This window comes from Brachyhypopomus gauderio, chromosome 6 (assembly GCF_052324685.1).
Source record: "Brachyhypopomus gauderio isolate BG-103 chromosome 6, BGAUD_0.2, whole genome shotgun sequence".
Taxonomy (NCBI): domain Eukaryota; kingdom Metazoa; phylum Chordata; class Actinopteri; order Gymnotiformes; family Hypopomidae; genus Brachyhypopomus; species Brachyhypopomus gauderio.
The window spans coordinates 1,045,044-1,117,132 of NC_135216.1; the positions used below are offsets into that span (position 1 = coordinate 1,045,044).

The 72,089-nt window shown below is 42.0% G+C and overlaps 1 protein-coding gene across 3 annotated transcripts; it reads right to left on the reverse strand.

Annotated features, from left to right (window-relative positions):
- Positions 1-2,720: 2,720 nt before the first annotated feature.
- On the reverse strand, positions 2,721-55,797 carry cacng7a (calcium channel, voltage-dependent, gamma subunit 7a). Of its 3 annotated transcripts, none has more exons than XM_077008023.1 (6): positions 55,504-55,797; positions 51,547-51,742; positions 16,619-16,705; positions 16,006-16,146; positions 5,893-6,038; positions 2,721-5,453 (listed from the first exon to the last, which is right to left on the reverse strand). In XM_077008023.1, the coding sequence occupies exons 2-6, from the start codon at positions 51,740-51,742 to the stop codon at positions 5,001-5,003; spliced, it is 1,023 nt and encodes a 340-aa protein (XP_076864138.1). In that variant the 5' UTR covers positions 55,504-55,797; the 3' UTR covers positions 2,721-5,000. The 3 variants fall into 3 exon arrangements, with proteins under 3 accessions (XP_076864138.1, XP_076864139.1, XP_076864140.1); XM_077008024.1 differs by having other exon boundaries at positions 55,660-55,727; XM_077008025.1 differs by lacking the exon at positions 55,504-55,797 and adding an exon at positions 55,251-55,455.
- Positions 55,798-72,089: the final 16,292 nt, after the last annotated feature.

Here is a 72,089-nt window from a genome sequence, read left to right on the forward strand (position 1 = left end):
GATTGATTGAGATAATTCTTGGCTATTGTGCGCGAGTGTTCTAATAGATAATGACATATTGAAAAATACACCAAAATGATCAAAGATTGCAACATCGGTATTATTAACATCTATGCTATCTATGTTTAGAAGTGATCAAATATTAAGTGTGGCCGTGCTTATGAGTTGGGCCTGATACATGCTGTATAAGATCAAAAAGTTAAGTTAATTCATCCTCATGAATTCTGAAGTGATTGGATTTGTGGATATACTGTATCCATGTGAATATTAAAATAAACAGTAAATAAAACTGTTAAAATCAATTAAAATCCTAAAATAATTTCTGCAAAATCTTCAAGAAAGTCTGTGTAGTCTGGGAGGATGATAGATAACAATCAATAGTACTGTTCAGTTGTAATGCCAGATATTAAAACGTAGAATATTCCCCTAATGAGATCTGCCTACAGTGGAATGCTTTATGGTAGAAACACCGCCACCTCTAGAGACATTAAAATAGTTAAAATTTGGAGGGGATGCATCATTTGGCACTATTGCTCCATTGCTATCGAGCCAAGTCTCTGTTAGGAAAAGAAAGTCCAGACAATAATTTTCAATTAATTTAGCTATTAAAAAAGAGGGATTAAACTTGTTTGTGAGTGAGCGGACAATTAGTAAGGAGACTTTGAAAACTTGTGGATGTGGTTGATCAACATAGCTGACATTAGTTGTGCATTTCACTGGGATTAAATTTTGTTTGTTACAATGTCTTGTACACTACATTTTCTTCTGATTACATTTTTATTTCGATTCTGTGAGCCATGCTGCTGGCTTTTTAAAAGAACTGGAATGTAACACCAGGAGCATCGATTCCAGTATGTCAGGTTTAAAAAGCTCAGGACACCTCCAAAAGATGTTGAAATTGTCAATGAACTTTACCTTCTGATGGGCACAGGCTGTAGTGAGCCAGCTGCTTAGAGCCAGCAGTCTGGTAAAGTGACCACTACCCAAACGTGCAGTTGGTACCGATCCAGAAATGAACACTTCAGACTCGGGAAAACTCCAGAATGATGAGCAGATGGTTAAAATCTTGTTTCAGAATCTCTGACTGTTGTTTGTAAACATCCTAGGAGCCGACAAGCACAGTCTTACCATAGCTGGATTATCATGGAGTATGCATGGAATCATGGGTATCACTTTACATACAGTAACACGAGGAAAGCAGAAGGCTTAATACTGTTGCTCCATAAATCTTTGACAACTGAGTCCCCAATCAGCAGCGTTTTGGGCTGTGGTGGTGTTCCTCGTCTCCTTTCACCATTAATGCCTCGACGGCTAACACAAGCCGCATCCTGATGGCTAACATGGTTAGCATCCTGATGGCTAACATGGTTAAGTTTAGGTTATATTGGTTTAAACTAGTTTAAGTTGTATTGGTATAGTGCAGATACAACTGCTCTATATAGATGGCATCAGAACATTTTAATACCCAAGAGTCAGTGCTATTACCTTTGTGTATCTTATATTATAGGACTGCTTTGAGCAGGCATATTGCATGCAAGTATCATCAAGTTGCCAAATATTTCTATATGAAAAACCTAAGATGTGGTAAAACGTGGTAAACATCTAGACATGGTAATAATAAATTACTTTTGTAGTACTGCTCTGATTGGCTGCTGTATCCCATGTGACCTTGGCAGTGCACTTTGGTCACACTCACTCCGTCTGCCTTTCTGATTCTGCATCGATCATTTAAGAGCTGTCAGCATGAAGTATAACGTACATGAAGTATAACGTACATGAAGTATAACATACATGAAGTATAACGTACATGCATGCAATATTTATCATAAGTACATTTTTGTTTTGCAATATTATCAGCAGTATTTTTCACCCATGTTATTTTGTAAACAATATGTCTGTTGTTTTCCACCAAGGTACACCATAAGGTGCATCTGTATCCTGGCCTGCTCTGTTATCATATTAACAGCTTTCAGTTGTTCCCAACATCTTCTCATGTTGTTTTTTAACATGAAGCATAGAATGATTAGTCTCTCAAAATCAACACTAGAAAGATGTGAGACATCATAACTTACCCTTCTCTCCTTCATGTCTTCAGCATCACAGTCACGTCCTCTCCCCTCCTCTCACACCAAGGCTTTATTTAAACTGTACGTTGACACATTTATTGTTTTGTTTTATTCAGAAGCTGAAGAGAATGACATGGTTGAGCACCCTCCGGAAGCAGCATTATGCTGTTTAGCTACAATCACCTCATCTGTGTATTTCTAAAGAATGAGAATGTGATGTCAGGACCAAACTGGGTCCTTAATAATGATAATCATAATAATAATGGTAATCATAATCATCATCATCATAATAGGCACCTGAGAATATAATAAGCATACAAGGACATTTTAGCAGACACAGAGAGCTAAGTCAAGGTTTAAGGAGAGAGAGAGAGAGAGAGAGAGAGAGAAAGGGAATGGGTAGTTAAGAAAGAAGGTAAAGAACTGATAGGGTAGCAGAGAAATAAATCACATTTGGTATGTTCAACAGCAAATGTAAAAGCATAAGTAATGACCTCTGCCTAAACTCAGTAAACATAATTCTTGGTGAAAAAAAAAATAAAAAATATATATATATATATATATATATATATATATATATATATATATATATATATATATATATATATATATATATATATATATATGTTTAGAAAAAAGAGTCACATAATCAAACCAGAGTATTTTAGTTCAAACAAGGATACAGAGGGCAGTTCAGATACAAAAAAAGATAAAAGATCTCTCTTAGTTTCTCTCTGTAAATTTGTGAATTTAATGTATACAAATAATTAAACTACTACCTATCCTATTGCTAATAGCATTATGTATAGTTTTATACTTTCGAGCAGGAGCCAGTCCTGGACATCATCAACAATCATTCATATGATTCATATAATATACATATGACTGGTCAAAAATAGCATTCTTTTAGCATCTAATACACTATTCTTTCAATTTTTAAAGCCAAAATAAAATGCTTATTTGGAACTTATGTTCATATAGTTGGAAAAGTCTTTGTTGTATAATGAGTAACCATTTTTGTCAGGAATGTGTGCATTCATTAAAACAATCAATTCAAGCGCTGACTACAAGTACAAATACAACTGACATAAAATCAGTTGGGTGTTTCATAAATTGTATGTGAAAAGGTTCCCTTGACATTATTGGCCAAATATTTGTTTCAATTGTAGTAAACATTTGTGGACACCAGGGGGCGATCAAAGAACTATATGTATTTTTTTTCTGACTATGTAGCCTGGCACAGTAAATATAAAATATAAATAAAACATTGTCTTATTATTGTGCTGTGCTATTAAAAGTGGATTTAGATCTTCCACTTTTAGATAGATTTAGATTCCACTTTTAGATATTGAAATGACCATCTGTGATATTCATTATGCAATCCACCACAGAACCATCCTCTAATTATTTTTCTTGGTCTATCCATTTACCCACTTCTTTTTATATTTATGTAAACTAGTTGTTTTACTGAAATAATAGCCTGCATTATAGTATCATACAATATATAATCTTTAATAATAGTGGTGGTAGTAGAAAAGCTTGAGAAATAATGATAATAATAATGGACCAATATTAATAGCAGAAGCACTAAAAGGACTGTAGAAATGATAAGCACTAGAGCAGTGTAGCATTGCAAATCCAGGTGAAAGCAATCATATTGAGGCATATTCTGGTCAGATGATCTAGCACTGCGAATGTTAGTGTATGAGAAGAACTCAAGGAGCATACTGTAATCAGTAATCAGTAATACCGGGGAGCCAAGTATAAATAACGCAAAAATGGCCATTATCAGTCGCCAGCACTCCTGGACCCTTGTTCTCATTTGCACATCTAAAAACAACTCAAATTTTATACATAAAAGTGTGAATATGAGCTTGAACTTGGTGTGTCCAGGTAGGAATAATGACACAGTGGCACAGTGTTTGGATATTCTATATCATGTAGCACTACAGTGAGTACGGAAAGTATTCAGACCCCTTTAAATTTTTTACTCTTTGTTTCATTGTAGCCATTAACTAAAATCTAAAAAGTTTATTTTATTTCTCATTAATGTACACTCAGCACCCCATCTTGACAGAAAAAAACAGAAACGTTGAAATGTTTGCAAATATCACATGGCATAAGTATTCAGGCCCTTTGCTGTGACACTTTGAGTGTACATTAATGAGAAATAAAATGAACTTTTATGATTTTATTTAGCAAATAGCTGTAATGAAACAGAGTGAAAATTTAAAAGGGGTCTGAATATTTCTGTATCCACTGTAGCATTAATAAGCCATGTTAATCAGTAGAACCACTTTTTTCTTCTCTTTGTTGGGGGGGGGGGAGTATTTCCATCACCTTGATTTCAGTGCAAACAACAAATTAATATCACAAAGAGTAGTTATTCACAAAATAATGGCAAATATGAAAAAGGTCTATTAGCCCAAGATATCTTGGAGGACTGAAAATGTTGCTATAGAATACAACAATATGTATGTTAGTGTTCATACAGGTTATGCAGAAAACAAAATGCATATACAATAGTTCTTTATTTTGTGCACACCAGTGTTTTTAAGAAGTTTTAGCTTTTTCCCCCTCCCCTTTTGATTTCCTTGTTTGTCAAAATATCATCACTACACCCACAACACCCAACTCATACCCTCTACTCATTCTTTCCTCTAGCTCAGATTATGTGCTGAATTTAAAAATTACAGTCAATCTCAGGCACAAAGTTAAAAACATCCCCCCTGACACACAGACCCACACACAGATACACACCTTGCTTCCATTTTTCCTTTCCTTCACCCCCCTCTTCTCTCTCAGCCTGTGTCATCATTCTTATCCCCTTGAGCTCTCAAAGCACCTGCCCGATTACCTTTCCTTTACCTCCCCATTTCCTCCGTCATGTGCTGTATGTGTGTGTGTGTGTGTATTCGTTGCACTTCTCATCATCTAGCATGGTGAAGCACTCATCCTCATGTGTGTGTGGTAGAGAGGAGGTGGCATGGCAGAAGGGGGTGTGGCCATTGGAAGGGCCTGGGGGGTGGGGCCTCCAGAGTGGGAGGAATGGTGAGTATGGGGGTAGGAAGAAGAGGAGGAGGAGCTTGCGGGTTGAAGATGGAAGCTGGCCGCGGAAGAGGGGCCTGAAGAGGGAGGGTTAGAGGGCAGACTGCTCTTGGATGCCAGTGGTGGTGAGGTCTGATTCAGCTGGATGGAGATGTCACTTGAGGCCTCCGAAGTGCTGCGGCCACGCTGTGGGGGAGGCCAGGAATCAGGGTGCAGGAACTGGCCACTGTAATCACTGCACTCAGACAGGCGGGGGCGATAGAGAGCCGGGTGGGGCCTGTACATCTCCTCTTCGGCATACCGTTTCATGAAGAGGTATACTGACATTACACCAGCCCCCTGATAGAAAGGGTTTCAGTGAAGGAAAAGAGAGAGTCAGAAGTGTCAAACGAATAGATAAAAAAAATATAATAAAATAGTATAATAAAAATAATACACAGTTTAATATACACAGAGAATAATAAAAATAACTTTCTTGTTGATTTTAAATTTACCACAAAAACAAATACAAGTTCATAAGATTTATCATTTTATGATCTACTTTATGTTAAGGCTTGACAGGATGATTGCCATCTGTTAAAAAGCCCTACATTTGTATGAAGGTATGGCACAAATGGAAAATTTCCATTTGCAATATATTTCTTACATTTTGATGCGTAGTATTTTTCTTGTCAATTTTATTTGAAAATTTTGACACCAAAATTAACATCATAGCAAGCTCATAAAAACAGAAATACGAACTGAAAGTAAATACAAACACCAACAGAACAGGGCTGACCTCTTTGAGCAAGAAGGAGCTGGCAGCAAAGGCGAAGGACCAGCCATAGTGGTAGTGGAAAAACTGTTCTGGCTCCCTTGGCCTATTCATCACCTCATCGTTTATGCTGGAAATGTAGAGCACCAGGCCCACCACCAGACTCAAACCTGTGAATGTGAAAATAAGAGAGAGAGTATTGAATAAATAGGCCTACTTGTCATAAATCGGCCAACAAATACAACCCTGAAGCATTTGAAAGCACGCCTTAAACACATGCTAAAAAGATGATGTACAAAAAGCTGTGAAGACACTACAATTCTACTGCTCCCCATAGTCATCTAGGTTGTGTTTGAGGGATACTGTTTTCACCTGACAGCAGATAAACTTCTTGACAGTAATTACAGACAACTACATAAAGATGAGTACATTCAGAACAACAGAACACTGAGCATGTAGTATTGAGATACATTAGCACTGAAAAGGGGTTCAAACGTTGCCTAGGTCAGGAGCAACAGCAAGGCATGCTTTCAAGTATCTCCATCTCACATCTCCAGTTCACTGTTCAAATGCTCACACTGTGATATGAAAGCATCCTGATGCTGAACAATAACTTTCTTCTCCTGTCAAAAGAAATGAAGTCATGTTTGATGAGGTGTTCAATAACAGCACCGAAATTCATTCTCTTGATATGAACTGAAGATCTGACACAAGGTTTTGCATAGAATACTGCAAATCTATATGTTTTGTCTTGATGAGTCAGGACCCTGGACCATGATACAGGATTACCTCCTTCATAACTGTCATAGGACCTGACACAGACATGGTCAGTGCAGTCCTCACTTAAGAATAGTTGCATCACTAAAGCTTGGTTTCAAACTGGCTGTGTTTGGTTCCAGCAATTCTGTATTGATTTGTTTTGCCAGTTACGTAGAGCCTCCCTGTCCACAATGTGGCTGTGAAACACCTCGTTACAGAACAGTTACGTAGAGCCTCCCTGTCCACAGTGTGGCTGTGAAACACCTCGTTACAGAACAGTTACGTAGAGCCTCCCTGTCCACAGTGTGGCTGTGAAACACCTCGTTACAGAACAGTTACGTAGAGCCTCCCTGTCCACAGTGTGGCTGTGAAACACCTCGTTACAGAACAGTTACGTAGAGCCTCCCTGTCCACAGTGTGGCTGTGAAACATCTCGTTACAGAACAGCAGGGCACCTGTTTGGGTATCTATGTGCCACAAGGCTGTGGTGTTATTGACTGATAGAGGTAACGCCTCACAGTTTCTGCCTGAGTGGGCCAGAGCAGCTGTAAGCAGAGCAAAAAAAAACTCCACAGGAAGCCTTGGTGAGACACGCTGGCCTCATTTGGCGCATGAGCGGCTGGGCCTTTCTAAACCCAGAAGGCTCCCAGTCTCACCATCTCTGGCAGCAAAATGTAGCATTGCAATATAACTTAGACCAAATCCATCCCATTTGTCAAAACTTTGATCACATATTCCTTTAAAATGCTGACTGTGTCTAATCATAATAACAAATTTTGGTCAGACAGACTGGCTAACTACAGTTAAAAAGTGGGATAACATCGTATTGATAAGGATCATGACTTTTATGGAAGTATTACTTAATGACAGTCTTGTTCAATTATAAGCTGTGTCTATCTGTTACTGGAGATAATATCAAATGATTAAACACTAAGTAGAAGTAACAACATTCTACTTTATGAAGAAAGGAAATGAAATAGTCCTGCACAATTTACAAAGTGTCACAGTCATAATGAGTTACATGTGTACCTCTTTAAAATATATGAGCTACCTGCTCAGCAGTTGAATACTCATTCAAGTGCATTTCACAGTGAAACTCAAACTTTTGCTGATTATCGTGACCAAATATGGTTTCTCTTTAGGTTTAAGTTTAGTTTTGTTTAAAATTTGCAATAAAAAAATATATATATACATAAGAATACAAATATGGAGCTTGATCGGAAACATATGGAAAAGAAATGAAAAAAAAACTTTAACCTATGATACACATGCACATACAAGAGGCTGAAGAGCATCTCATCTCACTCAAGATCACCAGTATATTAACAGCACCTGATTCTCAACATCTACAAGTATAAATACTGCCTCTTACCTACCCATAATCATGAAGTCTTTGCCTTTTTATTAAAACAGCCTATTTCTACCTGTTTTATTGATTTTAAAGGTCTTCTGATGTGAGCTACACTTCCTGAAATAAAAATCATCTTTTTGTTCACTTTCAAAACAAGATTTTATTGATCCATCCAATTAAGTAATCTATCTCTGAGTAGAATGGAGCAAAACAAATAATTGAATATATGAATATGAACCAAATAAAAGAGAATAAAAATATCAGTTCTTAAGAGGAATTTCAGTAAAACATTGTACATCTTATCCAAGATTTCTGTCCTCTGTTTTTTGTATGGACAAATAATCACTTAGCAATTCTCGTAATTGGAGCCATTTTGGGTGTTAAGTAAAAAACACCATCTCGGATTCAGATTTGTTAAAAATGCCAATACTCAACTTGACAACCTCTGTAAGATACCTACAGATGGCTTTTAAATCCTTTTGTACACAAACACAATCCTCTCAATTTGTGACTAATATTGGCTTATTCAGACACATTCTAAAACAAAACATCAGTTTGGTTCCTTCTTTGCCCAAACACAACATGCTTTTTGGATCAAATCTTCTCAATGAGCCAGTTGCAAAAAACCTTCAGACTACAGCGATAATCTAGTGCAGGGGTTCTTAACCTGGGGGTCGCGAATGTGACACAAAATAAGGTGTTTTCTGAGTTAAATGTGCGACGAATCAGGTTCGGAGCTAAACTTTGTTGTTCTTTACTCAGCCTGGACAAGCGGAGCCACAACGTGCATGTGCGAACCTGAATCAAGACACAGAATGAGGCAGTAAAGTATAAATTCAGTAAAGTTTATTGAATCAAACTGCCTCATTCTCAGTCGTGACTCATGGTCACGCATGCACGTTGTGGCTCCGCTCGTCCAGGCTGGATTAACATGGAGCGTTTTGTAGAACGTCGAACTGAAAGTGGGGATGCAAAACACCCACTTCCAGGAACTTCAGAACAGAAAAAACGAAGAAAGTGAGAAAATATGATGAAAAGTACTTGGAATATGGATTTACGCAGACAAACGAAGAAGAGGATGCACAACCGCATTGTGTTCAAAGTTGCCAACTTTTCAAGATCGCTTGGAGTGAGATTTGAACCTGGAAGGGGTGGCGAGTGTAAATTGTTACCGGCCGGGTGTAAAATGGACACAAATTAAGTGTTCGATCGCCAGTGATTGGTGCCAGAGCGAACTAGAAACTCATTGAATCATATATGTGGATCAGAGGTAAATAAACTAGTTTTTTTTTTTGGCGTGAGAAATCGGAAGTGTGGCGTGAGAGCGTGTGAAAACAGTCAAATGCGTGTGTCTCACGCTCAATGCGTGAGAGTTGGCAACCCTGGTGTCTTGTTTGTGGCGAAGTGCTAGCCAAGGAAAGTCTCAGGCCCTCCAAGTTGCTACACCATTTGCAGATGAAGCATTCGAGTTTGCAATCAAAAGCTGTGGAGTCTTTAGAACGTAAACGGGGGGGGTCGCGAAAATTACCGGAGCCTAAAAGGGGGTCGCACAGTGAGAAAGGTTAAGAACCCCTGATCTAGTGTTATCATACAAAGTTGAACCTCAACCAAGTGTAGCACTGTTGTACTTTTATTTTTAACTTTTTACAGCACCTTTTGTACATAAAAATGCAGCTAAAAATGCTTCACAGCACAAAACAATATGAAAAACAATAAAAACATAACAAAAAATTGAATAATAAACATAGAATGACAATTTTAAAAAGTAATGCAAATTAAGGTTAAAATAAACAGCAATGAAAAATGAGGTTTAAAGAGGATTCATTTCCTCTTTAAAAGTACTGACAATATATCCTTGTCAGATATGAATTAATAAAAAGATGAGTATAATGGGTTTCTTCACCAATCATTTTGTACTTCATCCTGGCAATATTTAGCAAAGTAGCTCATGATATTAAAATAAAGGTTTTTATTATTGTATATTCAATTCTACAACAAGTGCAAAAAAGTTGTGTTATGTTCTGTCCTTGTGGAACACCATAAAACACATCAAGTTCATTTAATCAATACTGAGCTAGACTAAAAAAGTGTCAAACACTTCTGGGCAGTTCCAGGAAGGCACACCCTATATTCAAGATAGTTCATCAGAATATCATGGTATTCTGCATGAAAATGCTGTACTCAACTCTAAAGGTACAAGGAGGCCTACTTTATTTTCATCACCACTGACCCAGAGATTGTTCACTATGTTTACCTATCCTGTTTTAGTACTGTAATTTGGTCTGAACTCTATTTTTTTCAGAAAGGTATTTTAGAATGTTTAAAAACTGATTTGTTTGTGTAAATACTACTTTGAGTATTTTACCTAAGAATGATGAGTTTGAAATTGATCTATTATAACAATTGATATTTTAAGTAATAGTAGAACTGATAGTAGATAGTATAGTTGATTCGTTCCAGATTGTGTTTCTTCAGTAGAAGGCTACAGGTATGCAGAAATCTAAGCATAAATAAATATGATCATTCAGTCAATGAAAAAAAAAATCTTATGAGAATTTTCAATACAGCTTTTTAGAATTTGATAGTGTAGCACATATTGTAGTTTTCTTCTAAAACCTTTCAGAGTTGTGGGAGTTCTGTTTAAGCTGTGCAGCTGCCAGGTTTTCATAGCATTCATTTATGCAGAAGTGTCCTTTTTTATTTTTCTGGTGCAACTATATCTAGAGTTGATCTCAACCTTGAGTTGAACACGTCAACCATTTCATGCACAGCTCTATTCTGGGCCTGTCCACATGCAAATCAGAAAGTCCTCAAACAAACTTCATTCACATATCCTCAGTGTGCTGTAGCACATGTAAAATTCAGGTGGAATAGACTCCTTAGATTTCCAGAGATTTCTCTTTTGCTCTTTGGTGTGAATAAATGTTATTGAGTGTCCACAGTACCTTAACAAAGAGGAAAATCTAGTGCAGATCTAGTGAGATCTGGTGACTATGGAGACCATTCATGTACATTGAACTCATTGGCGTGTTCAACACACCAGTCTGAGATGATTTGCGCTTTATGACATGGTGCTTTTTCCTACTGGAAGTAGCCATCAGAAGATGGCTACACTGTGGTCATAAAGGGATGGACATGGTCAGCAACAATACTCAGAGTAGGCTGTGGCATTGACACAATGCTCAATTGATACTAATGGGACCAAAGTGTGCCAGGAAAATATCCCCGTTAGGAAAAGTACGTGACCTTCCTGGAATATTCTGTACATCTGATGCTTGTTACCCCACCCTTTTCACAACTACTTAAGGTTCCCCCTCTCACTTCCGGGTTGCGAAGTATTGTTGCTATGCTACATACCAAGCGTTCTGTCCCTGTGATTGCTTTCCCATGTACTGACCTCTGCTCTCATTCCAGACCTCATTCCCTGCCTAGTCCCCGTGTACTTTCAGCCTTCTGTCTACCCGGTGTGACTCTGGACCGCCCTGACCTCGTCTTTAGCACCCATACACCTCACACGCTCAACGGAGTTATTCGCCTATTCGAGTGCTCTGTATTTACGTCTTTAATAAAATCGACAATATTCCGCATTTGGATCCTTGTCTGTCTGGTTGGTTTGTCTGCCTAGTTGATAAAAGGCCGGATGGATCCATGCTTTCATGTTGTTGATGCCAAATTCTTACTCTACCATCCAAATGTCGCAGCAGAAATCGAGACTCATCAGACCAGGCAAAGTTTTTCCTTTTTTCTATTGTCCAATTTTGGTGAGCCTGTGCGAATTGTAGCCTCAGTTTTCTGTTCTTAGCACACTGTGTGGTCTTCTGCTGCTGTAGCCCATCCGCGTCAAGGTTCGATGTGTTGTGCATTCAGAGATGCTCTTCTACATGCCTCGGTTGTAACGACTGGTTATTTGAGTTATTGTTGCCGTTTTATCAACTCGAACCATTCTGGTCATTCTCCTCTGACCTCTGGCAGACAAGGCATTTGCACCCACAGAACTGCTGCTCACTGAATATTTTCTCTTTTTCGGTCCATTCTCTGTAAACCCTAGAGATGGTTGTGCATGAACATCTCAGAAGATCGGCAGGTTTTGAAATACTCATACACAGCAAATCTGGCACCAACAACCATGCTACATTCAAGTCACTTAAATCACCTTTCTTCCCTATTGTGATGCTTGGTTTGAATTGCAGCAGATTGTCTTGGCCATGTCTACATGCCTAAATGCATTGAGTTGCTGCCATGTGATTGGCTAATTTGACGTTTGTGTTAATGAGCAGTTGGACAGGTGTACCTAATAAATATATATACATATATATATACACTGTGTGCACAATTATTAGGTTAGCGAGTATTTTGACCGCATTTTTTGTAACTCCAAGTTGAATAAACTTGAAATCCATTAAGCATAACAGGTGATGTGTGTCTGTGTAATGAGGGAGGGTGTGGCCTAAGGAGATCAACACCCTATTTCAAGGTGTGCATTTATTAGACAGCTTTTTTCTTTAGGCAAAATGGGCCAAAAGAGAGATTTAATTGACTCTGAAAAGTCAAAAATAACCAAATGTCTCTCAGAGGGATGCAGCACCCTTGAAATTGCTAAGATATTGGGGTGTAATCACAGAACCATCAAATGTTTTGTTGCAAATAGTCAACAGGGTCGCAAGAAACGTGTTGAGAAAAAAAATAAGTAAACAAACTGCCAAGGATTTGAGAAGAATCAAGCATGAAGCTACCAGGAACCCATTATCTTTCAGTTCTGTCATATTCCATATGCTTGATGACCTTACTACAGATGCATTCATCAATCTATTATGCACATTTATTGCAATCCGTGGAAATGTCACAGCTGATCATGGAACCAACTTTGTTGGAGCCAAAAGAGAGTTCATGAATGCAATGAAGGACTTGAATAACGAACAAGTGAAGAAACATGGATGTGAGTTCATAATGAATAGTCCATCATCAAGCCAGATGGGAGGGGTATGGGAGAGACAAATAACAACCATAGGAAATGTTCTAACAAGAATCCTTGATCAGTCTGCCAAGACACTCAACAGTACGTCACTGAGGACTTTCCTGTATGAAGTGATGGCCATTATAAACAGCCGACCTCTGACAACAGAGCTCTTAACTGATCTTGTCTTGAACCTCTTACATCTAATCACATTCTCATGATGAAGTCTGACATAATAATCCTCCTGGTCAATTTGTAAGTCAGGATCTATATCTCCGCAAGAGGTGGCGCCAAATCCAGTTCCTGTCAAATGAATTTTGGACAAGGTGGAAGAATGAGTATCTCCTTAATCTTCAGCAAAGACAAATATGGCAAAAGGATAGGAGAAATACAATGGTTAATGACATTGTGATTCTTCAAGAAGACAGTTCTCTACGAAACCAGTGGAAAATGGCAAGAGTAACTAAAGTGTATCTGAGCACTGACAAAAAAGTCAGAAGGGTTAAACTGCTGACTCTGACTACCTGACTACTCTGACTCTGACTACTCTGACTACCTTAGACAGTCAGGGAAAACGCACCTTTAAGCCAGTCCATCTTGATAGGCCTGTACAAAAGACAGTTTTACTGCTTGAAGCAGAGTAAGTGTCATAGAGGAAATAAATATTTTGGTATTAGTGCGAATCAGGAGTTCAGACACCTAATAAGGTTTAAAAGAAGCTAAAGGACTGTTAAAAGCTATATTACGTGTGATGATAGGAGGAGGCAGGCACGACGAGGGGTCGTCGACATACGTTTATTCAAGGTGTAACGGTGATGTCCGGCGCGATAGCTCAAGCATATTAAACAAGCAGCTCACTCAAGCACAAACTTTAGACAAAGACGAGCATGAGACATTGCGCGAACGCACATTAATTAGGTGTAGAACACATTCCCAAGTGATCACGAGACAAGGCACAGGTGAGACTAACGAACACGCTCACAAAACAACCCACACCCACGGAACTACAAAGATGAACATAACTGCACACAGACAACGTAACAACACGCCCACAAGGAGGGGTCCGGAGCTGAACCGTGACAGAACCCCCCACCAGGGGCTTGCTACTCCTGGAGCGTCCAGCGAAGCAGGAAAGCCCCGAACCATGAGCCCCCGAGAGCCGTCTCCCCCGATGGTGGGAACTGCCGCGAACAGCTCTAAAACACCTTCCCTGGGAAGACAGAAGAAAATACATTAAACACAGGCACGTTAACAACCATACACACTGGCACATGAAACATAAGGGGCACAAGAGGGAAAAGGGCATTAGGAAGAAACATCGGGACTAACACACACACAGGCACAGGCAACCAAGAAATCGCTCTCCCCATCTGCAGGAGAGCGATCAGCGGTGTGAGCCCTCCTAGGACCGCAGACGAAGTAATTGGCGAAATCCCTCCAGTCTCGGAGCTGACGCTCCAGCGTGCTAAGTACTTTTTGGCACTCCAGGAAAGCGAGCTTCCCCATGCTTGGTCCTGGGTGCGCCCGCAGTTCCTTTGGACGCCACCGGAGGGCTGACCTGTCGCCGCTCTTGGGTCGGTTCTCGAGGCCCCTCTGGTGGTGCCTCGAACCTCCACGTCAGCCCTCTGACCCTGCCGAGCCTCTCTCTCGCTCCCTGTGGCATTACCGGATCGCCCCCTGACGTCTCCATCTCCTCCCCCTCCTCAGAGGTGCCCCGGCTCTGCAACATCACCTCTTCTGAGGTGACGTAGGGCAAGCAGACCATCCTGCTGGCCTCTGAGGTGGAACGAGCATCTCCCTCCGAATGGTCTCCCTTCTCAGACCTCACGGTCACCTCTGAACAGACAGAGGCGGAAGAGCTAGCTGCCTTCTCGCCCTTGCTGTCGGACTCAGCGGGGGGGCGCGCACACGGACGGAGGGGGGCTGATGTCTGGTTCCTCTTCACCATAATGCTCGGTTGGGGCCGAGTAAACGGACAGAGGGGGGCTGACGTCTTCATTATCACCCTCACTGTAGCACTCCATGGGGATGCAGCCTACCGAAGGCGAAGGGCTGACTTCTTCAGTCTTGGGAGAAGCAGAGTGTTTGGATGGAGTGAAGCTGGTTTCGCTCTCATCCTCCGAGCCCTCTGAGGGAGGAAAGCTATCCTCCTCTTCAGACTCGTCACTCTCAAACTCATATTCCGGGGGGGGGGGGGGGGGGGGGTTTAAAACCCACGCACCTGTACCCACCACTATGGGCTAACTCGATGCTCTCCATGCCGCCTCAGTGTTCTTCTCCCTTACGTATGCTGGGGCAGACGCAGGGGAAGACGTATATGGCCTTCTTCTTCCCCTTCTTCGTACGGGACGCGTATTCTGGCATTTTGTCGGCTCGTCTTTCTGTGATAATAGGAGGAGGCAGGCACGACGAGGGGTCGTCGACACACATTTATTCAAGGTGCAACGGTGAAGTCCGGCGCGATAGCGCAAGCACATTAAACAAGCAGCTCACTCAAGCACGAACTTTAGACAAAGACGAGCACGAGACATTGCGCGAACGCACATTAATTAGGTGTAGAACACATTCCCAAGTGATCACGAGACAAGGCACAGGTGAGACTAACGAACACGCTCACAGACGACCCACACCCACGGAACTACAAACATGGACATAACTGCACGCAGACGACATAACAACATGCCCACAAGGAGGGGTCCGGAGCTGAACAACATGGTCTGTAAAGACATTTCTGCAAGAGAACTCATTCCCTCTTGGTTGAGAGCAGCCAGCAAGGTATGTCTATTGAGGCTGTATTGAGAAGTGCACATTTTGTACTGTCAGTTTCTGTGTATGTATGAATGTGAACGTGTGTTCTGTACATTGTTTGAACAGTTCGATGTAGGCTTAAAGAGCAAAGTGCAAGTGCAAGGGGAGAATAAACCATCAGTACCTAAAGAACCAAAGCGTTGCGTGTTTCTTGGAGGGAGTGACAGAATACTTTGGCAAAATAGTGTATATAACAGTGGTTACTAATGTAGAATGAAAATGAGGTTGATGATAATCATTGTCATGTGTACAGCAGAAATATCACCTGACAGAATAAAAAAAATTCCAGAGACAAAGGCCAGGATGGTGCGCTGAGGCCGTATGTGTCCAATGTTGCTGATGACGAAGGCCGTGAAGACAAACAGGAGCGATACCAATGGGAAGGGTGTCGCTGTCCTCACCATTTCTGAGAGGATGTGACAGAAAGAGAGGGCTCATAATAAAGTCATAATGAAGAGCACTACATAGGAGAGCTAATGAATAAAACCCCCAGCTGAATGGTACAATTTCCTATTCCATTCAGTTTCCTATTCGATTCCATTTCCTATTCAGTTTACCCCTTATGGTTTGGTCAGTCACCCTTCTATCACATGTTTTATTATATTTGCTATTACCAATGAATGAGTAATGTGGATCTCAGAGGTAATGTTCAAACAGGACAGCTGTGAAAATAAATTACAATTCAGCTGAAGGATATTTTTTATGCAATGGTTACAGCTGTGTTTAGTAATGAAGGACATTCAATATTTTAGTAATCAGTTAACATATAAAACATTGTAGTGCCCTGAACAAATTTTGTTTACCGCATGTATTACATTGAATGATTTAACCTCTTTGACTGGTATTAATGTTCCACCATTCAGAGAAATTGACCTTACTCAGAATATTTGCTGTGTTCTCTGTTGTAATCTCAATTTCTGGCTCAGTGAAGTATTCTGATGCCACACACCTCCCCTTCTCTGGCCCTGAGAGAGAAAGATAGAGAGAGAGAGTGAGAAAGAGAGAAAGGGAGAGCAAGAAGGGAAATAGAAAACATGGATAAAAAGCAAAGATGAAAGAGGAAAGCTTGTGTGTAACTGCTAATCCTTTAGCTTCACTGTACCACCACAGTACTGAAACGGCCTTAGTTAAAGTAACAAGTGATCTCCTTCTTGCCTCAGATCAAGGCTATGTATCTCTATTAGTGCTTCTCGATCTGAGTGCAGCTTTAGAATGGTTAGAAAACGGTTGGAATTTCAGGCACAGCCCATTCATGGTTTAATTCTTACTTAACTAATCACTACCTGTTCGTAGAGCTCAGTAATGTTCCCTTCAAATGCAGAAAAGTGAAATATGGAGTCCCGCAAGGCTTCATCTTAGGACCACTATTATTTACATTATACATGCTACCATTGGGAATAGTTAGAAACAAACATGGTGTCAATTTTCACTGCTATGCAGATGACACCCAACTTTACATATCAGCAGAGGCGGTCTTTGCATAGAGCCGTGGCTAGGCAACTGCCTTGGGCCCCTCCCACTGCAACCCACTGTAGGGGCCCCCTGATTAAGCCAGGTTCACACTACACGAGATTTCAGTCGTCAGGTTTTTGTGCCGTTCGCACTACATGAATAGTTGTGTTGTAATCACGAGTCTTTCAGTTGTTGTGGCATTCACACTACATGACTGATCAGCGACGCGGGCTCACAAATTAAACGAATCGCTCATTTGGCTGCCGTCCAAAAACACAACGCGAAAACGAAACTCTCTCGAGAACCAGCAACACCACGTAAAAGAAACAAACAATGTACATGTACTCCACATTTTCGTAATTTTTTTTACCGTTTAAACACTCCATAGTCCCAAGCCAGAATTATTTCATCTCTCCGTTGTAGTGAACATAGATATAATCAATCGCACTATTTATCCAGTGCTGTCACAATAACTTAAACATAGTGTTGTAGTAAAGTTGTAAGAAAGGTGAGGATTTTGTGTGTTTGCTGGGTTACTGTTTTGAAAGCATTCTTGAAAGTTTTTGTACATTCTTCAGCGATATCTTCAGCGGTGCCGCGGTTCTCTCTCCGCGTTCCCATTGGCTGTAGATAGACGCTGCTGTTGACTCAGTCACCGACTGGGCTAGATATTAAACATGCTAGATATTAAACATGCTAGATATTAAACATGCTAGATATCTGCCGGGCGTCTGCGATGAGTCGGCGACCACTCGGCGAGCGTCTTTCAGCAGTTCACACTACACGACTGAGCGAGCGCCGAGTGATCGCCGATTTGCCTCCGACCACAGTTTCTGTCGGCGATCTACAAAAAACTGTCGGCGACTGAAAAACCAGCCTAAAATCGTGTAGTGTGAACCTGAACTTATTTCTCGCATATTAATGTTGATGGGACCCCTAGCTAATTTCGCTTTGAGCCCCCAAATTGCTAAGTCCGCCACTGCATATCAGCCAAACCTGATGACAAATCCAGTTTAGTGTTGCACGGTATACCGATACTAGAGTAGTATCGCGATACTTCGTCATTAAAAACGGTACTATACCCAGTTTGCTTAGTATCGGTGCTATAGGACTAAGTGCGTTTTTTTTTAAGAGCAGTATTTCCAAAGAGTGCCACACGGGGGCAGTGTGCGCGTACAGCAGTGCAGTGCTTGCCTCCTCTCTGCAGAATAAGAAGAAACCGTATAAGATGGCTGATAATACAAGCAATATTGCGGACCGTCCTCAGCTTGTTGAAAAACTAAACGCACGAAGCGAAATATGGAATTATTTGCATACATTTCCGACAGTCATGGCAAACCCGTGGACACATCAAAACCGGTCTGCAAACGGTGCTTTAAAGCTGTCCCAACCAAAGGAGCCAATCGATTCTTTTTACATAAAATGCGCGTTCGTTTGACCCACCCAAGGTGCCGTAATGCACAGAACAGTTGGTAATGCTGAAATGGCAGCTAAAACAAACGCAGTGTGTTCGCAGCTCGTCTTAATTAAACAAGGAAAGCAGCAGAAGTGCTGTGTGGAAATATTTTGGATTCGAAGCAGATACAGATGGAAAACCGAAGGACATGAACAAGCCAGTTTGCAGGCGGTGCTTTCGGAACATTTCAACGAAGGGCGCTAAAGCCTGGTTTATACTTGACGCGCCGCGAGCAGCGCGAGGGTCCGCGCGATGAAAATGATGTAATCGCAGTAGCCTCGCGCGCTGTCAATTCGCGAGGTCGTGCACCTCTAGAATTTTGTAACTTAGCGCGCGCCGCAGCGCAATGAACAGTCATGTTTGTAGGGTTCATACACCAACAAGGTGGAATTAAAGCACTTGTACGTCACTTTCAAGGTCCATTTCAATATTTCCCAGCACGTTAAACTTTAGTTAAATATTTATACATATACTCGAAATTATTCGCTTTTTTATCACATTATTTAATGGTTATTTATTTTCAAAACGCCCAATTTTAACGTCTTCACGTTCTCTCATGTTTCGTCCTGGAATTACAAGAGGCTCGTATTTGTTAACGTAATACAAGAGAACGATTCATTCAGACAGCTATTTGTTTCAAGCATTTTCAAGCACGCGCATTTTCAAGGTGTGCGGACTCGCGCGCTACGGTCACTCGCGAAAGTTTAAACCTAGCTTAACACAACGAATCTGGCCAAACACCTGAAGGCACGCATATTTGTACAAAACATTCCAAGAGGTTGGTGATTATTCCCATTTCTAGTATTATAGCATACAAAATTGTGTGTCCGATTATGGTATCCTAGCAAATGTCATATTCTTGGTTTAAGAGCCGTAAGTGCGACAGCATACAGGGAGAAAAAAAGAGTGATCGTACTACAATGGATCAATCATCTATGAATACTGAACTCTAATACTGTTTAAAATTGTTTAAAGTATACTTAAAATACACTTTTTGCACTAGCCTTTTTTAACTTCTAAATGTGAATTCCAGAGTGCACTACTATTATTTATGTTAATTTATATTAATGTGCAATTATTTATTTTTCTGTTTTAATGTGGTAGAGACTACACCTTTTATTTATTTGACATTTGTGAAACAAAATACAATATTCATTTGTTTGTTTATAAAACGGAAATGAGCACAGTATCTGACTTTGGTATCGAAAATCGTATCGAATTTCAATACTTTTTAAAGTATCGTATCGAAGTTGTAATTCTTAGTATCATGACAACACTAATCCAGTTTAGCATTTGGTAATTAATGTGCCCCCTTAGATAAAGGTTCAGATCCAGGTGTCAGGGTTCGACCAGTGCTCCGGTGTTGCGGGTTCCTAACCCTGAGCTCCCTTTCGTTGTTGAAACCGATGCCTCTGATTTGGGCGTTAGGGCGGTTCTCTCTCAGAGGGTTGGGGAACCACCTAAGCTGCATCCCTGCGCCTACTTTTCACACCGGTTCACCCCTACGGAGAGACGGTACGACGTAGGGGACAAAGAACTCCTGGCCGTTAAGATGGCCTTAGAGCAGGGGTGGCCAACCCGCGGCTCGCGAGCCGCATGCGGCTCTTTGCCTGGTTTCGTGCGGCTCCCCAAAATCGCCGTAGTGGAAAACACGCATTTGACTGTCTTCACAGCTAATAATTTAACACCCCCCCCCGCTCAACAACTTACACTCACCGCCCCCCCCCCCACTCGACAACTTACACTCGCCACCCCCCCCCCCCCCCCCCCGCTCAACAACTTACACTCGCCAATGCATGATGTGGCTCTTTGCCGTTACACAGTACAAAAAATGGCTCTAGGTCTCTGGCGGGTTGGCCACCCCTGCCTTAGAGGAGTGGCGGCACTGGCTGGAGGGTGCACGCCACCCTTTCCTGGTCTGGTCAGACCACAAAAACCTGGCCAGACAGGCCAGATGGGCTCTGTTTTTCAGTCGCTTCGACTTCACTTTGTCATACCGCCCTGGCTCTAAGAACACGAAGCCCGACGCTTTGTCCTGTCAGTGGGAGCCACCGCTAGTCGACAGTCCGCCTGAGACTGTGCTTCCCCCGGGAGTTGTTGCACCTATCCGGTGGGGAATCGAAAAGATGGTTCAGGATGAACTCGCCAACGAACCCGGCCCTAGCGGTGTTCCTCCTGGCTGTCTCTATGTTCCCTCGACCGTCCGGCGTAAGGTCCTCTTATGGGGACACACCGAACGTTACGCGGCGCACCCCGGTGCTAGGCGGACTGCCGAGCTCATAAAGAGGAGGTTTTGGTGGCCCGCGATGGATCAGGAGATCCGCGATTTCGTGGCCTCCTGCGAGGTATGCAACCGGAGCAAGGCGCCTCGTAGTAAGCCTAGGGGTTTGTTGCATCCGTTACCCACGCCCTCCAGACCGTGCTCTCACGTCTCCCTAGACTTCGTCACCGGTCTTCCATCCTCCAAAGGGCTGACCACCATTCTCGTGGTTGTAGACAGGTTCTCTAAATTCAGCAAGTTCATCTGTCTGCCCAAGCTGCCCTCCGCCCGGGAGACCGCGTCTCTCTTGCTGCTTCACATCGTCCGCAACTATGAGTTTCCTCAAGACGTGGTGTCCGATAGAGGACCCCAGTTCGCTAGTAGCTTCTGGAAGGCTTTCCTGACCCTCCTCGGTGCTTCCGCTAGCCTGTCTTCAGGTTTCCACCCCCAGTCTAACGGTCAGACAGAGCGTGTTAACCAGGACCTGGAGCAGACCCTCAGGTGCCTGGCATCCACTAACCCTGCGTCCTGGGCCGACCACCTGTTGTGGGCTGAGTACGCCCACAACACTCTGTGGCATTCGGCTCTGGGCATGTCGCCCTTTGAATGCTTGTTCGGGTATGCCCCTCCGCTGTGCCTTCCGCTAGGGCTCAGTTCCGGCGCTGCCGCAAGGCTTGGTCGCGTGCTCGCTCTGCCCTGTTGAAGGCCTCCTCTTCCTATTGCCGCAGCGCCAACAGGCATCGTCTCCCTGTGCTGTCCTTCCGTCCTGGTCAGCGGGTGTGGTTGGCGGCAGGTAACTTGCCGGTTCGGGGTGGCACCAAGAAGCTGGCTCCTCGCTTCCTGGGCTCGTTTAAGATCGACCGTCGCATCAACCCGGTCACCTACCGTTTGGTCCTCCCTCCGTCCATGCGTGTCCACCCGGTGTTTCACGTGTCCCATCTCCGGCCGTACTTGTGTGGTTCTTCTCCCGTCCCGGCTCCTCCTGCGCCGCGTATGGTTGGTGGGGGTCCGGTTTATACGGTGCGGCGTCTTTTGGACGTCCGTCGGGTCAGGGGGCGGGACCAGTTTCTGGTGGATTGGGAGGGTCACGAGCCTGAGGAGCGGTCTTGGGTCCCCAGGGCACGCATCCTGGATCGTTCCCTGATCGCTTCGTTTTATCGCGACAGGGCTGTGGCCCTGGGCCCGCGGGGTCTCGGGCCTAGAGGGGGGGGGGGGGGGGGGGTTCTGTCTAGAGGGGGGGGGTTCTGTCAGGGTTCGACCCAGGCACGTGCCTCCTGCTGCCACTAGGCGGAGCACGCGAGCTAGAACCAGGGGCAATTAAGCCCAATAGTTTGCAGCTGTAAGCAGCCTATTTAATACGAGCGACTTCAGCAACTCATTGCTGAAGTTGTTAGTTTTTCACTCGCAGCCTAAGCCAGTATCTCTTGCCCTCGTGCAGTGATTACTTTTCTCGTTTCACCCCTGAGTGTTCTCAGGTTGGTCTCTCTCGTTTTCTGTTTGTCTCTCTCACTGTTTCTGCGTCGGTTTGTCTTCCAGTGTTCTGGTAGACAGGCTGACAGGTACCAGGTAGAGGCTTTAGGTCTTGTTACCTAAGTCTCATCTTTTCTTTCTCTCGTTTCTTATTTTTCCCCGTGTGACACGTTGAGCAGTCCTCCGTGTAGTTTTTGTTTTTTTCCCCTGTTTCTCTTCAGTGACGCGTTGACTTCTTTTCCGCGTGTTTTTTGTTTGTTTACTTACCTGGTTTATTCGCACGTCGAGATTCCTCCGTGTCGTTCTGCTGTCATCCCTTCGGGGTTTTTGTTTTCGTTTTCCCGCGATCGCGGAGGTTTCCGTTGGCTGTTTTTGGCATTTAGTTTTAGGTTTGCACTTGAATCCACATCACGTTAAAACCAGCGCGTCACCACCGTGTTCGGAGGCGACGCGTTACACCAGGGGTTCATGGGTGAAGGGTTTCATAGTAAACTGGGGCACACTCCAGAAATTTCCTCTGTCCCTCTTCTAATCCCATAAAGAGGTAATCCTCTTTTCCCCCAAATGGCTGCCCTCCTACCTGTGAAATACTGAGACGAGCCTTTCCTGATATCCACCCTGGGCCAGCCACCTCCTGCCTAACCAGCCCTGGCCCCTCTCACCACTTAAATTCTCCCCTGCTGTTGCTGTATCTCTGCGACCCTGAACTACTATTACCAACCATCAAGAAGTTTAGAACTGAATAATAATTACATAGAGAACACATGTACAATAGAACCCCAGAACTCAACTGCCTCAGTACACGATATATTCAGAGTTCGACACAAAATTTAGAGAAAATTTAATCTTGGAGCCCGAACAAAACTTTGGAATCTGAGGATGGGTTCCCTTTTTGAGTCTTGGTTCTCCCGAGGTTTCTTCCTATTCCCCACCATCATAGGGAGATTTCCTCGCCACTGTCGCCTTTGGCTTGCTCATTAGGGTTCTGGACCCATAGTATTGTTAACCTTTTAAATCCTGTAAAGCGCTTTGTGACAACATGTATTGTGAAAAGCGCTATACAAATAAACTTTGATTGATTGATTGACCGGACTCACCTGACTTTTGTAAACAAAATACAGTCCATGCTTCGGTTACATGCTGCTAGTTGGCGTTGTTGTTTAAACCATTTTGACTGGTGTTGGCCAGAGAAGGATGGGTTCCCCCCTGGCTCCACTCAAGGTTTCTTTCTCATGTCCTTAGAGAATTTTTCCTTGCCACTCTCGCCTGGCTTGCTCACTGGGGGCTTGGACTCGGAGACTGGTAAAGATGCTTTGTGACAACAACTGTTGTAAAAATCGCTATATTAATAAACTGATTGTACAACAATCTAACTACAACAATCTAATAATCATTATTAATCTTTAAATGAGATTTCACTTATCAGCTCTCAGATATCAAAATTGCGTTTAGAGGAGCGCATCAAGACTCAAGAAAGTCCTAGAGAGTCGGCAGCACCTAGTGTAGCAGTCCCGGTTGGCACAAACGTAGCTAGCGAGCCCCCAGCTCCGGCATTAGAGCCCTTGCAGCGGGGTGAATGGGTGATGTCTCGGCAGCATTGCCATAGGGCTGAGCACCGTTAGACTCAGGTTCCCATGTCAAACACGTTTGCCCCACTCAGTAATACACCGATTGAGTGCTGTAATATGCTCTGGCCCCATTCCAGTTCGGCGTGGCGCCGAAACCTACAGCAGGTTATGGGCACTAGACTGCTGGATGTCTAATTGGTGCTCAGAAAAAGTGGGTTATATAGACAACTGGACACGTTTTGAGGGCAAACCTGGCCTTTTGAAGCGAGACGGCATTCACCCCTCTTGGGAGGGTGCTGCTCTCATTTATAGTAGCATATCTGCTAATTGTAGTCACACTTTAGACTTGGTCTTATCATTTAGTATTAACATATCCAGTTTTGCAGTACTTCCTCAGAGTGAAGCCGTTTCTGACCACAGCCTCATAACGTATGAGTTGCTTTTGAACGACTTTATTCATCGGCCGCCCCACCACCAAATAAAACGAACTATAACATCTAGTACCATCTAGCTCACTGATATTTTACCAGATCTGACAAACAATGATCCACCCATAGCTCCGTAACAGAGCGTTTTACGGAGCACGTTGAGACTTGTCTTTGTACAGTTTTAGATAAAGTTGTGCCATTGCAATATAAGAGAGCCAGTGAGAGAAGAATAGCGCTGCAGTACAACGAGCACACGCATAGTCTCAATCGGGCCGTGCGAATCCTGGAGCGTAAATGATGAAATTCTAAGTTAGAAGTATATAGATAATCATGGAAAAGCAGACTTATTGAATATAAGCATGCCGTCCATATGGCAAAATCCTCATAATTATTGGCTTTAATAGAAAAACATAAAAACAATTCAGGACTCCTATTTAAAACCTAACGAGGAGTCATGAACAAATCAATTCACTGATCCCACTAGAGTGTAGCAATAACAATTTTATGAAATTCTTTAATGATAAGATTGATAAAATTAGAGAAAAAAATTGTCATACTATCTCAGAGTCTGTCAACCTGCCAATGCACCTTGACAGCTGTCTGGTCAGCTCTGATGCTCTCTTGGAGTCCCTCTCCCCAATTGATCGTGAGGAGTTAATTTCATTGGTAGGATCTGCTAAGCCCTCCACATACACATACACATGCATGCATGCCGTACCAACCCATCTACTTTTTATTGCAGAGCAATGTAGAACCTTTGCTTACCATAATTAACTATTCTTTGAGCCTGGGCTACATTCCCAGTTCATTTAAACTAGCAGTCATCAAGCCGCTAATTTAAAAAACCTGTAGGCCTACTATAGGCCAATCTCTAATCTGTCGTTCATATCCAAAATATTTGAGAAAGTAGTTTCTTCGCAACTCTCTTCCTTCTTACAGACAGAACATGTCAAGAGTTATTTCAGTCTGGATTTAGACCCCATCACAGCACTGAAACGGCACTGACTAAAGTACTAAACGATCTCTTAATATCCTCTGATAAAGGACATGTTTCTTTTCTTATACTGCTAGACCTCAGTGCTGCTTTTGACACCATCGATCATAGTATTCTACTAAATAGGCTGCAGACACTCATTGGTAAGAGGTCAAGCACTCTCCTGATTCAGGTCCTACCTGACAGATCGTTACCAATTTGTACTAGCAAATAACGAATGCTCAGAACGTACAAAGGTAAAATATGGTGTCCCACAATGATGTGTACTGGGCCCCATATTATTCTCATTGTATATGCTACCACTGGGCACTATCATTCGCAGGCATGATATTAGCTTCCATTGCTACGCAGATGATACTCAGTTGTATATATCTTCTAATCCCACAATCAGAATTAGAGAAAATAATTTCTTCCTTAAATTGTGCTACCTGCACACTAGACTCGGTTCCATCAAAGTTATTAAAAGAGGTATTACCAGCGGTAACTGAACCTCTTCTAACTATAGTTAACTCATCCATTACAATAGGTCACATGCCCAAATCATGTAAATTAGCAGTTATTAAACCTCTGATTAAGAAACCAAATCTTGATCCTACTGTACTATCTAATTATAGACCCATTTCAAACACATCATTTATATCTAAGATCATAGAAAAAGCTGTTGCCCAGCAATTATGCCTATATCTGCATAGGCATCACATATTTGAAAAGTTCCAATCTGGTTTTAGGCCCCATCACAGTACTGAAACAGCATTAGTTAAAGTAACAAATGACCTCCTCCTTGCTTCAGATCAAGGTTATGTATCGCTGTTAGTGCTTCTTGATCTTAGTGCAGCTTTCGACACAATTGATCATAGGATCTTGCTAGAAAGGTTAGAACGCTGGGTTGGAGTCTCTGGCACAGCCCTTTCTTGGTTTCATTCTTACTTAACAAATCGCTATCAGTTTGTAGAGCTCAATAATATTCCATCCAAACGTACAAAAGTTAAATATGGGGTCCCGCAAGGCTCCATTCTAGGACCACTATTATTTACATTATATATGCTACCACTGGGCACAGTTATAAACAAACATGGTGTCAATTTTCACTGCTATGCAGATGACACTCAACTTTACATATCAGCCAAACCTGATGACAAACTCAGTTTAAGAAAAATTGAGGCCTGTGTAAGAGATATTAAATGCTGGATGTCTCTAAACTTCCTCCAACTTAATGAGGACAAAACAGAAGTTCTTCTTCTGGGCCCTAAGGCCTCAAAACAGAAAATTCCAGATCTAATGCTTAATCTCGCAGGCTACCCCATTACACCTGGCACAGTAGCCAAAAACCTAGGCGTCATACTCGACTCTGACCTATCATTTGATAAATACATAGATAATACTACTAGGATAGCTTTTCTACATCTCCGTAACATTGCTAAATTAAGAAATGCATTATCACAGGATGATGCGGAAAAATTGGTGCACGCATTTGTTAGCTCTAGATTAGACTACTGCAATGCACTACTGTCAGGATGTTCAAATAGGAATCTAAATAAACTTCAAATAGTTCAAAATGCCACAGCCAGGGTTCTGACCAGAACTAGAAAATTTCAGCATATCAGTCCAGTCCTATCAGCCCTGCATTGGCTCCCAGTTAAATTCCGTATTGACTTTAAAATTCTTTTATTAACTTATAAAGCACTGCACGGGCTTGCTCCTGAGTACCTTCAGGAACTTATTTCCTATTACGAACCCCCACGCCCACTAAGATCACAGGGTGCTGGTCTTTTATTAGTTCCAAAAATTAATAAGGTAACAGCAGGGGGAAGAGCCTTTTCTTGTAAGGCCCCCCAGCTTTGGAATAATCTTCCTAAATGCGTCCGGGACTCCGACACAGTCACAATCTTTAAGTCTAGGTTGAAAACCCACTTATTTAGTTTAGCGTTTGATAATTAATATCCCCCCTTAGATAAAAGTACAGATCCACGGGTTCATAGACGAAGGGTTTTATGGTAGACTGGGGCGCTGGTGCTGTCGTCCTGTCACTGCTCGTGGTCACTCAAGTTTGTTGACAGTGCAGTGGACGGATGCCATTGTCTCAGAATGCCCCCAAGCCTATGTTACCTTCTGGTTCTGCCTTTTTAGCTAGGCTGTAATAATTTAACTAAATGCCGGAGTTGCTGCCACACTCCGGAAATGTTTATAATTTTACCTGTCCTGTATATGTCCTCATACAGAGCTAATTTTCCCTATTTCATTTCTCCACATGGCTGCCCACCTGCTTGAGGATTAATGAGATGAGGAGACCAGCGATCCATCCTGAGCCAGCCACCTCCTGCCTAACCGGATGCATACATCATGATGGACATTATTACATATTTTTCCTTTTCTTTCTGTCTAAATTGTTGTTGTTGTCATGGTGACCGGTGTCGGCCAGAGGAGGATGGGTTCCCCCCCTGAGTCTTGGTTCCTCTCAAGGTTTCTTCCTCATGCAAAAAAACTAGGGAGTTTTTCCTTGCCACTGTCGCCTTTGGCTTGCTCACTGGGGGCTAGGACTCGGCACTTGTAAAGCTGCTTTGTGACAACAACTGTTGTAAAAAGCGCTATATAAATAAAATTTGATTTGATTTGATTTAATCCAGATGATACCACCACAACTCTCAAGATTGAGAACTGCGTCCAGGATATTAAAAACTGGATGGCGTCTAATTTTCTTAAACTAAATTCTGACAAGACTGAGGTACAGATTCTTGGGCCTAAAGCTGTTAGAAGCAATTGGGCTGATATTCCCCTCACCCTAGATGGTTTATCAGTAACACCTAAATCCATTGCAAAAAGCTTAGGTGTCACTATTGATTCGGATCTTTCATTTGACACACACATATGCAATGTCACTAAGGCTGCCTTTTTCCATTTACGTAATATTGCCAAGCTGAGACACTAACCTTTGTTAGCTAATGCAGAGAAGTTGGTCCATGCTTTTGTCTCGTCAAGATTGGACTGCTGTAATGGTCTTCTAATTGGATGCTCTAAACAGTCCATAAAGAAACTACAACTTGTACAAAATGCTGCAGCTAGAGTCCTAACTAAGGCTAGAAAATTTGATTAGTCCCATTCTCACGGCTTCCAATTACATATCATTGAATTGAATTAAAAATTCTTCTGTTGATTCTTCTGTTATAAGGTGTTAAATGGTCTTGCTTCACAATATCTGAGTGAATTCACTGCTTACTATAACCCATCTCACCCTTTGCGCTCCCAAAATGCTGGATTTAATAAATAATAAATAAATAAATCAGACCCACTGAAAACCGCGTTTGATTCCATCCTAGACTCAGTAGGTATAGCCCAAAATGTGACAGGACAATAAATAATAAATAAAAAAATCAAACCCACTGAAAACTGCGTTTGATTCCATCCTAGACTCAGTAGGTATAGCCCAAAATGTGACAGGACCTACTCACCGCTGTAAACACACCTTAGACTTAATACTTACTTACGGGTTAAACATAGAACATTTGGCAATTATCCCCCAAAATGATGCCATTTCAGATAATTCCCTACTGATATATGAAATAGCTTTATACGATTTACATCAGATGCGCCATACAAAAACCACACGCACCATCACATCCGACACCGCAGCAACATTTATTAACATGCTACCAGAGCTACCGAGCACTATGCCACTGCAGCCCAATGAATTAGAACAGGCAACACAACAGTTTTATTCCACACTCAGCAATACCTTAGACAGTGTAGCTCCAGTTAAAACAAAATTAATTGGGGAGATAAAGCTTGCACCATGATATGATGACCACACTCGTCTTCTAAAACAGGCAGCTCGAGCAGCGAAGCCCAAATGGAGATCCACCTCAATAGAAGTGTTTAGAATCGCATGGAAAGACTCCGTAGTCAAATATAAACATGCCCTAATAAATGCTAGAGCCTCATATTATTCGACACTAATAGAAAACAACAAAAATAACCCTAGATTTCTCTTTGCGACTATATCAAAACTAACAAGATATATCAATGACACTAGTTCTAATACGGCACTTATACACACTATTACACTTTTTTTGTAATAAAATAGATATTATCTGACTACAGAGTCATAATACATCACAGCCTAACCTCCAATCCAACCCCAGTAGTATAGGTATTAGTAACTACGCATCTGAAAATATTACTGAGCTAAATGGCTTCGATCCTATATCGCAAAAAAGAGCTCACAACACTAATTAATTCGTCTAAGCCTACATCATGTATATTCGACCCAGTTCCAACCCGTCTATTCAAAGACCTACTCCCAGCTATTGCAGGGCCCTTACTTAATATGATTAACTGTTCCCTTAACCTAGGATATGTGCCCAAACAATTAAAATGCACCGTAATTAGACCCTTGATTAAAAAACAGAATCTCGATCCGCAGATTCTAGCCAACTATAGATCAATTTCTAATCTCCCATTTATCTCTAAAATTCTAGCAAAAGCAGTTTACAATCAGTTAAACCATTATGTCAAATCAAATAGTATCCATGAAGTTCCAATCAGGATTTAGACCGAACTACAGCACTGAAACAGCTTTACTCAGGGTAGTGAATGATTTACTAATATCGTCCGATAATGGGCTCATCTCATTCCTTATACTGTTAGATCTTAGCGCAGCTTTTGATACTGTAGACCACAACATTTTGCTGGATCGACTAGAAAACACGGTAGGTATTATAGGAGTTGTACTCTCCTGGTTTAGATAATATCTGACCGACCGCTTCCAATGTGTAAGTGTTAATAATAAAACATCTAAATCTGTGCAGGTTAGATATGGTGTCCCACAAGGGACAGTCATAGGACCACTTCTATTTACACTTTACATGTTACCCTTAGGCGAGATTATGCATAAGCACGACATCAGTTTCCACTCCTACGCAGATGATTTAGATGAACCCGATGATTTAGGTGTAAACCAGTGTATCTGCACATTTTTAAATCTCAAATTCAATTACTTTTAAGACCTTTTTAATACCTCTCACAAGAAAAAATAATACCAGTGTTGCCAACTTTTCAAGATCGCTTGGAGTGAGATTTTAACCTGGCGACGATAATTTGTTGACGGGGGGGTGCGCACGACCTCGTGAAGCGACAGCACGTGGGGACCTCGCGCAGGGGCGGAGCCACCGCAATTACGTCATTGTCGGCACGCGGAACCTCGCGCCGGTCCCGACACGTCAGGTATAAACCAAGCTTGATGCGGCTCAGGGGTTACGGCACATGCAGCGTTGTACGCAGTGCCCTAGTGCTTGTACATTTAAATTGTAATGGTCCATTGAAGGTAATTTAAAAACCAGGACAGTTCCTCACTTTAAAAAAACCCGGGACAGGACGTGAAATACGTCCTGGGAAATACGGACATTTGGTTGCACTATACCACATGTGTCAAAGTCAAGGCCCGCAAATTGATTATCTATGGCCCCCTGGATGATATTTAATTACTATTAGAACCTTGTAAATTCTGTAAAGCGCTTTGTGACAACATGTGTTGTGAAAAGCACTATACAAATATATTTGATTTGATTGGATTTCTCTTTGTTCCAAAAATTTGTAAGACTACAGCTGGAGGCAGAGCTTTATCCTTTAAAGCCCCTCTGTTATGGAATAGCCTTCCAGCTCCGATCCGAGATTCTGACACTGTTCCAATTTTTAAATTTAGACTTAAGACTCACCTATTTAATCAAGCCTTCAGTTAATATTCCCCTTGTGAAGGTGTGGGGCTCGGGGGCCCCCAGGCATTGAGATTTCTTGTAATCTGAGATGATGATGCTGTCATCCAGCTGTGTCATGGCATCACTCTAGTTGTGACAATGACTTGGCTGGAAAGCAATGTGTCAGTGAGCCCTCATGAGTGTGGTCACCTCTGAACCCCTCCCTTTAGTTACGCTGCTATAGATTAGCCTGCCAGAGCCACATGCTAATCACTGGCACGTGACCTATGTATGTTTAAATCAATGGTTGTTTAAATTGATGTCCACACACTCAACCTGTATTGTATATCTTTTTTGAATGCTTCTACCTAAAACGATTACATGCAAGCACCTACAAGCACATAGGAGATGGTCTGGCTTGCCGGTGGATGTGCTGATGACGGGGTTGGATGTGCCATTGCCGCAAGAGGATGTGCTGATGCTAGCTCCTACCTGAGGCTCACCAACTGAAGGGACTGTGACTACTTGGCCGGGGAACTAGAACCACAACTATAATTATAGAACTACATTTTGAACTCAAATACGGACAGTGTCTCGTCTTTGTCAGAGTCGATCATGTTTACATGTATAAATGTTTCACGTGTGCTGTCCGCACTTTTTATGTGTTAAATAAAGTGCCGTTTGTACCGCAAGATAGGACTCCGTGCCTCGTCCTTATCTCGCACCCCAGCGTCACATTACCACTTTTTTACAAACAAGGACTTGATCTTGGAGAGACCATTATGTTTATATTTTTTTTACATGCAAATGTGCACTTTTTCCTTTCATTTTCTCCAGTAAGGAAGGACTTTATTTCATATGTATTTGTTTTTTAAATGTGTGAAATGTTTGAAAATATATCAAACTTGTTTTCAACATTCTGTCTTGTGATTTTGTAAATGCATCACACTCTTGTGTACATACAGTAAACTTTAAGAATACTTTAAGGAGTATATTTCAAGTACATATATAGTAAGCTACAACTAATATGCCAAGCAAACTTAAAGTAAACTAGTGAAATAACAGTATACTTAAAGTATACAATAAAAATAGGCTCGAAGTATAACTTGTATAATGACAGTATATTGATAAGTGTACTTGTGGTATACTTTAAGCATACGAGAAGGATATACCAAGTACATTGATAGCATATACATGAGTATACTAGTTTTATACTATAAAGTGTACTTTTGAAAACTTAAAATGAACTTTAAAGTATACTTTTAAAAACTAGAAATGTTCCAATTTAGTCCGAAAAAGTATAAAATTGATATACTTTCTAGTACACTTAAAGTATATGGTCTGTAGTATTCTTGCTATACTTATACTTATATTGAAGTATACTTAATAAAATGAACTTTAAGTATACTACTTTTTGCTAAGGGTGCCTTGGCGTGCCAGCAGTGGCACATGTGCTAGAGGTTGCCGACTCCTTTTCTAGACAATTTTAATTGTAATTGTCACTATAAGATCATTAATGACCCTATTGATCAACTGAGTTAACTGAGTGCTTCAGGGTAGCTGCAATGTGGGGAGTTAGGACACAAACGCTGGTGTTGATGCTCCAAAAGTGCTTGTTTATTGTGAAATAACAAACAGACCACGCATTCAGCTACAGATGCTACATTTATACATAAATTGCATCGAGACAGCTCTCCTCAGCATACTTAATAATTTGCTCCTTTCCTCTGACTCTGGCCGTACATCTGTCCTTCTGCTCCTTGATCTAACTGCCGCTTTCAACACTGCTACTCCTCTGAACTCTCTCCAGGATTGGTCTCTCTGGCACTGGGCTTTCCTGGTTTACATCCTATCTTACTGACAGGTCTCAGTATGTTAGTATTGGGAGGCACAAATCAATTTCTGCTCCAGTCACTCAGGGTGTGCCACAAGGTTCTGTTCTTGGTCCCCTGTTATTTATCTTATACATACCTCCTCTTGGCAATATTATCCGTTCCTTTAGTCTTAATTTTCACTTCTACACTGATGACACTGATGACACTCAGATCTACCTCGATTCCTTCCCTCCTTCCATATTGTTGTCCTGCATCCAGGAGATAACACACTGGCTAAGCTGCAACTTCCTTAAACTGAATGCCTCAAAAACAGAATTCATGGTTATCACCACCAAGTCAGCCATCTCTACCTTTTCTGAATGCAGTCTACTAGTTGATGATACCTCAGTTAGCACTAGAAGCGCCAAGCGCCGGTCATTTGACCGCTATGACGTCTTACTAGAAGCGCCGCGTCTGTTCGACCTACTTATACCTAGGACCGCCGGTCATTTAACCGCAGCAGCACAAAAAAAGATTTTGCAATCTTTGCACTGGATTCAATTTCAGAACCCTCCTTTTATGACTTTTCCTAAAATTGTCCTTTTAATAAACTAGTATTTTTACATTGTTAAAAGAAAGCCTGTACATGCTAGTTTAAATTGATTTCGCTCGTATCTCTGGAATATTGCCGTCATCGCCTACACTCCAAGACTGTGATTCTCTTTTCTGCCATTGGGTGTTGCAAAGATTCATATGTCATTGAAATTTAGTATAAATAAATAAAAATCAATAGTTTTCAAAACAAAATTAATCACAAAGTTCAAACTGAGTGTGTAAAGAAAAAAACGTAATTCGTCCCCGGAGCCTTAAATATATATACTTCATTTATTATTATTACATAATATATACCAGGGGTACTCAAATAGAAATTATGACGGGCCACATTATATTTTTCCAATCACTGAAGGGGCCGGTTACGGGGGGTGGCGAACGCATTTGGGCGTCTGCTACCTGTTTGTTGTTGCCATAAAGGCAATCCCCGGCATCGTCTTGAGATCACGGTGCGCGATTTCAAAATAAGAGCAGATTGAAAAATAAGATTCCTAAAAAAAAATACACTTTTCAAAACAGCTCGTGGGCCAGAAATAGATAGCCCGCGGGCCACCGCTATTTGAGTATGGGGGATATATACTATATACACCACATTCCAAATTATTATGCAAATTAGATTGAAGTGTCATAAAGAATAATTTTGTTGTTTCTCAATTAAACTCATGTATGGTATTGTGTGTCAGGGCTCTTTGGATCACTGAAATCATAATTAGTTTGCCAGGTCAGCAACATAGGAAAGATAAAGGATCTCTCTGCTGCTGAAAAAAGTGTCAAATAGTGCAATGCCTTGGACAAGATATGAAAACATGAGATGTTTCATGAAAACTTAAGCGTGATCATCACACTGTGAAGAGATTTGTGGCTGATTCAGAGCACAGATGGGTTCGTGCAGATAAAGGCAGATTGAGGAAGGTTTGTGCCAGGCAAGTTCATCGGATTAAGAGAGCAGCTGCTGAAATGGAATTACAAACCATCAAACAGGTATTTAAAGCTGCTGGTGCGTCTGGAGTACGGCAAAACTAAAGGTGTAGGACAGAGGTGGGACCAAGTCAGTGTTTTGCAAGTCTCAAGTAAGTCCAAGTCTTTATCCTCAAGTCCCGAGTCAAGTCTCAAGCAAAGACAGTCAACTCAAGTCAAGTCTCGAGTCAAGACAGGCAACAGTCAAGTCAAGTCCCAAGTCTGAAACTTGGAATTTCAAGTCCTTTCGAGTCTTTTTTTTTTTTACCAATGTTGCAGGTATATTTTAAATGTAAATAATAGACATGTGTTCTTTTTTAAATCTGTATTCTCCTCAAATCTTGATAAAACGTGCAACTGAAAACACGAAGTATAAAAAAAAATTTAATTACACCTCTTTATTGCACAGTTCAATTTGTTAAAATTAGCTGCAAAAATATTCATACTTTAAACTACAATTTTCCAGAAATAAATATTCTGTGAAAAAGTCATAAGTAGAACTCCATGTTCAAATAAAAAGTGCTGATATTTTCACAGTACAATACAAAGAACCATAACAGCATTTTCCCCTCTCTTCTCTTATCTGGTTTCTTGAAGAACATGTGTGTCCATGTGTGAGTGACACAAGACAAACAAATATAAGAACTGAACAATTAACAGGAATCAGGAATGCAACTTTAGACATTTCAGTAAACTATTCTGCATTGCATTTGCAAAAGACCAAACTGGCCAAAAGTCTGTATGTCATTTGTGCACGATGAGGCCATAGAATGATGTCCCCATAGCTGAAAACTCGCTCCACTTTTGTCAATATATTTTTTTCTCGACGTAGATGTCTTCAAATACACAATCCATGCTGAGATAGAACTGGATATGATGGTGACAGAGAGAGGCTCTCTTCCCTGAGTTCAGATACAGAACCCAGGGTTGCCAACTCTCACGCATTGAGCGTGAAACACACGCATTTGACCGTCTTCACACGCTCTCACGCCACACATCCGATTTCTCACGCCGAAAAAAAAATCTAGTTTATTTACCTCTGATCCTTAGCTATGATTCAATGAGTTACTAGTTCGCTCTGGCACCAACCACTGGCGATCGATTGATCGCGATATAATACTTAATTTGTGTCCATTTTACACCCCGCCCGGTATCAATTCACGTACGCCGACCCCCATTTGATTGGTTGTGCTGCAGCTCATGCACACACACACACACACAACGTACAGAGTGTGGAAAAGCAGAGGACTGCGTCAGAAGGAAGGAAATGAAATTGATGGGGTGCACTTTATAAATATTAATATGCGTTTTAAAATTTAGATTTGGGGTAAAAAAAATCAAGTCTTTGCAAGTAAACAGGTTCAAGTACAATTCAAGTCCCAAGTTATTGGTGTAAAAGTCCAAATCAAGTCAAGTCAAAAGTCTTAATATTAATGACTCAAGTCTGACTCGAGTACAAGTCATGTGACTCGAGTCCCCACCTCTGATGTAGGATCCTTCAAAGGTTTGTGGTGCGTAAACCTACTATTGGGCCCGCTAACCAGTGCTCACAAGCAGAAACAGTTGCAATGCGCCCCGATATACATGAAGACTAATTTCCAAACAGTCTTGTTTACTGATGCAATCCTGGATGGTCCAGATGGATGGAGTAGTGGATGGCCACCATGTCCCAACAAGGCTGCAAGGAGGTAACGGAGTCATGTTTTGGGCTGAAATGATGGGGAGAGAGCTGGTAGGCCCCTTTAGGGTCCCTGAAGGTGTGAAAATGACCTCGGAAAGAATAGAGTTTCTGACTGAAACTTTTTTTTCCATGGGACAAAAAGAAGAACCGTGCCTTCTCGAGCAAAATCATCTTCATGCATGACAATGCACCATCTCATGCTGCAAAGAACACCTCTGTGTCATTGGCTGTTATGGGCATAAAAGGAGAGAATATGTTGTGGCCACCATATTCCTCTGACCTCAACCCTATTGAGAACCTCTGGAGTATCATCAGGCAAAAGATTTATGAGGGTGGGAGGCAGTTCACATCAAAACAGCAGCTCTGGGAGGTTATTCTGACATCATGCAAAGAAATTCAAGAAGAAACTCACCAAAATGTTCAATGGATTCAAGAATTGTGAAGGTGATATCAAATGTTTTTGATTGAAAAAGCTTTTGATTTCAGTGAATGTGACCTGCTAATGCTGAAAATTCATATAACATGTTTTGAAACTCTGCTGTGCATAATAATTTGGAACAGTGCTGTAATGGGTGCAAGGGAGTCGAGGATGCGAAGACGAGGTGCGTTCACAAGGCTGCGTTTATTGAGCTGGACGCAGGACACGCTCACAGCGTTCCATCTCTCCCTCCGAGGAGTAGCAGCTCCTCTTGCTGGCGGCCTCGGGTGTACTGCCTTCAGGACAGTCCATACTCTCCTCTTCCGAGGAATATCGTGGAGTGTCCTTGGCCCGGTGGCTCCTCCCCCTTGACTTCACCGTCACCTTGGAGCACTCAGACGAGAGCAGGCTCTCCACCTCCTCCCCATACTTCACCCTCCGAGCCTTCGACAGAGGGGTCGACACTTTCATAGTATTCCCCTGGGTCAGCTGCGTACTCCAATGAAGGGGGGCTGACGTTTTCTACGTATTCCCCTGGATCAGCTGCATACTCCGATGGAGGGGGGCTGACGTCCTCCCCCTCATAGTAAACGGTGCTTTCAGAGCACACTGAGGGGGAATATTCCTCCTCTTCTGCCTCGCACTCCGAAGGAGGGGGGCTAACGTCCTCCCCTTCATAGTAAACGGTGCTTTTAGAGCACACTGAGGGGGAATACTCCTCCTCCTCGGAGTCTTCATCACCAAATTCGTCCTCTGGCGGCGCCAACACCACCTTTCCACTTCACCTTTTTTTTGAAGAATATATTGTTACCATAGGGAGGTTTGTTCGATAAAGTTCAATTTATGATGACTTTTATTATACTGGCTCATTTGCATGGACCATTTTGGAAAATCAGGGGAAAATATTTGCATAATAATTTGGAACGCGGTGTATAAGTTTACATCAGCACGTTTTCAAACTGAGTGAGTCTTGCTTTGCCTAATAAATGCTTTAGTAGTTTGCAGGAATTTTGCGAATGATAACCTACATATGTCAATATCTCAAAAGAAATATCTCATGGGTATGAACCCTCTTTGCCAGGGCAGGCAGTTAGCTAACACTTATTATGTAAATGCATTACACTATGTATGGATGCTTTTATGTGTTGTTGACCAGTGTTGTGAATAACGCCGTTAAAAATAACGGCTTTAGGTAACAGCGTCATTTTGTCAGTAACGGGATAATATAATTAATTACTTTTCCTGTCGTTACAACGCCGTTGACGTTACTGGTCATTATATATATATTAGGGGTGGGACGCGATTAAAAAAATCTACTGGTTGGTCTACTTGGTCTACTACACAGACCAATAGATGAGTGCAGAAAACAGTTCAGGGGTGAGTTTCCCGTTTCATATGTTTCATACGAGGTTACGAAGTAAGAAGCGTTACGAACGTTTCGGGAAACCCACCCCAGAACACTGGAAGTTCTGACCAAAAATGTTTAATTTTGGGAGTTTTGCTCAGGATATTGGAAGAATTGAAGTAAAACAGAAGATGTTTTTAATACCATTTTAGATGGTATATTTTTCTTTAATTCCCCAGGCCTCTGCCACAGGCATCTCCATAGTGCCTAGAAGTGGTCTTCTGCATGGTCAAAGCAAATGACAGGATCTTTCATTTATCATCTATAATATGAGCTGTCACACCAAGATAATTCTTGTTGCTAACAGAGGTCCAGTGATCCCCAGTCAGAGCCACATTTGTGGCGCTCTTCACAATAACCTGTTTTACTTCCCTTTCCTCATCATACAGCTGCTGGATTTTCTTCGACATTGTCTTTCTGGGGTGAGTTTCTCAAAACATTCTTAGCGCTAAGTACTTCGTAACCTAGTTCTTACATACGAGGTTAAGAAGTACTTAGCGCTAAGAACGTTTTGGGAAACTCACCCCTGGACAGTAGTTTGTAACTTGCATCAGTTGACGCAATGTGCAGCGCTTCTTGTAAGCCTTTATCTTCGACCACAGAGAGCAAACAACACAAATAATGTGACGCGTTATGTATAAACGCGTGCGGAGTCGCGCGCTACGGCCACTCGCAAAAGTTTAATCCAGTCTTAATGGTCCAATGAAGGTAATTTAAAAACCAGGACATTTCCTCACTTTAAAAAAACCCGGGACGCCCAGGACAGGATGTGAAATACGGACATGTCCCGGGAAATACGGACGTTTGTTCACCATATCGTACTAGGAATACATTTAGCAGCTAAGTTATCATTACTGACCTGCGCATTAGCCCCAACATGTTTTGCGTTGAGGCGGTAACGAAGGGTGGAAGTGCTCCTGTGATAAGCGAACTCCTTCCTACATAAAGTGCAAATAACACTATTTTTGTTTGTACTTCCATCTGGAAGTTTCTTATATTTAAATTTCCCATCCACCAGCGTAGCCTCTTCAGTCATCTGCATCATGCTCATCTTATTGTGCGTCCATATAATCTGTATGCCTGGAACTCGTGCACTGAGAAACATTCCACGGTGCAAAAGTGTCTCATGCGTTAAAATTTTTAGTGCGTTAATTTTCCTGTAATTAATTCATCGAAATTAACGCATTAAAGTCCCACCACTAATATATATATATATATATATATATATCAATACGTCTGCAAAGCATTTATTTTGTAGTAAATACCTTTTTATATTACATCTCACTACTGTTATATACATTTTTCTGCATCTGCACTGTCAATTTGTTATTTATTTGTTACTTGTATGTCTTGTGTTATGTGTTTTTATATCTGCACATTGGAGTTTGGAGAAATGCAATCTTGTTCAACAAGATGACAATAAAGTTCACTTTGAGTTGACTTTGACTTGAAATGGTAATTTACCTCAAGAGGTTCCCATAGCAATGGGATAAAATTAACCATATGTATTTTAGTTGTATCAGTGTGTTTGTGTGCTATTTAGTCTCATTTTGCAGCTTGTTGTGTGCTGGTAAAGGTTATGCTATCAGGGTAAGAGTTCCATCACTCCCTGAGAAGGTTTGTAGACTTCACCCCAAAGGTAGCAGTCCTGTGTGGAATGCACTCTGTATGCAAATGTACTCTGTTGCCTTTACCAGCATCTTGATTCCCATTGGTTAACCTGGTTTTTGTGACTGCTGTCCCTTTGAGATGCAGGGAGGGTATAAAAGAAGAGGTTTGTGGGTGCAGGGGGCTCTTTCTTCCTCTTTGGCTCTTCTTCCTCTTCAGGGCTCTTCCTCTTCTTTTCTTCCATACCTTTCTGATAGAAGGTTTTGTGTCAGCATTGGTGACTGTGAGTCAGACTCAGTTGCCCTCCCTTGGGGTGTTCCGCAGGGTTCCGTTCTGGGACCTCTCCTGTTCTCCATATATATGCTGCCACTTGGAACAATTTTTCGGAAGTATGGTATTCCTTTTCATTGTTATGTGAACGACTGTCAAATCTACTTCCAATTGAAATGTACTGGTTCACATACGGCCCAGCCTCTCCTTGACTGCCTTATGGACATCAGAGGATGGATGTCAATAAATTTTCTCAGTTTAAATGAGAAAAAAACAGAAATCATGTTGTTTTGACCTAGTGACACAAGCAGCATTCCTTGTGTTGACCTCTCCTCTCTGGCATCGTTTGAAAAACACAGCTGAGGAGATTGTCAAAAATTAAACCTCTACTCTCTAGACGTAATCTGGAAACAGTAATACATGCTTTTATAACATCTCACCTGGACTATTGTAATTCACTATTGACTGGAATAAGTCAGGCCTCCATGACCCGTCTACAGTGCCGAACTCCGCGGCCCGTATTTTAACTGGTACAAGAAGGCGAGAGCACATCACGCCAATTTTAGCTGCTCTTCATTGGCTCCCAATTCACTTAAGAATCCATTTTAAAGTTCTGGTATTTGCTTTTAAATCTCCTAACGGACTTGCCCCATGCTACCTATCTGAACTATTACATCCATATGTTCCATCTCGGTCACTTAGATCAGCTGACCAGATGCTTTTAACTGTTCCAAAGACGCATCGCAAACTTAGAGCTTAGCGTTTGCATGCATAGCTCCAAAACTTTGGAATGAGTTACCGCAGTACATCAGGCAGGCTCCCTCACTCAGTGTTTTAAAAACCCATTTAAAAACATATTTTTATGACTTGGCTTTTAAATCAGCGTAACAACTCGGACAGTTTTAACTCCAAATCTTGTTTGTTTTATATCCTTGTGTCATTTTAATTACTTTCCCTAGTTTCTTTTTTGTATTGTGTACAGCACTTTGGTCAGCATTATTGTTGTTTTCGAAGTGCTTTATAAATAAAATGGTATGGTATGGTATGGCTCTTTTTCATCTTCTGGGCTTCTTCCTCTTCTGGGTTCTTCTCCGTGAGGCAGCCTGCACCGGTTGGTATCTCTAAGCCAGATGAGCTCATTGTTAGTATCAGTTAAAAGGTAAATCAATGCTAATACCAATTCCCTCTAAAGTATCCCATCTGCTGCGCAAGTTTATGATAAACCTCTGACAAAGCAGGCTATTGTTTATAACAAGGTACTTTATAAAGTTGGTTAGGTATAATCTATACCCTGCACTGATCTATTTGAGAAGTGAGTTATATAATTATAGTGAGAACTATAATTTGGAGTCAGATATTTTATAAGTGATATGCATGTCAATCCTTCTTCTGCACCTATTTCCGTCCTTGGTTGTAGGCAAACAGGTAGGTTAGTTAAATCTCATAACTAAAACCCTTCCATACATATACATGCATACCGATTTTCAGCCATCTACATGCAGCCGATCGCGAGAAATCCAGCTTCTAAGCCGTGGGTCTCTAAATGTCTGTTTAAAAGACATATTTACGACATGAGTTCATATTAAAATTCATTTACTATCAAAGCATCAATATCACACTTTAAAACTGTTGACAGAACCTTGGTAAATACCTTTATTTGCTTGCTCACTTCATCGCAAAAAATTGCATAATCCTCTCCTTTGCTGAGAACAACAATCTGTCACGCCTGGCTCCGCCCCCTCCCTGTCTGTCTAGCCCGGCTCCTCCTCCCCTGGTCTTCTGTTTAGTTCCACCTCTCGTTTTGTCATTGGTTTCAGCTGTTGCTTGTTTGAGTGTTCGTTTGGGTTTGTATTTATTCAGTGTATTTCAGGGGGGTGTTCCAAGAAGCGGGTTAAGCGAGAAAACCCGGGTAAGTTAACTCAGAGTTCACGGAAACTCGAGGTTTTCCGTTCCAGAAACCGAGCTTAGAGAGAACCGGAGTCAGTTACTATAGCAACTTATGCTCTGAAGCTAACCTGCTCGCTGGCAGGTTAACTTGGACCTGACCCAGAGTTACAAACACGTCATCATGACGTGTCCTTTCCTCGAAGATCATGTGGATATTGAAGCTCAGTTTATTCGCTGAGTTCTTCGTCGGGAACGCCTTATAAAACCCCGAATAGACATAGGCCTACTATCATTTTCGGATTATTTTTTTAATGAACGTTATCGTTTTCAGCACAATCCATTACTTACATCAATAACTTTATTATTATAATAACATTTCAAATATTACACATCACGGATCAGCCCTAAATTCTCTCCAGATTGTTATATATATCGGTCTTCGTTTTTTGCTAGTGGAAGTTTTCTTTATAGTGTAGGAGATGCGGAATCTGTCAGCAAAGCTATGTCGGTCTGTCCGAAAACTATGTCCGGCATTAAAATGACTAGTGCCCGGTTTTGTGGTGTTTCCTGGGCTTAAGCCAGTTATGGACATCAAAGAGGAATTCCACAGCATCATTGGTTTGTCTTTAATTCACACGGACAATAAAGAAATTAAGCAAAGGAGAAGCAATATATAACGAACTTCATTCCATTTACATTTTAAGGATTTCCTAGAGTGATTGGCTGTATTGATGGAACCTACATATGCTACCTATTCCAGCACCATTAGAACATGAAAATTCATCCATAGCATTAATGTACAGGTACTAACCTTTATCATCCTTAATGAATAATGTACTTATCTTTAATGGTAACAAAAATAACGTAGCTATTGTAACTGACCGTTCTTCCCATTAAGATCATATGTGATGCTTCCCACCTCATCACAAATGTTGAAGCCAGATGGCCAGGATCCATGTATGATTCCACACTGTACAACAAATCTGAACAGAGTAGGCCTGCGGTAGTTTTGCTAGTTGTTCACATGCAGTGTAATAGTTAAATCATTGCAAACCCTAGTGTGATTATAGGACATGACGGCCTCCTTCATGGAGACAGAGGGTATCCCTGCCTGTCCTATAGGCCTACCTTATGACTCCCTATTCAGATCCTGCACCTGGACCACAGTCCCGCTAGAATCAGGCCCACAGCAAAACCAGGGCAAGAATTTAAATGACCCTAGGAATCCTCGAGGCCAGGTTCCAGTGCCTGAAGGGGCTCAGAGTAACCCCTGATAGGGCGTGCCACATAATAATGGCATATGTGGTATTACACAACATTGCAACCATCCAGGAAGAGCGACAGCCTACCATCTCTGACATGCCCACAGACGAGGAACCTTACATGCACGTGGGTGACAACAGAGATGGTGGAGTTGTCAGAGACTCCATCTGCAATCACTGCTTTCCACATTAAATCATGCAAAACCACCGACCGCACCATCCACCCTGTAACATTTTAATATACATTACAGTCAAATTCACTTTTCATTATTTCATTTTTCCTGTAAATAAATATATTTTATATTTTAAGAATAAGATATAGTTATGTACAGCCATACCTTTGTACAATATTCTTATACTTCATTTTTATCTGATGCCATGTGTGTTTCACACCACTCAGATTAGACCTGGAATTAGTAAGTGTTCAATAAAAAATATTTAAAAACTCAATTGTCACGGTGAGGCGGCCCCCTACCGGCCGCCTCTGTCCACAGCGGCTGTTGTTGTTGTTGTCTGGTGACGTCATGTGCGTCCCTCAGGTGGGCGGAGCCCGTGATCCGTCTCACCTGAGGGTCGTTTGTTTGCCTATATATGTCTTGTCTTTGTACCAGTTGACCGCTGGTCATTATATCCTTAATTTGGAGATAGTGCACGGGTTTTAGGTTTGCACACTTTCTATTAAACCATCATTTTTCCCTGAGACTTGGCGTGATCGCTTTCTTTTCGTTGCTCACCCCCGCCCGTCACAGAATGACCAGCCACCCTTCGGAAGCCGCCGAGTCTCTTTTTCTTTCTCCTTCGTTCGTGGTCAGGTCTCGTGGTAAGTGTTTGTCTGCGTGGTGTTTTGTTTGAAGAGCTCCGCCGTGCTTTTGTGTTTTGTGTGTGTGTGTGTGTGTGTGTGTAGCACGGCGAGGACCAGGGCAGTCTGCCCTGAGACAGCTCTTCGTGTCCGTTGTATGTTGCGGGAGTTTCGCCGTGCGCTTGTGTGTATGTGGCACGGCGAACACCAGGGTGTCTGCCTGGTGGACTCTCGTGTGTGTTTTGTATGTGTGTACGGGTGACGGACGTGTGGACCAGTGTGCGTGCTCGTTCTGTTCTATGTTGAATGTTTTATGTGTGACGCGGTTGCCGCTCGTCACTGTCGACTCGCTCCCCGTGTGTCGTGTGTTTAATGTGGGGAGCGACTGCGGCTCTGAGCGGCGCGCGTCACTGTGTGTGTGAGCAGAGCGCGCATGTGATGGGTTCCGTCTGTCTGTTTGTACACCGTTTTTTGTTTGTCTAGTATTTGCGTGTGTGTTTTGTCCTAGCGTGATGTCAACTGTTAAATGTAATTCCACACATGCTCCTCCCCTTAAATGTGTGTTTGGGGGGGGACCGGCTGTGGTCCCGTGCCATGGGGTGTGGCACGGAGGGCGTCTCTCCCGAGGGAGGCCCTGAATAGGGTAGGGCGCGTTTGTGTTTCGTGTTTGTGTATGTGTGTGGTGTGTGTGTGTGTGTGTCAGGTTGTGTTCTTTGTGCAGGTGCTTCTCCTTGGCAGTGTTCCTGGACCTTGTGGGGGTCTCCACCTGGCAGGAGCCCCCTTGTGTTGTGGGGTGACCGGAGCCCGGTCGTGAAGAGCCCCTCCCTAGAGGGCTGGGGCCCCCGGATGTTTGGGGACCATGGGGCTCCGGTCTGAAAAGCTCCTGCTGGGGATGGAGATCCTCCCTCCTGCCCGGGGTGACCAGGAGGTCCTTGGGGCTGCTCCCTAGCCCGCGTCGGGGGTGCTCTGGGCCTCGGTCTCTGGCGCTCCTGGGTTGGGTGGAGGAGTCCACCTTGAGATGAGAGGCCCCGGGAGGGGTTGGCTCCCCAGGAGGCTGGGGTGACCCCTAGCAGAAGGCAGGGGTCAGCTCTGGGAGGAGGTAGGTCCAGGAGGTGAAGTAGCCACGCCTCGGAGAGGTAGCCTGCACACCCACACACACACACGAGGGACGAGAGAGGAGCCGTAGCCCCTCGTCCTCACACCCATGGGGCTTACCAGCTGAATGCCGGTTAGGGCGTGAGGGCCCTGTGACCGACCGGGGCGTGGTTTTGTGGTGTTAACGGCCCGGCCGGTCCAGGGTCCCGCCCGGGGAGGTGAGCTGTGTAATGTTTTGTGTTTTATGTTTCAGCTCCCGGACGGCAGGAGGTGTGTTCCTGCCTGTCTCTGCCTTCCTGCCCCTTCATGTTTTGTGTGCAGCCGCTGTGTGCCACACACCCAGTGGAGGGGAGTGTGGCTTGGTGGGGGGGTCTGTCACGGTGAGGCGGCCCCCTACCGGCCGCCTCTGTCCACAGCGGCTGTTGTTGTTGTTGTCTGGTGACGTCATGTGCGTCCCTCAGGTGGGCGGAGCCCGTGATCCGTCTCACCTGAGGGTCGTTTGTTTGCCTATATATGTCTTGTCTTTGTACCAGTTGACCGCTGGTCATTATATCCTTAATTTGGAGATAGTGCACGGGTTTTAGGTTTGCACACTTTCTATTAAACCATCATTTTTCCCTGAGACTTGGCGTGATCGCTTCCTTTTCGTTGCTCACCCCCGCCCGTCACATCAATACAGTATTATAAAGTTGGAGAAAATAATAATATAATCACACCCTTCTGCTAAATATAAAAATATCATTTTCACTCACGCATTAACTCTGTTGGCAATTTTTTGACATGCTGACTGCCTTTCTCTAGCAGCTACCGCAGTATTACATTTACGTTTAATAATATCTAAATATTCTGCATATGCAGTCATTAATACTTCAAGCTACAGTGGTGTGAAATACGATGTTCGGCTGATTTTCGCGTTTAAGTCCATGATAAATCCTATTTATCTGCGTTCCATTAAGAAGGCCTTTCATAGTTACGCGTGAACGCGCTTCTGTCTGGGTCAACCTACTCAGAGTTGAGCGACCCTGATTACTTTAACTCTGAACCGCCGTTTTGGAACCGAAAACTCTGAGTATGTCAGATCGGGGTAAGACAACTCCGAGTTCAGGGTTAAGTTTAGAGTTTGTTAACCCCGCTTCTTGGAATACCCCCCAGGTCTTCAGTGTGGGTCAATGTTGATGTCGATAGTTTTGCTTCTGTTTATGTCTTAAGCTAGGTGTAGAGTTTTTGGGTTTTCTTTCTCCATGTTGCAGTTGGATGTGTGTGCCTGGTTTGAATTTCAGTGTGTAAGGTTTGTTTCTGGTTTGTCACGTTTCCCTTTGTTGTGTTCAGTTTGCCTGGTGTTGTATATGGTTAGTTTTTGTTGAGTCACGTTTCCTTATGTTGTATTGTAGCTGTGTGTTGTCCTGAGAGTTTGTGTTTTAGTTTAGTAGCCTATGTGTTCAGTGTTTCCTAATTCAAAGTGTATAGTATGTATTATGGTCTTCATTTCTGTTTGTTCTACTTAGGTCTCGTGTTTAGTTCTGGTGTCCTTGTATTGCCTCTAGTCTTACGTTTTGGTGTGTTCATTATCTTTATGTGCCTCTTAATAATACAAGTTTGAGTTCGCTTGGGTATGTGCTGCGTCTTGTTTTGTTAGTAGTCTTTGTGTCTGTTATATGGTAAAACATGCCACGGAAGAGTAGAGTTATCCGTGTGGGCGCTTTATGGTTAGCCAGTATGGCTACCTCTAGCAGCCTTGAGTCCTGCTCTCTAACGCCAGTGCGTCAGCCCCCTAGTCATGGTACCACCCCACCGTTACACAATCAATTCTCGACCTATCAGTGACATCACAGCATTGTGTTACATCATCTGCTCTCGAATTGCAAAGCTACTTCTGCCGTTTTATTGGACCGCGGAATGCTGGTGACTTTAAATGACAGCTTTCCACACCTCTGCATGGCAAGGTGTGAATGGGAGAGAGGTAGTTGGCCAATCAACTGCAATAGTGACCAGCTTACACCTTTGAAATGACTGATAGCTGTTCTAACCAATAATTCACTCTAAGCTGAAAACATTTACACCACACTTGCCATTATTTGTGAATGTGTCTTTGAGAAGCACATGCACAAATCAATAAGCCACCTGGGTTGTAAACATGCTAACCTAAGCTAGGCTAAGCTAAGGTAAGCTAAGCTCTAAAGAACACACGCGATTGACTCTGTTTGGCGAAACCGAAGCAGTCGTGGATTATTTTGTTAGTCGATTATTTGATTGCATATACTTTTGGACATCATAGAAAAGAAAAGGCTTACTTTGGTTGGAGTTTATGTTAAGTTGTTTGGATACAGTGTTGAAGTTAATTGGACAACAGCTACAAAGTTTTACGAAGGACTCGTTTGTGTTTGTGAGTATAAATAGACAATTTCATATTAAATATCACCTAAATATTAGATGATGAACAGTATTAGAGCATTTAAGCACAGTAGTAATTCTTCAGCATCATTTAGGGTCTTAGCTAGCATGGTTGGCTTAGCTAGCCTCTTGGACTCTTGGACATCTCTTGTCCTATTATTAACTTTCATGTTATAACTTAATTTGTAATTTTCTGGTCTTTCTGGAAGATGTCCAACGTTGTTTTGTTTCAGCAAAAAAAAAATGTTGCATATATACATACAGTAGAACCCCGGCACTTGACCGCCTCAGTACTCGACATGTTTGGAGTTTGATGCAAAATTTCGAAGTGACTGATTTCCAACCCGACTCGTGACTTTTGTAAACAAAATACAGTTTGTGCTTCGGTCACATGCCACTAGGTTCATACTTGACGCATTGCGACCGGCGCAAGGGTCGTGCAGGTCATGCACCTTTCAAATTTTGTAACTTCATGCGTGCCGCACTTCAGCGCAATTAATAAGGTGTATGAACCCTGCAAAAATGACTTTTACATGGTGGAATTCAAGCACTTGTATGTCACTTTCAAGGTCCATTTTCAATATTTTCCAGCACCTTAAGCTTAATTAAGTTACATATTTATACATATACTCAAAATGATTTTAAAATTTTTGTATCACATTATTAGCACTATGATCACTCGCGAAAGTTTAACTGAGCCTTTAGTTGCCATTGTTGTTCAATGGGTTTTAAATCATTTTGAGGCTGTGCTCCACGCTTTTGCTGTATTTTTGTTGTTTTTTATGGGTGTTGTATTGTTTTAGACAAAAAAACATGAGTCCAAAGTCCAGAAGAGGAAAACGGTAAGAACAACAATAGAGTTGAAAAAGGCGATCATAGAGAAGTATGAAAAAGGCATTCGTGTGACGGACTTAGCACTGGAATTCAACTTGTTTGTTGAGAATGGAATAATCTGTTTTCAGTTATTTATTATGATGAAAATTGATTCAGAACTCTCGACTGCCTCGCATAATATAGGAAGATGATAAAATCCTGCACCTAACATCTGGAGTCATGCAAAAGGCTTGGCTAGGACGTATTAACCAACCAACCACTATGATCTAATAATACCTACTACTATGCTCATGACCCATTGCCTCAACTACTACTAAGAAACTACTGCGATGACAAGATACATTTCACACACCCTATGCACACACTAGTTGCTTGAACAGAACACAGCAGCAGCTATAATCTGATACTGGCTCGACAAGGATCCAGAAGCACAGCGCACTATGTTCATGGTCCATTGCCTCAACTGCCAAGTACTCAGACCACCACACAAACCTGGACTGACCTTCAAAACAAAGTGACAAGGACACACACAATACCTTGCAAGCTTTTCATTGGGGTCCTCAGGAAGGCACCTCCCTTCGTTGGTGTTTCGATTAATTGAGCCCCCAACACCTTAAGAAGGCTCATCAGTGGAGTCTGGCGTCCCAGACCCGCCTCCCTCCAAGCTCACAATGTAGCCCATCACAAGATTTTGCTAACAACCTTGCTACCCATATCCCAACATCACACACACCAAACAATTTATCTCTTCAAGTACTATCCTTACCCCACCTAACCTCAGCCCGTCTTAGCCACACCCACTGACTAGATCTCTCAGCTACCACTGACAACTCCTTTACCACTGCTCTCATCACACAGCCTCTAATATAAGATATATAATATAATATATATAATATAAGGAACTCCCCACTTGTCCTCCTCTAGGAGCTCTGCTTGAATATTTTTTTCAAGCTCATGTCCTCTGTCAGAGGCCTGGGACCTTTAGGGTCCTGCATAGCATCTTGGCTGAGATCCAAATTACCCTATACTATGTTGTATTCAGCTCACTTCTCAGGACTCACACTTATCCAGGTTAGATGTATTAGTGGGTTGATATTCAGTTCTGGCATGCAACTTGATGGCGTCCATGTATAGGTGGCTGATGGCCTCCATAGCCTCTTTTGGTGATTTCACTGAGGACTTTCAGGCCTATGCAGAAGAACAGTGGGAACAGGACATTTCCTTTGTATATGTTGCACTTAATGGGACTCATGCTTTTGGTTGGAAGTTGACATCAGGGATTATACTCCTCAGTCTCATTCTTCATTGGGTTCATTGGGTCTCTGGTTTATTGCGTCTTGGTTCCCAGTTTCACGATGTGGGGGTGAAGATATTCCTGAACTCGAGGTGTCTTCGCTCCCCCTCTGACCAAGCGCTCATACTGTACCTAGTCTATCTCAAGTAGTGACAGCAGGTACCACTTGTGCATGCTGGAACACTGAGCTACAGTTTCTTTGATGTCAAGTTGTGTTTCAAAGCATCCATAGTTTACACATGCTCTGCATATACCCTCTCACACTGGAGTTGCTTGCGTAATAGCATTCCAACTTTTATCCATGAGTGTCTTGTATTTATTATAGTAGCTCACTTTTTATCAGATTCCCCTTGTCCCCTGCATCTTGTTGACCCAAGCAGTGTGACTCTAGGGTTTCTAATTCTCACTGTTAGTGACATAGACGAGTAACAAAGGCCCCTGCCCAAGAGATCACACTAGAAACAAGAGATTACACTAGAAACATGAGATCACACTAGAAACATGCTTGTCAGGATTCAAACCCCCAACCTCCCGTTGTAACGCCGAGGGCGTCAAGGAGCGATAAGGCAGACACAAATGCTGAGAAGAGTGAGATTTAATAAAGAGCATTGCATACTTTGGGTCATAAAGACATACTGAAATACAAAAGAACAAACTGTAACTAGACACAGAATATAACGTGAACATACTAGCAAACTGAGTTTTATGCAGAAAACATCAAACAATGAACAGCAATGCAAAAGACCAAACACGGGGTTAATATACACAAGACTAAACACCTGAAACCAATGATGAGGGAGCCAGGCTACAAAACATGAGTAGGGACTATGAATACCACATGGCTAAGAAACCAAAATATACATGATTGACAGCTGGGAGAGGGGCTAAACGTGGCACCCATACCACAGAGAGTGGCACAACCTAACTAACTGACTGATCCACCTTTGTGTGTGTGTGTGTATTTACAATTTTCAGTCAGAATATGAGATTCAGTTGTAGCTTTGTGCAGTACAGCATATAATAGATTAGATATAATTCATTACATGCAGGGATATAACATGCAAACACCATCATACTATGCACTGAGTAATGTAACTGATAACTCCCCCACCAACCCACTGAGACAATAATGACAAAACTCTAAAGCAAGGTGACATTATCCTCATGCTTCTCGTCTTTCCTGCCAGCGGGTGCGACATCATTTCAGTCCACCTCAGCACTTCTTGATCACGTTATGAAAACAAACCAGCATGCAACACAACCACAATCCACATATGCTGCATTTAGCAATCTGGGGTGGGTTTCCCAAAACGTTCGTAGCGCTAAGTACTTCTTAACCTCGTACGTTTCATATGAGGTTACGAAGTACTTAGCGCTACGAACGTTTCGGGAAACCCACCCCTGACCATTAATATGTAAATGTGCCACCTCATCCACATTAGATGTAAAGCACATGCATTTAAAATTACTTTAAATTAAATGTAAATGGAATGATGGACCAATTTGCTCACAATATATTTCCTGTTCAAATTACACAGGCAATGGAATATGAGGCAAAGCTATATTATGGGGCCTAGCAGTATTACAAATAATAAGGTGATTGTCAGCCAATAACATTAACAGCTGTTTCATAATGAATAACTATGCTGGTTAGAATAATATTTAAAATGGCAAATAGACCATAGACTGGGGAATTCAATGTGGCTGGGGGCACATATTAAACCATGACCCTACATCTATAGAACAGTAATAAACCATGGACCTGAAAGAGCCATCCACTTTTGCTTCAGCTCAGCAACCATATGCATCCCACTGTGCCTTGTAACAATTCAATTTTATATTAATAATTAATGTGAAAGATGTGAATTACCTTATCCACAGAGACTTATTTTAAACATTTATACATTTTGTTACAAAAATCTTTCTTATTAGCATTTGGAATTTGTGACCAGTGTAGCAATGTATTGTTATAATGTAAAATGACACCATTAAACTGGAGGAGAAGCATGGCAAACTGAGAGATTAGGAGCTCTGTCCTAATGTGGGGCGATGAAACTCCAGCTTACTGAAGGATGGAGAACTACATCCTACCGTGGGGTGGAGGAGCGCTAATGTGGGGTTGGAAAGCTCTAGCCTACTGTAGGGTGGTGGAAGTTCAGCATACCTGCCACGAAGCAGACTCTCCACAGGCCAGAGTGAAGTGCCATCTTGACCTCAGTGGTCTGGTTCTGTTGCAGTATGATACCCTCCTCCATGAGTAACCAGTAGTCTGTTGACACGGCCAGACCCACCAGTAGCAGTCCACACGCCCCAAACACAGAGGAGAGAAGCGTCAGGGCCTTAGTGCTGAATGAGCTCATCTAAAGAAGAGAAGGAGAGGACAGAATTAAAGACAGCTGCAAGATGATTAACATCTGGTGTTGATTTGTTAGGCCATTAATGGAAAATGCTCTAACAAAGCAGTTTACAAAATCTGCTTCTTTTGTAGGGATTGCATAATTACTGAAATCCACATCTTGAAATTTAGTGATATTGTTTACTATTTAACAGTTGAACGTATTGGGATATGATCTAATAAAGACTATAAAACACTGATTGATCTAGTCTATTCAGCTGTTTTATTCAGTTACACTTATAACTGTGTTTATAAAATGAGTTGCAGTAAACTAAAATACAATATTGTGTAATATTTCTCACTGAGGGAATCATCCAATTAAAATTAAAAACATCAATTATTCACTAATTATTATTTATTGATTTACTTATCAATATTTGAAACTGCAGAACTAAAATGCATATATGATATTAGAGGCCGAGTTACAGATAAAAATTTATTCACACTACCCATTTGGATAGTCTCCATATCGATTCTTACTTTTGAGCAATGTTTTTAGGTAATGAAACATGGTTATAATTTGAGTATATGGTAACATTATTGCAAATTCACTGAATTATTTAAATAATACAGAAAGAGCACACTGATATCGCAAAGTGCTGTTTAGAGAAATATGCAAACAGAACGAGAAAATGTATGTGTTTTGATGTTTTTGTGTATATTTGGTGTGTGGGTGTGTGTGCATTTTTGTGTGCATGTGTATGTTTGTGTGTGTGTGTGTGAGAGAGAGAGAGAGAGATATTTGTACAAATCAGTAGAATCAGCTAGATGCCAGGGTCAGGCCTCCTGTGTCATTACATGTTCTACATACATATTCTCAAATGCCACAGTTAAAACATCTTATTGACAAGTAGAGATGAAACTATGAACATAATTTACTGACAGTTTGTGACAGTAAAACAGGTGTTTTATAAACATAATTCCTTTAGTGCCTTTAAAGTCTTTAGGTTTGTTCTGAAATACACAACATCCTCAAATCATGGAATATTATTTTTGGAGTAAGATAGTATTAGTAAAGCACATTACTTTATTTTTTTCAAAGAAAGTACAAAGTACAAAAACATCTACCCCAAAAGAATAGAGGAAATGTGTGACATGAAGGGTCTAGGGAGCTGTCCACCTCTGTGGTGCTGAACACCAGGCCTGCATGAACTAATCTTCTTTCATTAGTTGTCCTTTGCGGTTTCTACAGCACATTTTGCAAGAATAACATGTCTATTTGGGCTGGAAGGAACTCATGTTACCATTCATTTATCAACTATCAACAGATGTAAAGCTAGACTGCTTTATTTGTTCTCTGGTGAACAGGTATAGAATTAATAAAATAAAAAATATATATATTTTAAATATCGCCTCCACAAGGAATTGCACATAAAAACTACAGTTTGGGTGAGTTGCTCCTTTGCAACACCCATCTGAGAGTGTGTGGATGCTATAGTACATCATCTGAGAGAGTGTGGATGCTATAGTACATCATCTGAGAGAGTGTGGATGCTATAGTACATCATCTGAGAGAGTGTGGATGCTATGGTACATCATCTGAGAGAGTGTGGATGCTATGGTACATCATCTGAGAGAGTGTGGATGCTATAGTACATCATCTGAGAGAGTGCGGATGCTATAGTACATCATCTGAGAGAGTGCGGATGCTATGGTACATCATCTGAGAGAGTGTGGATGCTATAGTACATCATCTGAGAGAGTGTGGATGCTATAGTACATCATCTGAGAGAGTGTGGATGCTATAGTACATCATGTGAGAGAGTATGGATGCTATAGTACATCATCTGAGAGAGTGTGGATGCTATAGTACATCATCTGAGAGAGTGTGGATGCTATAGTACATCATCTGAGAGAGTGTGGATGCTATAGTACATCATCTGAGAGAGTGTGGATGCTATAGTACATCATCTGAGAGAGTGTGGATGCTATAGTACATCATCTGAGAGAGTGTGGATGCTATGGTACATCATCTGAGAGAGTGTGGATGCTATAGTACATCATCTGAGAGAGTGTGGATGCTATAGTACATCATCTGAGAGAGTGTGGATGCTATGGTACATCATCTGAGAGAGTGTGGATGCTATAGTACATCATCTGAGAGAGTGTGGATGCTATAGTACATCATCTGAGAGAGTGTGGATGCTATAGTACATCATCTGAGAGAGTGTGGATGCTATAGTACATCATCTGAGAGAGTGTGGATGCTATAGTACATCATCTGAGAGAGTGTGGATGCTATGGTACATCATCTGAGAGAGTGTGGATGCTATAGTACATCATCTGAGAGAGTGTGGATGCTATAGTACATCATCTGAGAGAGTGTGGATGCTATAGTACATCATGTGAGAGAGTATGGATGCTATAGTACATCATCTGAGAGAGTGTGGATGCTATGGTACATCATCTGGTTAATGCTATGCTCATCTCTGAATGCTTGCAGAGACCAAAAGCACAAAAGCTTTGTAAAGATACAGGAAGAGTGGTCTACAGACTGCAGACACATTTGCTGTAAAGACTACAGCATCCAAGGTGCACTGGGGATTCTGCAGATGGCATGCCCAATTCAGAGGGGAGCAGGGGCCCAGGAGGTGTAGTTTTCTGTTGAGAAGGCAATATGTTCTCCTGTCAGCATATCAGGCCAACTGGCATGAGTAGAGATTGTAACCATAAAATTATAATGAAATAATAGAATATAAGAAAATCTGTATTTCTTGGTGGGAAATGAATAACGAAATGGTGTCACACAAAATGTGGGTGGGTGGGACCAGGGAACATGGGGAAAATCCTTGGCCCAAAAATATCTAAGAGGACAAAATCTCTCATGCACACATGCACACAGCCGCAGAGGGAGAGGGAGAGAGAGAGAGAGAGAGAGAGAGAGAGAGAGAGAGAGAGAGAGAGAGAGAGAGAGAGGGGAAGAAGAGTGCACACTTACATACATTCGCATGCACACTTACATACATTCATAAATACAGCACATAACTCATTCATGAGAATGAACTGTATTTGCGTCCTTAAATAAAAAATCCGGGAAAACCTCGTTGTGACTCAACACAAAACCTATTACCATCCCAAACCTCTAATTCGACCACTCTCGTCACTTTCCACTCCGTCTCCCCCCACTGTCGTCCCCTGCCAGGTTTACACACACACACACACACACACACACACACACACACACACACACACACACACATCCCTACCGCAGCACTGGCAGCACGCTACAATGAGACTGAAGCACGAGTAGGAAATATGCGAGCTTCCTTAAACATACATCAGTAGTTTCTTCTGTATCCACAGAAACGCACTTTTACAAGCGGTATATCAGTGTAGAAGGCTGTATAGGTCACAGCAGTCGCAGCAAATGAGACACAATATAAAGGTTAAAACGACAGGTACAAAATTCAGAAAAAATAAGAAATTGTTTTATAGTAGACAGAGAAAGAGAGCAGAATGTTACCGCTACATACCTTCTAATAAATGATTGTCATGATTCTCAGTTATCATATCAAATTCATCACCTTTTCATGTGCTATATTTACGCAAACAAATTCAGACGAAACATCCATGGTAACATATATGGTATACAGTTAAATACATGTTACATGTTCTAATGCTGACTCTGGTGCTTTAAAACTCCAGTGCTCCGTAACTCGTTCGGTTGTTTTGAGTCAGTCAAATACTGCAGCGCGCAGTAATGACGGAGGTATACCGTACACTCACCCTCTCCGCGCGACCCACCGCTGACAGAAAGACCCAAACGCCAAGAAACCTTAGATGATTTTGCCGTTTATCACCTCTCTCTCTCTCTCTCTCTCTCTCTCTCTCTCTCTCTCTCTCTCTCTCTCTCTCCCCTCAATTCTTCATCTTACTCTTTACCTTATTTCTGCACTGCGGATTATTGGTTGAATGGAGTACAATGTAAAGCGCGGGAGGACCGAGCAGGCAGAAAAGCACAGAGCGAGTGGGACAGTGGGGAGAGAAAAGAAATGCGCGCGAGAGAGATTAAGCAGCGAAGTACAGAGAGAGAGAGAGAGAGATCTGGAGAGAGAGAGAGAGAGAGAGAGGACGGACACATTTGGTAGACTACACGCCACGCTGGTGAAGCTCAATTAGGTCAGATGGATTTAAGGTTGTGCTCATTCCAGCTGTGTGATGCATGCATATGTTCAGACTAATAAAAAATAGAGCACTCATACCCACTATGAGACGTTTAATAGAAATAATAATAAATAAAAACAAAAACAGTTAAGTGCACTTGGGGTCCCCTGAGTAAAACATAATAATATAATTTATAATAATAAAAGTGTGTGTGTGTGTGTGTGTGTGTGTGTGTGTGTGTGTGTGTGTGTGTGTGTGGTGTTGTGCATGTGAGAGAGAACAGGAGGTTTGATCTCACTGCAGTGAAATTGTGAATGCTTATTTTGCTAGAGGGAGTTATGTAGCACTGGAATGCAGCACAGATACATGTGCTTGTGTGTGTGTGTGTGTGTGTGTGTGTGTGTGTGTGTGTGTGTGTGTGTGTGTGTGTGTGTGTGTCTGTGGTAGAGAGAGAGCAGTTGTTTAAGGTGCTGCACTTTACAGCTTCAGGTTTCTCAGTCCACACCTGCATGAGAACACACGAACCAATGAGGATACAAACACACACACACACACACACACACACACACACAACAGGATAACTGACCCTGAAAATTACTGCGTCTGTAATACTTTAAAGATGTGTGATCAATAAAAGCATTAAAATGTGCTTGTATGTTAATAATTCATATGCTAAGATGTTTCTGTTCACTAATGACTGAGAAAAATGAATATAGCAAGGAGCAGTGGATAGTCCCGAGTGCTCAATTGTGAATTTACACCCCAATCGAAATGTGTCCTCCACATTTACCCATCTGCAATTAGAACACTCACACAAACACACACTAGTGATTACTAGGGGGCTGTGGTGCACACATGCCCAGAGCGGTGGCCAGCCCTAACCCTAGCCCTAGCCCGGGGAGCAGTTGGGGTTAGGTGTCTTGCTCAAGGGCACCTCAGTCATGGCCTCAGGCCTGGGAATCGAACCCACGACCCTCTGGTCACAAGACCAGTTCCCTACCACCAGACCATGACTGGTAGTACACACAATGTTTTAGTACAACACATGACACAGTCAGAAATGCAGAAAGAAAGAGAGCAGTTCAAGCTGATAAAGCCCAAGAAAAAGCTAAAAAGAGTCATTAAAGTGAACAATTAGAAACCACCATGGAACCATTAGTAGCGCAGCACATGATAAATACGTAAAACGTATCTATTGCAGCACATGATAAATACCTAGAACGTATCTATTGCAGCACATGATAAATACCTAGAACATATCTATTGCAGCACATGATAAATACCTAGAACATATCTATTGCAGCACATGATAAATACCTAGAACGTATCTATTGCACTCTATTCTGTGAAACCCTTATTGATGGAAAAGCTAATACAAGATTCAACATCTTGAAGGAATAAGCACCAGGCAAAACTATTTTGGGGCATTTCAGCTTTTTCCTCATGGAGAACCCTTTCTTTGTATTAGGATATAATAACAGATATTGATTCTTCTTTGAGGAGAGTGCCTTAAATCTACCTGGCATAAATGTTTTACCCAACAAATGGTTCTAGCTGGAACAGTTTGAACATTCCTCATGGCACAGTTTGAACATTCCTCATGGCACAGTTTAAACATTCCTCATGGCACAGTTTGAAAGTGGTGGTTGTGGATGTTGAGCCAGAACAAATTTATCATGTGTGACTGTTGCTTGTAAAAAAAAAGTGTCACTGTCACGCCTGGATTAAGACTTGCTTACCAGCCCAAAATATCTAGCAAACAGTCCTTTAATCAGAAATGAACCATTTGGAGTTGGAGGAAGGCTAATATATACCTGCATGTAAGATGAGGTCACTCAGTTAAGCACATCTCTTAACAATGAGAGAAATTCTAAACATTTATTGAAAAATGTGAAGCAGGTAAGTCCCTTAAAGACAGCAGCTCCCGAAGCATACAGAGTTATAAAGGTCTGTGCAGAACAGCTGGTCATTGTGTACAAATATATTTCCATACTACCAAGGACATTTAAGACAAGTACTATCATTCCAGTCCCAAAGACAACATGTGTTAACTCCAAATGACTCCAAGTGAAAGTGTCCTTGAATGTAATGTCATAAATACTGGATTTGTTCTGACATACCTATTGAGGGCTGGCAGTTGTGGGCCATGTCTCGTTTTGTGGTTGGACATCAAACAATGGACACTAGCTGCTGGGTAATCTTTTTTCAGGATAAGACAATGAGGAATCCTTCAGTCTTTTGGAAATACAGACAAAATCGAAGGCACTGTGATAGCTAACAAAAGAGGACATACATTACTGATGAGATAATAGCAATCTATGGTAGTGCCAAGTCCAAACTTCAGAGAGTAAAACTCTGAATGGTTGTGACACTAGATGGTAGAACATCTTGGGGCCCCTACTTCAGTATCTACCCACACTGAATGTACGTATGTATGTTACCTACAAATCTATGTACTTATGTAGTCTGTCAATCAATCTGTTCTAAACAATAATTAAATATTTAGGTTAATATCAAGTCTGACTCTCAGGGAGATTTGAGACTGCTATGTGTATATTATATTATTTGTTTGAAGCTTTAGGTGGTTTCCAACAAGCCTCTCCCCTTTTCTGCATTTTGGTGAACGTGTACAGGTCTTTAACAGTAATCTAGTTCATGCCATGATCCCTTTCCATGTTCACTTCCCTAGATTAAACCCTGTTCAATTCATATTGGTTACAGTAGCAGAATAAATATGAAAAGGTCAATTTTTTACCAAAGGAGTAAATGGCACAAAATGGATTCAATGGTACAGCTAAACTGTCCAAAGGACTACTGAACACTTCTGCAATAAAATGGACTCAATGGTACAGCTAAACTGTCAGAAAGACTATTGGACACTTCCCTGTAAAATGGACTCAGTGGGAGAGTTAAACTATGAGAAATATACTGGACACTTCCCCAGTAAGCTGTAGAAAGAGTTTAAAAGTCCTGCACACTGCCATGCAGTGAGTTGTGAAACAATGAGATTATGCATTGACAGACCACCGTAACCAAAGCACCATTGCTAAAGAATAATTTCCTGATGGAACTCATCAGGAGAACCTGATGTGGCTGGCAAAGAAGAACTACGTGGTGTTCGTATTTAATGGCTCATTTTCTGTATGCATACTGAGCATGTTGTGAATGTGTTTGCTCTCGAGGTGTATGTACTAACAGCCTCAATTCATAGCAGTTATCACAGTCTGCACAGAATGCACAGCCATTTACCCAGTGTATCAGCCCACTCTAGTCCAAAGGAGGCCACACAAGATGAGGAGGACTAGATTTTTAGTCGTACATCTTTTTTGCTCTTCCTCCATCTGCATGCTGTTTATCCCTCCCTCTTACCCTGTCTTTTTTCTCTGTCTATTTATAGATCCCTAGTAAGGAAACCCAATACATGTTAGATAAAAATAGTACAGACTGCTGCTGACTGTAGGCTATATATGAACACAAAAGCAGTCCTAATGCCCACCTAATGACATGATCATATGTCCATCTTATGATCATGTGATATGCCACCATATGAATATTTAATTATTCATATTGATTTATTTTCCATTTGTACTATATATTTGAATATGTTTCCTCAGTGCCAGTGTTTTTCACAGCGACTCTCTATTGCATGCTTAATGTGTAATAACTGCCCACAATAAGCATGCACAGTTTTCAAAGAGTTCCAATTATGCAGGGCTGAGTGCTCATCGATATGTAGGGAAGAGGAACCTTGTGTTCAGCAGAAAACATGGAGGGAATGAAGGGAATGGGAACAGGTGGGGGAGGGCAGAGAATGAGAGTGGGAGGGACTTAAAGGGAAACCACAGTGATGTGTTCAACATCATGGAATTCTGAAACGGAACGCAGGCGTTGTAGAATCTGCAGTGGTACATTTTAGCAGGAACGGTTTAAAGACGTGATATCCTGAGTCTAGTTCTCATGTGGTCACCAAAATAAGGGTTGGGGTGGGCAATGAAGAAGAGAGATACAGGGGATGATTGTGAAATGAGAAAAATAACTACTGCCTGACAGTGTGAAACAAAAACAGAAAGGTGTGATGCAATAATTAAACAAATTGTTGGGAAACATTGGGAAAAAGGACAAAGAGTCTGAAACAAAGTCAGAAAGTGTTAGTAACAATCATTAAAACTTCATAGTAGATCTATACCATTACTGCATCATAATGCCTTAATACCTGCAGTGTTATTCACCATCAGAATATCTGCATCACATAAACCCAGAACCCAGCCCACACACACACACATGCATGCATGCACGCACACACACACACACACACACACACACACACACACACACACACACACACACACACACACACACACACACACACAACCACACACACACACACATGCACACACACATGCACGCACATGTGCAGGCAACAAACAAACATACACACACACATACACACACACACACACACACACACACACATGCATGCATGCACGCACACACACACACACACACACAACCACACACACACATGCACACACACATGCACGCACATGTGCAGGCAACAAACAAGCATACACACACACACACACACACACACAACCACACACACATGCACGCACATGCGCAGGCAACAAACAAGCATACACACACACACACACACACACACACACACACACATACACGGTCATTGCCAGTATGCCCAGGCTGAGCACATTAAAGCTCCAAACTGGGTCACAGTCAGAGAGATACATATCAAAACAGTCCTCAAAACAGCCAGGAAACACACAAACCACCAGTAACACCAGACACATATTCAGAATTGTGGCCACCCACAGGAGCTGAACTGTAGTTTGATTTAAATGTACATGCATAAGGTTTATATGCACAAGCATACATGTATGAACTCATTTCATGTGTTTATTTGTTAAAGCCCTTTAGAGTATTTTACATTCATCCAGCTAAAGCAGAACCTCATGTTTCAGGTGTGTGTGTGTGTGTGTGTGTGTGTGTGTGTGTGTGTGTGTGTGTGTGTGTGTGTGTGTGTGGATATGGTAGCGCTGGACCCACACGTTGGTGTTTGTGCTGTGGCGTGTCCGCAGGTCCTGTGTGTGTGTGTGTGTGTGTGTGTGTGTGTGTGTGTGTATGTGTGTGTGTGTGTGCGCAAGTAAGCATGAATGTGTCTGTGTCTTATTAGTCTACAGTAAGAGTGTTTAAGTGTTTAAACCCAGTGGAATGCCCACGTCTAAAGATTCATACAGAGAAGAAAGCGATTGGTGTTGTTCTTTTCTTCTCTGAAAGGAGTTAAGTGTAAAGGAATTGCTTGTTTATACAGTACTGTCACATGGCCACCCTTACACTACCACTTGCACTAACTTGTGTACTGGGTAATGCCTTTCACGTCCAGAAGAAAGGCCAAGATATTATTTTCATACCATTTGGCATGAGCTTGCCAAAACTAGGCACAATAATGTAACAAAGTGTTGATAACTTACATTATATATATTGAGTCATACACATACTGAGTTGTGCTAATACTTTGCCCTAATAAGTGCTATTAATTTGTGACCTTGTGACTACAGTCTATAATTAATGATAGCTAATTCCAAGATGAAAAATAAAATTGGCAATATTAAACACCAATTTAACTTTATGCTTCCTTCAGATGTACTTTTTTGCATAATGTTTCCTTCATGTCTTTTATTGCTGAAGCTTCTTAATGCCTTCCTGAGGCAATAAGGCAAATACAAAATTTCACTGAATTTGAACTGAGGTGTATAAATTCTTGAATGTCTTTAACGTTAGAGTGATTGCAGGGTGGATGTGATCTCAGCAGAAACACTATAATACCTCATTCTCAAGTCAAGTGGCTTTTTATTGTCATTACATCTGAGTACAGGTACACAGTGTGATGAAATTTCGTTCCTCCGGAACCATGGTGCAACACAAATCAACAGTACAACAGACAACATGAAGTGCGGCAGGGTAGCAGTTCAAGAATGTGCAAAATGTGCAGCATAGGGCAATCTCACAGCAAAACATTAAAATAAATACAACAGGCCAGAGACAATTGAGACATGATGGTGTAAAGAGCTGGGACAGTGCAATGTGGTCTGAGTGGTGTCTGAGATGAGTGATATACTGTGTCATATGGGACACATACATGAACACAGTGGTTCTGAGGTAGTTATTAGGTCCTGTGGGAGAGCAGCAAATATTTCTGGTGGGGGGTTTCAGTGCAGTCTTTTTGTGTGTGTGTGGGGTCAGATCAGTGTTGGTGTGTGTCAGTTCCATGTCTGGGAGTTGAGGAGCCTGACTGCCTGGTGAATGAAGCTATTACAGAGTCTGGAGGTGGAGGCTCGGATGCTCCTGTATCTTTTGCCGGACGGCATCATAGTGAAGAGACCGTGTGATGGGTGGGTTTGGTCTTCCACAATGCTGGTGGCTTTGCGGATGCAGCGTGTGGTGTAGATGTCACTGATGGAGGGGAGAGAGACACCAATGATCTTCTCGGCTGTCCTCACTATCCGCTGTAGGGTCTTGCGCTCCGAGATGTTACAGCTCCTGAACCAGACGGTAATGCAGGCGCTCAGGATGCTCTCTACAGTCCCTCTGTAGAACGTGGTGAGGATGGGAGGTGGAAGGTGTGCTTTCCTCAGTCTCCGCAGGAAGTAGAGACGCTGCTGGGCTTTCTTTGTTATGGAGCTGGTGTTGAGGGACCAGGTGAGGTTCTCTGGGATGTGGACACCGAGGAACTTGGTGTTCTTCACAATCTCCACAGCAGAGCCGTTGATGTTCAGCGGGTGGTGGTCACCTGGTGCTCTTCTGAAGTCAACAACCATCTCTTTGGTTTTATCCACATTTAGGGATAGGTTGTTGGTCCTGCACCTGTGTTAGCCACTGCACCTCCCCCCTGTATGCTCACTCATCGTTCCTGCTGATGAGGCCAACTATGGTTGTGTCATCAGCACACTTGACGATGTGATTTGAGCTGTACTTTGCAGTACATTCATGGGTCAGCAGAGTAAACAGCAGTGGGCTGAGCACACAGCCCTGGGGGGCAACGGTGCTCAGTGTGATGGTGCTGAAGGTGTTGTTTCCAATCCTGACTGATTGTGGTCTCTCAGTCAGGAAGTCCAGTACCCAGTTGCAGAGGGAGGAGTTCAGGCCCAGCAGCAGAGCCGGAGTGGCTAATCTGGAGATTCGAGAGGATTCCCGATGGGCCGGCTCATGTCAATCTCTAGTTTGGGCCGACTGGGAGGGAAAAATAATTTTGGGCCGGATTTGGGTATGAAACTTCCCGGTGCTGAAAAAGCTCCCACTCCGGCCCTGTCCAGCAGTCTCAGTTTTCTGATCAGATGCTGAGGGATGATGGTGTTGAATGCTGAACTGAAGTCGATGAACAGCATTCGAACGTAACAGTCTTTGTTGTCCAGGTGGGTGAGAGCCAGGTGTAGTGTGGTTGAGATGGCATCATCCGTTGACGGATGGACGGTTTGGACGATACGCAAACTGCAGTCTGTTCACTGCAACTGTTCTAGTTGAACAGATCAAAAATAATAATGTAGCAGTGGGGTGGTGATGCACCTGTTTTTGTTCATGCTTGTACAGAGTACAAAATCTAGAAAGAATATAGTGCAAAATAACAATAAACTGTGTCCAGTTATAACAATACATTTGTGTCCAGTTACGTTTGGACTGCACAACTAGAGTGTAGTTGGCACTAGGAATGTACTGAATTTACAGACTGGTTTACAGACTGGTTTATGATCACAATATACCAACAGATCAGGCCATTGTTATAATCTGATAATGTCAAGTAATCTTTAATGAGTAACAATGTCTACAAAGACTTTGTAGGCAAAGTAAGACAGGCAATATATATTTTATTTATTGGCATTTGATACTGAAGACATGGTCCCAAAATGAGTTCAATTATATTTAAGTGGAAACAGTTGGTATAAAAGGTCACTGTCATGATTTATGCCCTGTGGTGAGGAAGGCCTTTTTAGGGAATTCCCAGTCAAGGGAAAACCAAGTAATGCTGCCATCTTGTGGTTGAAGAAGAAAATATATTTAATCTTTCAGGTCAGAGGTCCATAACACAAATTATTAAACATGTGAAGAAGCCTCTGCTAGCTGCTGTATTGTATCCTTTGGATTATGCAAACAAAGGTTCTTTCATTTCATAGCTAATCCTTTAAAGAAAGGTATGAAATATATAAAAGATTGAAATTCAACATGCAATGTCACAAAATCAGCAGCTAGATCGGGTCTTATGAGCATGTTTTAAATTAATTAGTTTAGTCCTTATCATTCTGTACTCTTTAGCCTGAGGCTCCATGCCTCTTGCTTTCTCTGAGTTTTATAAACCTGTCTCGAAGACTTTCCTTTCTCCGGCACTTGGTTTCTGCATTAGAATGATGAAAATCGAGGGGGCATCTGAAATGTGTCTGCAGACATATTAGTAGGCTGCGGATTACAGCACACTGGAACGACACCAATTTGGACTCAATATCAAAAGGTGTCTCAGTTATGTATAATCCAGAATAACCCTAGATTAAAAGCACTGCACAGAGCTGTTTAGTACATTACACTAGATTTGTTGCATTTGAATAACTATATTACCAATGAACCAATTAAGAATCAAATACTAAAGGCCAATATCGTTCAACATAAAGATTACATTTCTTGATAGGACACAATAGTCTCTTGTGAGCAAGAAAAAATGTATTCAATGTTTTATTTTTCTACTATTTCTACTATTACTGTTCCTCCCCTCCTCCAGAATGGCAATAGGACATAGAAAAAAATAAATAAATAAAATACATAAAAACAAGTACAGGTTACAGTGTGGTCCGGTAAACACTTAACATTTAATTTAAGTCTGACACATTCTGCAGAGTATCTGTTCAGTCAAGGTAACCCATGGTTAGCTTTAGCTTGTTCTCTTTAGCATATAAACCTCCCTCATGAATCTTCCCTCCCTCAATCTTGTTTTCCCCTTGGGACAGACTCGCACACATACCCTGCCTCACTCTTTTATCTCACATTTCCAGTGATTCTCCGGATTCTCAGGACACACCTACATGCGCACACATATATACACACACACAAACGTGCGTGCAAACACACATACACGCACAGCATCCCTGCTGAGCTAAAGCTAACACTGCAGATGCCAGTATATGACGTCCGAGGAAAGATGACAGTCGTCTGTAATGCCGCTTTAAGGGTCGTGCTCCCAACGCAGTGCCACGGGATTAAGAACCAATCACAAGAGACATAAAGGACCAATCACAAGAGACTTAAAGAACCAATCACAAAAGACATAAAGAACCAATCACAGCACTGCATGCTGCCCTGACCTGTGATCTTTTTACCAACTCCAGATTGTTATTTGGTTCCCAACTCACTAGGCACTCATTGTCTTGAGCAACTCTTCCATGCTTTTATATCTCAGAGTTTAACAATGTAATGGTCTCCTTATTATTCTTCCTGAAAACAACTTTAGTTCAAAATCCAAATCGCATTATTTGGAAAGCATCTTGAATGGCATCGTGTAAAAATGACCTGTATCTCTCAACACAATCAGCTTTATTTATATAGCACTTTATAAACAGCCAAGGCCATGCCAAAGTGCTGTACATAGGAATACAATCAATTAAAAGAACATAGCACAAGGTATGTAACCACGCGTGAATGTTAAGAAATTATACAGTATAAAAACTAGATAAACATAAAAACCTTTTTAAAAACTATTTAAACCAGATTAAAGGACACATGCTGGGGTAAAAGCCAAAGAATAAAAATACGTTTTAAGATTATTTTTAAAAACTGACAGTAATGAGGCCTGTCTAATATGGATCGGTAGGTCGTTCCATAATTTAGGTGCAGCAGTTGAGAACGCTCGATCCCCTCTGAGCTTACGTTTTGCCCTCGGCACTTTCAGGAGCAACTGATCAGCTGATCTGAGTGACCGAGTGGGAGCGTAAGGATGGAGCAGCTCAGAGAGGTACGGTGGGGCGAGTCCATTTAAAGATTTAAAAACAAATTAAAGAATCTTAAAATTAATTCTAAAATGCACAGGCAAAGTGATGTGCTCCCTCTTGCACACTCCAGTCAACAATCTGGCAGCAGCATTCTGTACCAGCTGAAGCCGCTTAAGGGAGGACTGGCCAACTCCAAAATACAGTTCATTACAGTAATCCAGCCGCGATGTAATGAAGGCGTGGATCACTGTTTCAAAGTGCTCTCGTGCAAGGATAGACTTCACCTTAGCCAGCTGACACAGGTGGAAAAAGCTGGCATTCACTATTGCTGCAATTTGCCGAACCAATTTAAAATCACTGTCCATTTTAAAACCCAAATTACAGACTGTTGATGTTTTAAATGATGACAGGTAACCCAAGTCAACAGGGAGGACCTCACAGGGACCACTGAGACCAAAAACCATTACTTCAGTCTTTCTTTCATTAAAATCTAAAAGTTTAACGACATCCAGGCTTTAACATCGTCAAGACATAAAAGCAATGATTCAAAAGAACACGTCATTTCTTTTCAACGGTATATAAATCTGGCTGTTATCAGCGTAAAAATGAAAAGAAACCCCACGTTTTCTAAAAATGGAACCCAGTGGAAGCATGCAAAATGAGAAAAAGAGAGGTCCTAAAATTGAGCCCTGAGGGACACCATAAATCAGTGGAGCTGTGGAGGATTCAGAACCAGCAAAAGTTATGCACAGAGTTCTGTCTGTCAGGTACGACCTATTTTCTGTAACCGGGAAATTAAAATGTTGTGGTCCACCGTGTCAAAAGCTGCAGTTAAATCAAGCAGAACGAGAATCACCCAAGTCAGTTGCTAGGGGGATGTCATTGAAAACCCTTAGCAGTGCTGTCTCTGTGCTGGGCATGGTTCTAAAACTGGACTGAAAAACCTCAGAGATTCCGTGCTCATCCATAAAAGTTTGTAGTTGTTTGTAGACTATTTTTTTTCTACAATCTTGGAAATAAATGGCAGCTTTGAAATGAGCGTGTAATTTGCCAGTACTGTTGGATCAGTACTGGGTTTTTTAAAAATAGGTTGAACTAAAGCGTGTTTAAAACTTGCAGGAATTACACCAGAGTGCAGACTGCTGTTTATGATATGCAGGATCTGCTGCCCTATGCTTAAGAAGATCTTCTTTAAAAAGTGAGGAGGCACAATATCACAGGAGGAACCTGATGGCTTTAAAAGGTCCACCACACACTCCAAATGCGACAATATCACAGGCTCAAACTTTTCAAACACTGCTGAACCTGAGATGGGGTCAGATGGGTCAGAAGCAGGAGTTAAAATAAGAGCTCTAGCAGTGATGATCTTATCAATAAAAAAGCGCAGAAAGTCCTCACACATTTCAGGTGATGCATCCGAGCAAGCTGCTATTAAGCTTAAGAACAGAGTCAATGGTTTTATATAAGACACACGGATTTTGACGGTTTGTGATGTTTGACAGATGTCTTTTTTCTTCTTTAATAGTGTTCTGGTAAGAATGCCAGCAGTCTTTTAAAATCTGAAACGAGACCTGCAGCTTACTATCCCTTTTCCATCTGTGTTCAGCTCTGCGACACGCCCTCCTCGCCGTACGAACCTCATCACTAGGGCTCAGGTTTAACTGTAGATTGTCTGAGTCTTAATGGAGCTACATAGTCCAGTATGGTTCGTACTGAGGAGTTAAACCAGGAGCTGAGTTGTTCTGGATCAAAACATATAGAGTCGTAAGGTGATGAGAGCTGTTGAAAAGCTGCAGTGAATCGTTCAGTAGTGTAAGAATTAAAACTCCGGCGCAGCCTCGCGGCAATAAAAGATTTAGCAGCAACTGTATTTTAAATGACATCAAATAAAACAGGCATGTGATCCGAAAACCCACTATTACTGATCTCTAGGTTTGAAACTGACAAACCATGAGAGAGAACGAGATCCAGTGTATGTCCTTGCTGGTGTGTGGGACCGGATACACACTGCACAAGATTAAAAGAGTCAATGATATTTAAAAAATCTTTCACCAGCGGTTTTTCAGGACAACACACGTGAATGTTAAAATCCCCAAACCCGATCGTATTTTGGCAAGAGATTTGCCATAAAATCGTAAAACTCAGTCAGAAAGTCCTTATTGTAAATGACAGCACACAGCACCGTATCAGAACACGCCACCTCGAACAAAGTCACTTAACCTGGAGAAAGATGAAGTTTCAATGCGCTGTTTGCATTTACATTTGTTTTTAAAAACTGTCGCTGTTCCTCCTCCACGGCCAGACATCCTCAGGGAATTAAAATAGCTGAATCCAGCCGGTAAAAGCTCGTTGAGAGCGCTGCACTCACCAACGCTAATCCAGGTCTCAGTTATGCATAAAATGTCCAGGTTATTGGCGGTGATAAAATCCCTCAGGATAAAAATTTTGTTCGCCAGCAATCTGGCGTTCACCAGGCTAACCCTTGCAGGAGCTGAAACCTGTAGTTCGGTGAATCCCGTGGCACGAAGCAACGGCCTCAGGTTTCGGCGATCCACCCCACGTTGGCGGAGCCGAGGGAGACAGGTGTAGCAGAAGCCCTCATCTAAGCCGGCGACAGGTATCAGGCAGGTGTCGGTGGTTAAAACACGGCCCGTCTGAGATAAGGTCATGGAGTGTGCAAGGCAGGCTTTTAGCTTGACTATTCGACCGCCACGTTTACCCCGCCGGCGTCGACCGCGCTTTTGCCGGGGAGATGGAGCAAACATACGGCACAGGTAAGTTGGGACTGCTGATAAAAGTGGTGGAACTTCACCCTGACTAAAAATACCTAGATTGTTGACATTTTTCCTAAGCCTGTGAATCTGTAATACTAAGACTCAATAAAAGCAACAACGTTAAAAAATACAGGAGCATCAGACGGCCAGCCAAACACGCTATGGCACCATCTTGAACTGCTATCATACCCATGTATGTATAAACCTGCTTTACCTTGCATTTGCATAGGGTACCTCAGTCTTCCTATGTTGAAATTTACAAATAACACAACACAACAGTACATTAGAGTAAAGTACATTACTTAAGAATGGGTATAGAAAGAAGTAGAATGAACAAAATATCAAAAATCAAAATAGCAGCTTGTAGATTAATTTGTGCTGAATCATTAGCAACTCTGATGTATATTCAAATGGCAGGTGAAACAACCATATATAAAAGGGCTACATGTATACACCCATGTAGTGGAAACATCAAAGACTTGCATCAAAACATCATTGTTGTGGTTCTGATCTAGAATTTCTAGAGAAAATGGCGGCGCTCTGTGAGGCTGCAGCCATGCTAGCTCCCGATAGTGATGTGCTTTTTGTGTTAAATACGTTGTCTTTATCATCAAAATCTCCTGCAAGAATCAAGTACAACTGGAGTACATTACTTGGACTGAGAGACCATAGCAGTACAAAGGATATATCAGGAGTTAACTTCGCCACGGGTCGAGAAACTCTACTCGGTCTTGGAATTCTATCCCAGCGTGACAACGGACCCTCCGAGGCAGCGGGCTCATCCTCTCCCACCAGCCGATACTAGAAGCAGCGAAAGCGGCAGGGGAGAGCTAGCATGCGCCGGTGGAGGAAGCGAGGCTGTAGAGCTGGCATCTCCAAAAAGAAAAGAAACCCTCACAAAACAGCGCTACCGTCTATTTTCCTATCCAACGTCCGCTCACTGGAAAACAAAATGGACTATCTCAAACTGGAATTAACTACACAAAGAAACGTGAGAGAGTGGCTTCACAACACCGTTCCGGATAGCGCCATTCAGCTGGAAGGGCTCACAACATTCCGTGCGGACAGAGACCACGCCAGTATGGGTAAATCTCAGGAAGGTGGTGTGTGCATTTACATAAACAACAACTGGTGTACAAATGTTACTGTCATCACAAGCCATTGCTCAGAGAACATTGAGTTTTAAACTCTCACCTGCCACCCATTCTACCTTCCGAGAGAATTCAGTACCGTCAACATCACGGCTGTTTACATACCACCCAGCGCTAACACAAAGCGCTCTCCTTTCTGTACCAGTCTGTGAGTACACTACAGAACACATACCCGGACTCGGTCTGCCTAATCGCTGGCGATTTTAATCAGGCCAACATAAAAACAGTAATGCCACACTACCACAAGTATGTAAACTTTGCTACAAGAGGGGAGAACACACTTGATCAAGTCTACACCAACATCAGACAGGCTTTCAGAGCAGTTCCCCACCCCCACCTGGGTTCATCAGACCATCTCTCTGTCATGCTAATTCCAGCTTACAGACCTCTGTTGACGAGAAGCAAACCAGCTGTGAAACAGATCAGGGTCTGGCCAGAGGGTGCCACAGGAGCTCTATAGGACTGTTTTGAACACACAGACTGGTCTGTTTTCAGGGAGGCGGCCACCACCAACCAGGACGTCAACCTCACCGAATACACAGAATCAGTAAACGGATACATAACAAAATGCATAGAAGATGTAACCATCACGAAGGACCTTACAGTGAGAGCCAGAGGCGGACGAAGTACTAAATTTCATTACTTGAGTCAAAGTACAGATACCACTGGTCAAATGCTACTCCGATACAAGTGAAAGTTGCATGTTCAAAATCTTACTTAAGTGAAAGTACTGAAGTACTTGCTTTTAAAAATACTTTTAAAAAGTACACCTTCCGTCACATTTGTAAAAAAGTTATAGTTTAAAAGTATTATACATCCTACCAAATCCTCTTTGGGCATAATATTCATACAGTCTTTGATAATAATCCATAAGGCATATTCCAATGATGTACATCATTCAGGTAGTGGTAGCAGAAAAGTTTAACCTACACTTTAGTTTAAGGAACAAAAACATTTTCTAAAACCACAATTCACTGATTAGCCTAGCCTAACCTTTTTAAGCAAATTATGTTACCATATTAAAAGTCAATAATAAAATGACGGTTTTCTCTCTTTGCTAGTTAGGTATTCAGTCATCCAATACAACATTATGCTACAGTCAATATAAACAAAGACAAAGTAAAATTAGCAGTGTGGCATCTTGGTAGTCTAACCTTGCTACAACCTTTTGCAGTATGGTTAAAGCCCACCAACTCCATGCCACCTAACATGCTAACAAACTCTTTTCAAACTAGAAATCACAGCCACATTAGAATTATTGACATTAATTCTACACTGACATTAGAATGGAAACATTATTTGACAAGATTCGATTAACCCACACGGTTTCCCTTATTAATGTTTTCGTAGTTTGAATTACTTGCCAATATAATGTTAACATTATTTATAGTGATCCTAGCAGTGGAGTGAGCAGGCAAAGTCATTTCACTAGCCTTACTGCAAAGCTCCTCTGACTACATAGTCACTTAACAAAACATTTAGGCTGCATACCGTAATATACTTCCTCAGGTGGGACGGTGAATTTTGGTATGCAGTGATATAGTTTGTTTTTGGCAAACAAAGCATGCATTTAAAACGATAGGAATGATTCATCCGTTCAGAAAACTGGAACATTTTGTCGAGATACGGCCATGGGTGCAAAAGAGCATGCCAGGGTTGCCAGCTCTCACGCATTGAGCGTGAGACACACGCATTTGACCGTTTTCACACGCTCTCACGCCACAGTTCCGATATCTCACGCCGAAAAAAAATCTAGTTTATTTACCTCTGATCTATATCTATCAACCACCGGCGATCGCGATATAATACTTAATTTGTGTCCATTTTTCACCGCCCCGGTAACGTTCGCCACCCCCCCGATCAACAATTTACACTCGCCACCAAGTCCAGGTTCAAATCTCCCTCCAAGCGATCTTGAAAAGTTGGCAACCCTGGCATGCTCCATCACCGCCGTCTCCGCTCATGTTGCTGTTATTTAGGAAAAGAACGACTAGCAACACCGAACTTGATTTTACACCTCACAGACACATCCTTGATTGCTGATAGGCTGTCACCTGTGAAAATACTATCGGGGGAGGGGAGGAGAGTTGTGTGTGGAAGTAACGAGTAACGAGAGCTGGACAGAAATGTAGTGGAGTGATAAGTACTGTATTTGTTATTCAACTGTAGTGAAGTGAAAGTCATAAGTATTTTTTAAAAATCAACTTAAGTAAAGTACAAATACTCAAGAACTGTACTTAAGTACAGTACTTAAGTAAATGTACTTCGTTACTGCCCACCTCTGGTGAGAGCAAATGAAA

Coding starts and splice junctions, on each gene's coding strand:
- cacng7a (XM_077008023.1), bottom strand. CDS start 51,742: ATGAGCTCATTCAGCACTAAGGCCCTGACGCTTCTCTCCTCTGTGTTT. Junction 16,706..51,546: donor GAGAGTCTGCTTCGTGGCAG/GTATGCTGAACT, acceptor TTTCTCTCTCAG/GGCCAGAGAAGGGGAGGTGT. Junction 16,147..16,618: donor GAACACAGCAAATATTCTGA/GTAAGGTCAATT, acceptor ACATCCTCTCAG/AAATGGTGAGGACAGCGACA.